Below are 71,524 nucleotides of genomic sequence, written 5' to 3'. Positions count from 1 at the left end.
AAAAATAAAAACCAGAAACATTTAATAAGTAGAACACCAGAGAGATATTTATGAGCAGCCAGTTATGTGTACATGGAAATTTATACATAATTGACAAACATGTTCATAAGAAAGAAGTGGAAATAATTTCGTTGCCATACCAAGATCAATCGAAAACCAAGCCACATGCGTTTAGGTGAAGGGAACGGAAGCATTAAGCGGCCAACACCATAGATGGCAACAGCAAAGAAATGGAGAAACAAATGTAATGGACGAGGGTTAAGACCAGAGAGAAGAGATACTGGTCCATATGAGCAGATGCCTCCAAGGCTCAAATAGCCAAAACAGGCTTCACGCATTTCCTGTCTTGCTGGATCAGGTGATGCACAAAACACCTTGTACAATGCACCTGCCAATGTGTTTATGGTAGATGACACAGGCTGTAATGATAACAAAAGCATTGTCAGCAAAGAAGAAACCCCAAAAATGCCACATTGGAACATAAAATGGCATAAAAAAAGAAGTTTCAGTTATGAGTTATCTGAATGTGGCTTTACCTTACGCAGTGTGTAAAATGATTCAAGGTAATTGCACAAAGCAGGTGCATCATTCAGATTACGTAGGGGTCTAAGAAGATCCCGGAGAAGAACAATGTCTGAAAGAGCCACGGTCATTCCTCCTCCTGTTAAAGGATGCCTCATGTTGAATGAATCCCCCAACAAAATTGCACCAGGAGTGGGAACAGGATTAGCAGCCATGCTTCTGTTTTGCATGGATCTGATGTTTCCCTTGTTGACAGCAGCCATAAAAGCATTGTACAGTTGTGGGGGAACCTGAAATACAAAGTAGTCCTCAGATCAGTTCAGTTCAAGGGCGGTGTGTGTATCAACTTGCAAGTTTAAACAAATCAAGTCAAGCAAGTTATTGAAAGATACCTGAGGCGCTACCACAGTTTTCAAATAGTTGGCCATTTCACCACTAGCTACTGAAGGTACTTTTGTTCCTGGCACATCTACCAAACAGCGAACCTCGGTGGAACTGATGGGATAGAACAGGATGGGTGAAGGGTCTCCCAGAATGACATGCCCATGATTTGCGTGTGGAAGCTCACAGTCCTCCAAGATCAAACCAACAAAACAAGAGGGACTTTCAACCTGCATTAATAAAAAATACGTGTTGGTCTCATGAAAGAACAAACACCCGTGCCAACAAAACTTTCCTGTCAATAATAAACATGAGGTACCCCATTGTTACCTTTGGAGCACTAAGAGATTTGCGCAAATTTGAAAAGCAGCCGTCGCACACGATTGTTAGTGGAGCATATGTTCTCATCTCCTCTCCAGCCTTGTTCTTGTAAATCACCCCTTTGACAATACCCTTTTCCTCTATTAGTGTTGTCACTGATCCTTGTTCCATTTTCACACTGCAATGGAATTCCATGGGACATGAGTAAAAGATTGAAACTTGAAACAGATTCCACCTCAGTAATCACATAAAGAATCCATAGAATAGAAATATTGTAATATAATGAAGGGAAATGTGCATTACTTTGAAAGAGTGGTAGCTTTTTCACGCATTCTTTGAATGAAACCCCCATTGTGGAAACTTCTCCCGGCCACATCTGAACTGTATTTCTCCAAGGGATAAGACAGTGTTGTATCCTTCCCATCTTTGTAAAGAGCATAACCAAACACTTTCTGGGCATCAATCGATTCATTTGCACAATCTGTGGTCACGAATAGATATTGCTCAATGTTCATCAAAATTTAGGTGCCAGTTCAGTAATAATCATTCAACCTCAGCAGAAGTATGATTTAAAGTAAACAACTTTACAATGAACACAATTCTAGATTACGACCTTCAAGACCCAATTCAATCAATTTGAGATATCCCCCAGGCTGCAACAGCTCCCCAACAATTCTGTCTGGCTCACTCAAGTCTCTTTCAATTACATGTACACGCCGTCCTTCCTGTGATAAGAAGCAAACAGATGCTTAACTCAGAAGCCCAAATTAAAAGTCACTAGAGCAAGACTTCATAAACCTGAATGTAATAAACTTTAGGTAATGCCTATGACTACTCTCCTCTTGAAGTTTTCTTATATGTAACATTCTTTGGTTCTGTCTTGCTGTTGATTGTAAAGAATGGAACTTAAAGTAAATAGAACAGAATCGCATCAAATACTAAGAAAGAAATCATAATCTGACCTTGGCAAGAGTGTAAGCAAGAGCTGCACCAGCAACTCCGGCGCCGACAATGACGACATCGGTACTTTTCTCCTCCTCCATTTCCGGCAGAAACTCACCGTTTCCGAATCCATTACTCTTTACTGCACCTGAAGCCTTGAATTGTTTCTTTCCCCCCAAAGTAGAGCTGATGATCATGAAGAAAATAGAGCCCAGCAAAGAAACCAACACCCCAGCCAAAACATACTCGTAAGAAACCATCTTCAACAACTTGGTGATCCAAGAATGGGAATCTAGTTTTGTGGGTCTATGTGACTCTGTGATTTAGCTCTTGGGAAGTGAAGGACTTGTGGTTATGGACAGTAATGGAAGTAGAGTAGTGTTTATATAAGATACAGGTGTGTAGGGTTCTTCTTGTATTTGGCGCCATTAATGTTACAGACGAAAATAAGATCACATGAAAATGAGTTAGTGACTTGACCCAACTTCCACGATGCTTTCACAGTCTCGATCACTCCCAAGTCCAAGCATACCAGTAGCAAACTTACAATACGATTAATTTGACTACGTATTTGCATTTTTGTATAATAGTTTAACAAGAAGGAGACGAAAATATATAAATAAAATGGAGTTGCTTGCTTGGAGTGGAAGCCACACGTACGAACCAAAGGTTTCTTTGACCAGATTTGGTCTCAATTGGAGAGCTGAACTAGGTCTTTTACTCTTTCTAGCTAACCTCTCACTGGTGACAATAACATTCCTTGACGAAATTTCGCATGTGTTTTATGATTTCATCGCTCATCAAAACTTGCAAGACTTGGCAAATTATTATAAATTTTTTTTCTTAAATAAATATTAAGTTTTTGTTACAAACTAGCCAATGTGATGGAAGAAAACAACATCACATAATTTAATTTATAAATAAATTTTACTAGTGAATTATTACTAAATCCATCAGTAGGTCACCCAATTTGTACACCCACCTACCGCTTTTGTATCTACCTATAGAGGAATGTGTCTTCTACTTATGTGAAATAAGAGATTATGATATCGGATTACCAAGTCCTACCAATTTGACGAGATTTATTCAACTACATATGACTTATTCGTCAAGAAAAGTGAAATTAGAGACCAACGAAAACAAAGATGGTGAATATTGAATAAACGAACTTTGTTAACGATCCGCTTCATGAAATAAGGGTTAAAATGAGTTTATAACGTAATGAACGGAATATTGCATCTCATTAAACATTTTTTTTTTGGTTATTATCACAAATGGTACCTGAACTGTACCTCAATCTTATCGATGGTACCTGAACTTCAATTTTGATCACAACCAGTACCCAAACTTTTCGATTTCATTTTAAATGGTACCTAGAGCCACCTCCGGTCACTATTCCGACTAAAAACGGCATGAGAGGCAATCATAGTGATGATTTTTGATGATTTCAAGGGTTGCAATCATATATAGTGATGATTTTTTGGTAATAGACTTGCCTTGAACTTGTTTTTTTTTTTTTTAGATTTGCCTTTTTTGGCCGGAATAGTGACCGAAGGTGGCCTTAGGTACCATTTAAAATGAAATCGAAAAGTTCGGGTACTGGTTGTGATCAAAATTGAAGTTCAGGTACCATCGATAAAATAGAAGATAAATTCAGGTACCATTTGTGATAATAACCCTTTTTTTTTTTAGTAAAAAGGTCATCCATTCATTATAATTTAGCAAGCAGTACAAAAACGACGTACCCCTAAAGGTCGTCATAAAACGTCGTTTACAGATACTCTAAAATCCTATTCTAAAGATAGAATAAGAAGCCAAATACCCCAAGTACACCCACCTTTTAAAGTTACGCACTTTTATTCTAAACAAGAACTAAGAACTCCGAAGGTTTAAAAGAACAACAGAGTTAATAGTTCCTGCGACCTGAAGAAGAAATTAAAGAGTACTAGGAGAAGAAGATGAAAATTCACCCTCAACTCCATCATATGAAAAAACAAAGCAACATGTAATTAGGGCCCAAGACACCCTAATCCAACAACCCTAAAGCATAGGGGCAGCCCACACCCAAAGATACCTGAGCCCAAAAAGCCCACAACCAGGAGACCAAAAGCTAGGGGTAGAGCTTCGATCTAACGCGGCCCAATGGGTGACACCTGCACTACCACCACCTCCGACTTGCGCCGCCGCCGTAAAGCACTGGTACAATAAGCCACCACGACCAAGCCGACGCAAACCACTCCCAGACGGAGCCAGAACGCCGTCCTTCACCAACACCAGATTGCTGCCATCAACTCCAGCAGCAGCAGCCGCGACTGGCCCTCGATGATGGTCTGGACTCAAGCAAGTTGTTAGGCTGCCATTGACGTGAATACCAGAGGGTAGAAAACCCCTCCACCTCCATGGATCAATTGATTTATCCCTAGATCCTCCATCACCCGACCCATCAGGAATCAAAGCAAGAGCCAAACCCGGATCAAACAGTCCTCCATCAAAACAGCTAACAGCGAGTCCAAGGAGAAGGAAAAGCAAAGAGAAACGACCTGCAGCTCACCCTAAAGCAAAGCATGACACGCCAGAGAAGGGGGAGTTTGTGGCAATAGCCATAGATTTGGAATTTTGTCGAAGACGAGAGGGCTGACGAGGAAACCCTAGCAGAGCGGCTAGGTCAGATGAATAAACAATATGTTATCTTCAGTCTCAGATTCTTAGTCGCAGACAAATTAGGTTAATTGGGAATAATAAGAAACCTTAAAAGAAGCACTTAGGCATCTCATTAAACATTGCCTAAATGCAATTTTTTTTTTTGAGACAATTTATTTTCCAAATAATCTCTTCTGATCGAGTTCTTTTTTTTTTTTTTTTGAATAAACAGAGGAGTAGCCTAGACGGCTCACCCTCTATTGAATTTTATTCCGAAGAAAAGAAAAGAAAAAGTACAAAAGGGAGGAGGGGACATAAAACCAAAACTCCTCCTAAGAAATTAATCAAAAAAGAAAATAAATGATAAATACAAGAAAAAAGCGTAACTAACGAAAACGAAAATTAAAAATACATTATTAAAAAAGAATGTTGGATAATAATTTCCTCATGAAACGTTCAAAACATTATTCAATCTATCAATTAAAAAAACGTTCTTAGACCCCCCAGAGTTTCATTTGATTTAAAAAAGAAAAGGTAAACTAATTCCACCATAGTTCTTCTGACTCTTCTCTCTTCAGTCATGGGCAGATCTCCATAGCAAGTCCTTGATTGGCAAATCGTCCCCATTGTGATGTGACCCTATATTTATTTGTCTCTTCCATTTTAGACTCGTACACACCGTAACACAACCCCATTGGCAGGCGCCTTCATATTTTATTTTTATTTAAGAAGAAACCACGCCTCTGCTTCCAAGTTCCAACAGCTCTCTCTATATATAAACACATTCGAGTTCCCTAACTCTCCATCACCATAAGTCCTTCACTTCCCAAACAAATCCCACGAACTAAATTCCCATTATTCATTCCTAATCAGTTTTATTAAAGATGGTTTCTTACGAGTATATTCTGGGTGGGTTCTTAGCTTCATTGCTGGGCTCTGTTTTTTTCATGATCATCAGTACTACTCTTGGTGGAAACAAAAAGGTCAAGCCTTTAAGTGGAGCAAAGAGCAATGGGTTTGGAAACGGTGCGTTTCAGCCGGAAATGGAGGAGGAGAAAAGTACCGACGTCGTCATTGTCGGTGCCGGAGTTGCTGGTGCAGCTCTTGCTTACACTCTTGCCAAGGTCAGATTCTTTTCATCTCTTTTACAGTTTGATAGGAAATCTGTTAACTAAGAAAGCAAAATATTTTGTTTCATTGTTTGATCAGTGGAAGACTTGGTCAGTGTTGTTGAGCTGCTTTTGTGTTTGCTTTTTCAACCCACTTCAGTGCTCAAAACTTCAAGCCGGCTTATTTTGACTCCTAGTACTTTTGCATTAATCAAAATATTTTTGGCACAGATGAGGGTTCTTCAGTATATGATATTGATCAAAGTTAATTGCTATTAGCTATTTCGATTTGTTTCTGTTGGGTAATAATTTGATTAGTATGGTCCAAAATGTACTTGAAATTTTATCTGAAGTTTCCTACTTGACAATCAGTCGTAAGACAGATCTAGAGTATTTCAGTTCTTGCTAACATTGCTACCCTATTGTAAATAATATTTGAGAAGGCTTAAGGGGGAAGTATGTGAATTACATAAGCTAAAGTGGACACATTTAGATTTCGGATTTTGCTGTAGTGGCTGAGCTTTTGGTTCCATCTTTAATTTGGGGTTTGAGTTAAGTATATGTGTTGTTTCATGTTACAGGAAGGACGTCGTGTCCATGTCATTGAAAGAGACTTGGCCGAGCCAGACAGAATTGTTGGTGAGCTATTGCAGCCTGGGGGTTATCTCAAGTTGATTGAGTTGGGTCTTGAGGGTGAGCAATCTCGTAGCCAATACAGTCATCCTTTGTTGTTGTTGTATTGTTTTGCCATAGTTTCTGTGCTTATTGAATGTTTCGTACTAAGTTGGCAGACAATGGTTTTTAATCATTAATATGATAATATCTACTTGTGGCTGCAGAATGTGCAAATGAGTCCATTGATGCTCAGAAAGTGTTTGGATATGCCCTTTACAAAGACGGAAAGGATACAAAACTGACTTATCCCTTGGAAAAATACAGTTCAGATGTGGCTGGGAGAAGTTTCCACAATGGACGTTTCATCCAAAGAATGCGTGAAAAAGCTGCAACTCTTTCAAAGTAATCTTCATATCCCTTTAAGTCTATTACAAGTTTTTTATTCTACAGATTCTTATATGTGATTACTTTGGTGCAATCTGTTTCAAGTTTCAATCTGTTACTCATGTTCTTTTCCCTGGAACTTCATTGCAGTGTGCAATTGGAACAAGGATCAGTGACAACACTGATTCAGGAAAAGGGCATTGTCAAAGGGGTGATTTACAAGAACAAGGCTGGAGAGGAGATGAGAACATATGCTCCACTAACAATCGTGTGTGATGGCTGCTTTTCAAATCTGCGCAAATCACTCAGTGCACCAAAGGTAATAATGAAGTGCCAAACTTGATAAAATCAACAATTTGAACTCGATTTTATTACGGGAGTTTTAATCTTTCGTGAGACCAACAAAGTTATTATTTATTGCTGCAGGTTGAAAGTCCCTCTTGTTTTGTTGGTTTGATCTTGGAAAACTGTGAGCTGCCACATGCAAATCATGGACATGTCATTTTGGGAGACCCTTCACCCATCCTGTTTTATCCTATCAGTAGCACCGAGATTCGCTGTTTGGTGGATATACCCGGAACAAAAGTACCTTCAGTAGCTAGTGGTGAAATGGCTAGCTATTTGAAAACTGTGGTGGCTCCTCAGGTATCTTTCATTCCTTTCAATAATTTTGTTGAATCTATTAGTTTAAACTGGATATACATACCGATATGATTGAATTGAACTAATCTGAGAACTACTTTGTATTTCAGATTCCCCCACAGCTATACAATGCTTTTATGGTTGCAGTAGAGAAAGGAAACATTAGATCCATGCAAAACAAAAGCATGGCTGCTAATCCTGTTCCCACTCCTGGTGCAATTTTGTTAGGGGATTCATTCAACATGAGGCATCCTTTAACAGGAGGAGGAATGACCGTGGCTCTTTCAGACATAGTTCTTCTCCGCGATCTTCTTAGACCCCTGCGTGATCTCAATGATGCACCGGCCTTGTGCAATTACCTTGAATCATTCTACACACTTCGGAAGGTAAAGCCAGCATTTTGATAACTCTGAACTAAAACCTTCTTTATTTATGCCATTTTATGTCCTAGAGACTTATTCTTTTGTGGTTCTTGTTTTGCTGACGTTGTGCTTTGTATTCATTGCAGCCTGTGTCATCTACCATAAACACATTGGCAGGTGCTTTGTACAAGGTTTTTTGTGCATCACCTGATCCAGCAAGACAGGAAATGCGTGAAGCATGTTTCGGCTATTTGAGCCTCGGAGGCATCTGTTCATATGGACCAGTATCTCTTCTCTCTGGTCTTAACCCCCGTCCACTGCACTTGTTTCTCCATTTCTTTGCTGTTGCTATATATGGCGTAGGGCGCTTGATGTTTCCATTCCCTTCACCTAAACGCATGTGGCTTGGTGCTAGATTGATCTTGGTATGTTAACAAGATTCTCCCATAACTTTCGTATAACTTTTGTCAATTGCAAATCTGCATCTGCACATAACTGAGTGCTTATACAAATCTTTCTGGTTTTATATTTTCAGAGTGCATCAGGCATCATATTCCCGATTATAAAGGGTGAAGGAGTTAGACAGATGTTCTTTCCTGCAACAGTGCCAGCATATTACAGATCTGCACCTGTTTACTGAAAAAATGGAGACAAGCATATTTGGAGATAGACTTAGTTAACCAGATTATTTTGTTTTTGTGTTATGATAACCCTATTTGTATCAAAGGAGCAGCATTTGTTCCACCCAAAAAGTACAGAAGGGGGTCAGTTCTAAAAGTAGGACAGAACCAATTATGTACTTAATTCTTTTCAGATTAGTTGTTCTGCCATGGAAGCAAGTTAGAACGATGAACCTAAACTTGTACAAAGCTACAGCAATGGTAAACAATCCATATTTTTTTTCAGTCATTTGCTTGGTTGAGTTGGTTCAAGTGCAAACGAGTAAAACTAATTTGACATTTTATAATGGTAGTCATTATTCACACTACCAAACTATAAAAGAAGAAAAAAGTTAGCCAAAGAATCTGTTACAACTTACAATCCCTATATCACTCTCAAATACCAACTAACCAAACTCGAAGAGAAAATGAAGTGAAGAACTAGAGGAGGGAATGCACCTCAAAGCAGACATGCTTCTAAGTTGTCTGAAGGAGCACAAGGTCTCCGGACCTTGTTAAAACAGGGAATACTTCTGAAGACCTTGTGCTCAGAAGGTTCTCCACAGTGACAATTATCAACAGAAGAAATTATGAAAGAAAGGTAGGAAAGCCGAGCCATTTGTGAGGTCATTTATCAGAAGAATTCTAATATATACGATCTCCTATATTTGTATAAATCAAAATAAGACCACATTCATCTTAATAATTAAAAATAATAATAACGAGGAAAAGGAATATATGAAGAAAACTTCATTACATGTAGGAGTAGGATATTTAATCATGCACTTTTAGTGGTCCATGTTTTTTTCTTTTTTCCCTATAGAAAGTTAGACATGTAATGGTCCATCCACCGGACTTGGTTGTCTACTAGTATGAAATCTAACATTCACACCAACTGCTACAATATCCTGTTGTATAGTAGTGATGAAGCAACAGAAGATAAGTCATACATTGACCTCTTTTGGGACGGTCAGGACAGAGCACTCTCTGAGAACATAATTCCGGTTGTGGAGTTTTGGAGTCACTAACGCTCAACCCATGGATTTAATTATTAAGGTTTCATGGCATTCTCCCCCAGCATGCGTTAATATCAGTACAAGATGACACCATGAAGGATGATCATGCTAGCTGTTGCCATGATCATTATTACCCAGGTCATTTTGTTTTAGTGTTATGATAACCCGATTTGCATCAAAGGAAGCAGCATTTGTTCCTTCCAGAAAGTAAACATGGGAGTGAGTGCTAAAAGTAGGAGAGAACCAATTATGTTCTTAATTCTTTTAGGATAGTTGTTCTGCCATGGAGACATGTTAGAATTAATGAACCTAAACTTGTACAAAGTTATAGCAGTGGTAATTGGTAAATTGTTTTTCAGTCATTTACTTGGTTCAAGTGCAAACGAGTTAACTAATTTGACCTTTTATAATGGTAGTCGTTATTCACACTACAAGAATGTAAAGATTAAAGAAGGACGTTAGCCCTAAACTATAAAAGAAGAAAACAATTAGCCAAAGAATCTGTTGCAATCTCCATGTCACTCTCAGATACCATCTAAACAAAGTCGAAGAGAATGAAGTGAAGAACTAGGGTATAAAATCCACATCAAAGGCGACATGCTTCTTCAGTAAGCTCCATAAACTTGATAAAACAGGGAATGCTTCTGCAGACCTTGTGCTCAGAAGGTTCTGCACATTGACAATCATCAAAAGAAGAGATTATGAAAGAAAGAGGGGCAAGCAAGGCAATTTGTAGGAGCATTTATCAAAAGAATGCGAATATATTTGGTCTCGTCTCTTTGAATAAATCAAAAGAACACCACATTCATGTTATTTCTCATTACGAAAAACAATACCAGGAAAAGAAATGTATGAGAAAACTTCATACATCTAATCCTATACTAATGGTACATGTTTTTCTTTTCCCTTGAAAATTAGACAATGTAATGGTTCAGCCACTGGACTTGGTTCTCTACTAGTATGAAATCTAACATTCACCCCAACTGTTACAATATCCTGCTTTATAGTTGTTTGAGCCCAAAAGTAATTTTGGCAAGATCCTTTAATGGATTTAGCACAACGGGCCGATACCTGCGGCCCAAAAATAAGCCTACTTGGGTTTGGGTTACAGCTTCGCCCATTCCGTGATCCATAAGGAAAACGAAACCTTATTGGAAACAAGTAGCAGAGATTCAATAGGAAACTTCAATCAATAATCCTTCTATGGCAAGGAACAGTCGAAACCCTAGGTATAAATACCAGGTTTCAAGGACGAATCAAGAACAACTCTCTCAATCAACTAATCACACAAATTATCAAGCCTCTCCGGAGCAAACCTTCAACCTTGTTGAAACCCGGCGACCGTACTTTCAGTCCTAGTCTTCCCAGGAGCCGACTGTTAGCGCTACTGCCACCTATACTACCAGCGAAGCAAGGGTAACGCCCTCGCAACCCAGCGAAGCTAAAGTCACGCTTTAGCAAACCCTGTGCTTTCTCCGAACTTCCCAGTGATTGCTCTGCTTAGTCTACAACACTAAGTATCGATTCGGTGTCCCGAAGAGATCACAACCAAAGCCCTTATCCTTAAGGCAAGAAGTCCTTTCTCGGAAGGTAGAGAAAAGAACCTTGTGATGAGGTTGGTGCTCTCATCGTCCACAACGCTTGAAGAATAAGTCAGGTCAAGGGACTCCCCCGACGGCTGCACCCCACGGTGCTGGCACGCCCGCGCAATCACACACTCAAAAGAGACAGTTTGCAGGCCAACTGGTTTCCGCGTCAAACATTTTGGCACGCCCAGTGGGACGCATTGCATAACGTTTCTTCGCAAACGTAACCATTGGGAAATCAAGCGAAAACCCTTACCAAAAGGTTTACGTTAATTGTCTGAAGCACAAGACCTCCAGTTACAGACCACATACTCGTGCGGACTGTCGTGGTCTTTCGGAGGAACAGATAACACAAGAATTTTCTCTCAATCCATCATCGTCCGCGATGTCGACAGAGCAGGGAGGAAATCAGCCACCCAGTACTGAGGGTGAGAAGTCGGCGCAAAAGTCGACGAATGAGGTAGTCAAGGCTCCTACGACTACCGAGACTACTTTCAGTGGTGATACCATTGAAATTATCGAGTTCGAACCACTCGTCATTCCACCAGATGCTAGCCTGGACGAGAGGCTTCGCATCCTTACTGAACATAGCGAAGGTTATGGGAAACATCTGGCAGCTACGATGGAGAAAACGGCACGACAACTTCATGAGTTAGATCAGCGCTTGATCCGGATTGCTGAAGAGGGTAAAGCAAGTACACAGAGTTTCGCCACAGCGGCTATAAGGCACGCGGATAGCATTACTGCGACAAACCGCACCCACTATCAGGAGCTTTTGGGTGCTGTCAATACAGCCAATACCCAGAGCAAGGAGACCGTGGCATCCATCGCGGCCATGCAGAACGACGGATCAAACCTCGCGACCGAAGTTGCCATGCAGAGGGCCGAGTTGAACCAGACTAGAGAGGTCCTGAATAAGGCTTTGGGTGACCCCAATGCTATCCTTGGGGCGCTTGGCCAACCTTCGGGGTCTGGCAAATATGTACATCCTAATGCTCGGGAAAAGGGTAGCAGCAGCACGGCTACACCTTCTGTAACCACCGCTGCAGCAGCCAAGACTAAGAGAAAGCCCCGGTAATCGGTGGTAGCAAAGAGAAGACCACTCAGGGCGGCCAAACCACCTCCTCCGTTGGACAGAAAAATCAAACCTCAAAGGCCAACGAGCATATCTCGTCCGATTCCGCCGCATTCGCGCAGTATGACAGTGATGGGGTAGAAAATATATATGAAGAGCTGACAGGAGATTACTATGGCATTGATATGGCTGGCAATCCGATCAAGATAACTGCACTGGTTAAAGAGACAGCCATGCCAGCAATGACTCTTCGGCAGTCTGCGAATCCTCGGACTATTCGTCTAGGGGAGCGAACAACGAATACTATCCAAGCCATACAATTACAGGCTGCTCGCCAGAATGTGGCTATACCTCCTCCTCCTGGTCTTGAATTTGTGAGGCGTGAAGAGGTAGAGGAGATGATCAGGCTGGCTAATCCTAGGGCCCAAATGGATGGGGTCTACGAGGGACCTTTCCCGCCACATATAATGCTTGCTCCTTTTCCTAGGGGCTACAAGAATATTATATTTTGGGAAAATTACTGGTCCCCCCTTTAACTGTTGGTGCGTCGACAGTTCAGTCCCTGTTATTCTAATTTTAACAGATAACTCCCTAAACATTCAAATTTCACACAATTTGATCCAAAATTACCATTTTACCCCTCACTTATTTTTTTTTGTTTTTTTTATTCTTCTCTCTCTCTTTTATACATATGTATATATGTGTGTGTGTGTGTATATATTTTTTATTCTTCTCTCTCCTTATATATATATATATATATATATATATATATATATATATATATATATATATATGTCTGTGTGTGTGTGAGTATATATGTATGTATGTATGTATGTATATATGTATGTATATGTGTGTGTGTGTATATTTTTATTCTTCTCTCTCTCTTTTTATATATATTTATATGTATATATGTGTGTGTGTATGCATATATATATATATATATATATATATATGTATGTATGTATGTGTATATAGATATGTATATGTAGATATATATGTATATGTAGATATATATGTATATGTAGATATATATGTATATGTATGTATATGTAGATATATATGTATATGTATATAGATATGTATATGTATGTATATGTAGATATATATATATATATATATATATATATATATATGTATGTATATGTATGTATATATATATATATGTATGTATATGTATGTATATATATATATATGTATGTATATGTATGTATATATCTAATGTGTTTATGTATTTGGTGAGTCTATATACTATGTTTATGTTTCATATTATAAAAAAAATTCACAACTTTTATATATCTAATGTGTGTGTGTGTATATATATATATATATATATATATATATATATGTATGTATATGTATATGTAGATATATAAATATATGTATAATTTTATACATATGTGTGTGTGTATATATAATGTATATGTGTGTGTGTGTGTGTGTGTGTGTGTGTGTGTGTGTGTATGTGTATATGTATATGTAGATATATATATATATATATATATATATATATATATATATATATATATATATATATATATGTATGTATGTATGTATGTATATGTAGATATATGTATATATGTGTGTGTGTATATATTAGATATATAAAAAAAAGGAAGTGAGGGGTAAAATGGTCATTTTGGACCAAATTGTGTGAAATTTGAATGTTTGGGGAGTTATCTGTTAAAATTGGAATAGCAGGGACTGAACTGTCGACGCACCAAAAGTTAAAGGGGGGACCAGTAATTTCCCCTTATATTTTCTACTTTTTCAGGAGAAGACACTGAGAACGCGGCAACCCATCTGGCCAGGTTTAGGGTGCAATGCGGCCAGTATCAGAATGATGACATTCTCAAGTGCAGGATATTTGGCACCTTCCTTTCTGGAGCAGCCTTTAGATGGTTTTCTAAACTCCAGCCAGGGACAGTGGCAGATTGACCCGCAATGGAAAAGCTCTTCCGAGAAACTTTTGGAGCTCTAGAGCCGGAAGTCGACTTGGCTTCTCTTACACAGATGTCCCAACAACCCACCGAATCTGCTGTTGCCTATCTCCAACGCTTTCAAATCCAGAAAGCCAAACTGAGCATGATCCTGCCTGAGAAAGAATTAGTCAAGCTCGCGATCAAGGGTTTGGAGCCACGCCAGCGAAAGAAGCAACATGGCAGCATGATCCAGTCAATGGGAGAACTAATCACAGAGGTGGGTAGCTTTGAGCATCTCCTCAGGGAGACTGATGCTAGGAAAAATGCTTCTAAAGGAACCTATGTGCCAGGGAAACACCGCACAGTGGCAGCTCTTGGATACCTACAACCCACCTACGATCCCTATTACCGCCATCAAGGGGAAGAGTTTTTCCAGGGCGAGGATGAAACTGAAGAAGAGGAAAATGACGTTTCCGCGTTAGAGTTGACAGGGAGGAAAAACTCTGCCCTCAAGCAGTTAAAGATATCTAAGGAACCTGTCAAGCTCAAGTCGACGGCTTTCACCAAACCCGAGTTCGCGACATATACATATGATGCCAACAAGGCACATGAGATTTTAGATGAGATGATTGCCGCGAAGATGGTGAAGACAGACTTTGGCCCTTTTCCTCGATCGGATCAGCTGAAAGGAAAGAAATATTGCAAATTCCACAACTTGTGGAACCATAATACAGCTGACTGTGTGAAGCAAAAGGACCAAATTCAGGTATGGCTTAATAATGGTAGTTTGCAGGTTGAGCCTTCGGCGACCGCGACAGCACTTGTAGACCTGAACCCCTTTCCGAACACGGGAGTCGGTATGGTTGATGTGAACTGGCCCAAGAAGAACCAGAGGAAACTAACCTTGGATTTGATTACAAAGGGGAAAGAAGAAAGGGCTGAGACCGAGGATACCCCTGCAAAGAAGAGAGCTAAGCCTATCAGCGAGGCCTCATCAGTAGTCCTCTGCTCACAATGCAAAGAAGAATGCGGCATCCAAGTGACGCACAAAGAAGTCGAGCAGACGTTTCAGTTCGGTTCTCTCCCGCCAATTAAATGGGCTTCACCATCATGAAACTATCAGCCTTCTAGTCCACAGGCGAGAGATGAGGTAAAGTCACCACCATAACCAAAAGATTCCAACCTATTTAAGAAATTGAAAGCGGCCGCGGCTGATCAGAAACAAGAAGGAAAGGCTTGGAATGAGCACAAAGACGTCGTGACCAAACCTTACATTCCGCCTGCTTCAACGTCCACCATCAAGGAAGGTAAATGGTACACCAGAGAGAAGGGAAAAGCAGTGGAAATCAGCCCTTCCAAGAAAAGGAAATTGCAACGAAGGTTCGGAGAGGCCAAGCGTGCTTTAGAAGCGCTAGATCAAGGTCTGATTAAGCCGTCACAACTGGTTAAATCTCCTGAGCAATACCAGAAGGAGATGGAGGCATTAGCTGCTAAGCCATTGGTGACTCCTCGCAGCTTTCAGAAGCAGGCGCGTTCAGAATCAGGGGCCTCTAAGCCTAGTGTTTTCTGCAGGATCACGAAGGAGAAGACACCTCCGCCAGCTAGGAAAGACAATTCGCCAACTAGGCGACCACATGTCAGGCGCAGGTTGTTTCGAGAGGAACCGGAAGCCAAACCCTCAGTGTCTAAGAGACTGGGGGGCAAGGGCAGTACTGCAGAAGATCTACAGTGGAGACCTAAGAAGGTCCAAAGTCTGGTAGTCGCGCCCTCAAAAGAAATACTTGCAGGGGAACAAGGACCAAGCCCGCCATTAGAACTGGCCGAATTGCAAGAACAAAAACAGTGTGAGGTAAAAGGCCTTACAGAAGAATCGCTAGTTGACCGGCTGGCGAAGCAGTTCAACACTGATATCCCGGTTGGGCAGCCTAAGCTCAATTTAGAAGCCGACGCAGACGAAATGGAAGCGGTTGATACTTCCTGCAATATGGTCTATGTACTTCCCGCGAAATATGCCCTGCCAATAGCCGCGCAGGAATGTGTGGAGAATGAAGAAGGTACCCACCGGCCCCTGCAGATTACATCGGCTGCCACGACACCTTTGACAGAAGTAGTGGTTCTTGAAACTGAAGATGCTGGTGGTAAAGGCTTCTTTATGAGCTTTACAAGACCAACACCCGCGATGGTCCAGCATATGCGACCTTTATATATCACTGTGGAATTTGCTGGCACTAAAGTCAGTAAGGTTATGGTTGACACAGGGGCAGCTGTCAATGTTATCACTATAAGAATCATGCATTTACTTGGGATTAAGAAAGAAAAGATCCAGTCTACATCCCTCACACTGAAGAACTTCGCGGGGACAGTCACGAAGACTTTGGGCTTATTGTTTCTACGTATCAAGGTAGGACCAGCAGAAGGAGTATATGCCTTTTTTGTGACAGACTGTTATGCGGCCTATAGCGCCATCCTAGGACGCGACTGGATTCACCGGAGCTATTGTGTTCCGTCAACTCTCCACCAGGAATTGGTGATATGGAACAGGGTAACAGATAAAGCTGAAGTAATTCAAGCAGATCCTCGTCCATTCCCAGTCTCCGCGAACTATGTAGATGTCAGGTACTACTTGGAGCCAATCACTCCATTGCAGGTCAGTGGCATCGATAATAAAGGCCGCCCCACAGGGGTGACGGCCTCTGAATTGGCATAGTGGGGGCTAACGCTCTCAAAGGAAGGCTTGGAAAGGCCTGGCCACGCTGTGCCCAAACCCTTACACCATTAATGGATTACGACCTTCCAGAGGAAGAGATGGAGGCCTCCTACTCGCTGTATGAAAGACTATCCTCGTACTTGGTAGAAAAAGAGGCCTATGAGCGGATCGCGACCTTAGAAATCATAAATGAAGAGCTCTCTGACCAAGAACAGGAAGATGAATAAGAGATTTAGCTGGCTCCGGCAGCGCTAGATGATACTCCACCAAAGGTTAGGGACCCTACTGAGAGGGTCAATCTTGGAACAGCAAATGAGCCTATGGAAGTGGCCATCAGCGCTTACTTAGAGCCTCGCGAGAAACAGTCGCTTATTGACTTATTACTGGAATTCAAAGACTGCTTCGCGGAGAAATATGAGGACATGCCCGGCCTGTCACCGGACTTGGTATGCCATCAGCTGCCAACACTCCCTGACAAGAGGCCTATAAAGCAAGAGCCGCGGAGGATGAATTCAGAGACCCAAGTCCTGGTCAAAGAGGAAGTTGAAAAAATGCACAGGTCAGGCATTATTAGGGTAGCCAAATATAACCAGTGGCTGTCCAATATCGTGCCAGTCCGAAAGAAGAACAGAGACCTTAATGTTGCTACGCCTAAAGATGTCTACCCCATGCCGGTCGCGGATATGTTGGTAGATGCAGTGGCAGGACATGAATTGTTGTCCTTCATGGACAGCACCGCGGGATATCATCAGATTCCGGTCGCGAAAGATGATAGACACAAGACCGCGTTTCGCTGCCCAGGGTTCGCAGGAGTGTTTGAATATGTAGTCATGCCTTTCGGTTTAAAGAATGCTGGGGTAACGTATCAAAGAGCCATGAACCTGATCTTCCACGACATCCTTGGAAAGATCCTAGAGGTTTACATCGATGATGTAGTCGTCAAGTCCAAAAAACGAGGAAACCACATCACAGATCTCAGAAAGGTTTTCGAGCGCATGCGGTTGCACAAGCTCAAGATGAACCCTGCTAAGTGCGTGTTTGGAGTCCAGACAGGAGATTTTCTGGGCTTCATCGTCCATCAAAGGGGTATTGAGGTCCCTGAAGATAAGGCCAGCGCGGTTATCAACGCATCTTCCCCGCGAACAAAGAAAGAGCTACAACGTTTGTTGGGTAAGATCAACTTCCTGAGACGTTTCATATCTAATTCTGCAGGTAAAATCCAGCATTTTTCTCCACTACTGAAACTACAAGGACAGAATGAGTTTGTATGGGAACCTAAACACCAAGAGGCTTTTGATAAAATTAAGGCCTATCTGGCGAGCCCGCCAGTACTCGTTCCACCTAGAGCTGGATTTCCATTAAAGCTGTATATTTCAGCAGTTGAGGCTTCCATTGGCAGCCTACTCGCCCAGGATGATGCGGACGGTGTCGAGCATGCCATTTTTTACCTCAGTAGGACACTGACGGATTGTAAAACCAGGTATACTCCCATGGAAAAGCTGTGTCTTACATTATACTTCTCAGCATGCAAGTTGCGACACTACATGTTATCCTTTACCACTTGCATTATCGCTCAAACCGACCTGGTTAAGTATATGCTATCGCGACCTATTCTAAGAGGTCGCATTGGCAAGTGGGTTCTGGCCCTATCCGAGTTTTCCCTACAATACGTTCCACAGAAAGCAGTGAAGGGACAGGCCATCGCAGACTTTCTAGCACATCACCCTACGTTGGATGTCCCCACAGTGAAGGAGTTAGAAATCGCGACCGCCATCACAACTCGACCAGATTTGGCGCGAATTCCAGAATATGCTATCTGGTATCAAGCCACAGTCTCCCTTCAGCTCTGGGTATTATTTTTTGATGGTTCAAGAACAGAAACATTAGCAGGGCAGGGATTGTTCTGGAAAACCCAACGGGCGATCGTTTCTCTTATTCTTTCCAATTGGAGTTTAAGTGTACAAATAACCAGGCAGAGTACGAGGCCCTCATTATAGGCTTAGAAGTCTTACTGGAGTTGGGAGTTAGGGACGTTCAAGTTCGCGGTGACTCTTTGCTCGTAATTAATCAGCTCCAAGAGAAGTACAGGTGTGAGAGCTTCTTGCTCATTCCATATTTAAATCGCGCCATTGAGCTTCTGGATCAATTTGATGACGCGGATTTGGAATACATTCCTCGCGAGCGCAACTTTGCAGCTAATGAGCTTGCTCAGTTGGCTACTGGCATTACCTTGAAATATGGGGTTCGCGAGCGCATTCTCAAAGTCGAGCGCCGCACGCTACCTTCGTGGATAGCGAGGCCAGACTCTCCAGATGAACCAACGGTGGCGGCATTAGATCCCATTGATGTGGACTGGCGCGATCCATTAATTGCTTATCTCAAACAGCCAGATGCCACTGCTGATAGAAAGATACGTTTTCTGGCGCTCAATTATTTTCTCTGGGGCGACGAGCTGCGACGACGAGGGGAAGATGGCATCAACTTCCGGTGTGTCTATGGCCGCGACGCAAAGCGCTTAATGCGCGAAGCACACGCGGGCGTATGTGGAGCCCATCAAGCGGGTCCTAAGATGCGGTGGCTCATCCGGAGACACGGGTATTATTGGCCCAGCATTTTGAAGGACTGTATCACGTTCGTGAAAGGATGCAAAGACTGCCAGGCACATGGTCCAGTCCAACACATTCCCAATATTCCCATGCAACCTATTATTAAGCCTTGGCCTGCGAGAGGCTGGGCATTGGACTTGATTGGCATGATTCACCCGCATTCCTCACTCCAACACAAGTTCATCATTGTTGCTACTGACTTCTTCACCAAGTGGGTCGAAGCTGAGCCTTTGAAAGAGGCTTCAGGTGCCACCATTCGCCAATTTATCTTTCAACATATTATCTGCAGGTTTGGTATCCCAGAGGTGCTTGTCTTGGACAGGGGGGCAGCATTCATGGGTGGTGATGTCGAGAAACTTGTCACTGACTTAGGCATCCAGTTCGTCCACAGCACTCCATATTATGCTCAGTCCAACGGTCAAGCGGAGGCCAGTAACAAGATTATCATCACCCTGCTGACGAAGATGCTGGTTACAAACCCTCGCCAGTGGCTCGACACGTTATATGAGACACTATGGGCTTACCGCACCTCCAAGAGGAACCCCACTGCTACAACACCCTATGCACTAATGTTTGGTCATGATGCAGTCCTACCCTTGGAACTCAACTTTCAATCCTTGCGCGTCCAAGACCAGCATCACTTGATCGGCGAAGACTATGTCCAGGTGATGTGGCAAGAGCATGAAGATCTGAACAAGCAGCGCCTAGCTGCTTTGGATAACCTCGTGATGGAAAAACAACGTATCGCCCGCGCCTATGATAAGAGGACGCGTGGCCGTAGTTACAAAGAGGGTGAACTTGTTTGGAAAGCTGTTTTGCCCTTTGGCGAGAAATTGACCGGTCGCGGCAAATGGACTCCGCGCTGGGAAGGACCTTTTGTTGTTCACCGTATTCTGGAGCGTGGGGCTTTTCACCTCAAAGATTTGGATGGCGATATCCACCGTAATCCCATCAACGGGCGGTTCCTAAAAAAGTATTACCCTAGTGTTTGGGAGTTCGACGATCCACCGGCACTTTCTTCCCAGACAGGGGGGTAACCATAGTCTTCATCGGCTCGCGTCATCCATACATTCAGGCCTTTCCTGTGGCTTCATTCTCATGTATTTGCTTCACCTACGAACACTTGGGGGGCAACACTCTGTACATCTTGGCCTTAATTGTGGCCAATTTTATGTTTTTGTTGTGACTTTCTTTATTCCATTTTCCTTGACATTATGTGTTAAGAATATATCCATGGCCTATACATGAGGCTTTATTTTTACAACAGAAGATTTTAATGAATTTTGAACTCAATTTAAACATTCATTCATACATTGGCTTTGCGGCCAAAGCAGTACAAGTCGAAACAGTTACATTTGCGATTTACAAGGCCAAAAGTGGCTTAAAAAATCATAAGAGTTGCAGATCTTCTGAGTTTCTGTATCTTATGGCGACTGGGGGGCAGTGCTATGATCGTGCATGCTCTCCCTCTCTTCACCCACATCCCTACTCTGATCTGAGTCGCAGCTGCTATCGTCTGTACCGGAGGAAGAGGGAAGGAAATAATCCATCGCAACCCTTCCAGTTGGTTACCGTCCGGGATGGAGATGGTCTCAGATAGAGCGCGACTCACAACCACATCTACCTCCAGGGGAAAAATAGATGTCTGACAGTCAGACCCCGGAGGTAGGCTACGAAAGAAGAACGGCCGGCCTCGAGTGGCCTTCCGCCCTTCTTCGCTCTGCTCCACGCGAGAAATCTGAGGAGAGGGGCTCCTCAGAATCTGGTTCCGCCGCGTTAGGAGCGCCGCGTGTTCTTCAGTCTAACTGAAACCGATGAATCCCATCCGGAGTTCCAGAGACCAAAGACATGCGGCTGGACCTGAGATTAGGCCATAAGACCTACCCAGGTATTGAGATTAAGCCATAAAACCTAAGGATTTGACGATAGGGTTGAGATCGTGAGGAGAGGATTTCAGAAACAGAAGAAAGAGAAGTAGGACTTGCGAAACTATTTCTACGAAGGCCATATTTGCTTGTGTTTCTTCACTCCTCCAGAGTACAGGTATTTATAGGACCAATTTCAGTGGCCTCAACCGTGCGATGGGCAGTTGAAGTATTTTCAACGCCATCAATAAGAGTACCAATAGAATTGAATGCTAAGATCTCGGAAATGAAGGTAATTAAGAGCGCGTGGGAAGCGGGGCAGTCTTCAAGGAGGTAACCGCTTCATTTCGAGATTATCTTTTCAAACAGTTTCAACAGCTATAAAGGCAAATTAAACGCTGAACTGCTTGAAAAGTTGTATATATATATATATTTGGGCCAAGCGATGTGGGCTAAATTTTTTAAATTATTAATAATAATATTGTTCATACAAAATGGGCCTAATACTAGAGGCCTAAAGTTTTCGGCCTGCATGGGTTAAACGAAGGAAATGTTCATCCAAACGAAAACTGGCATCAGCAACGGCTCGTTCTGCTTGTCGGACCGCCTCGCGAGCTTGAGCTAGGTTTTGACACAATATTTCAGAAGCCACCAAGGGTTGCTCCAGCAAGGGCTCTTCATGTTCAAGCCGGGCCGTCACAGCAGTCAGTTGGGCCTGAAGATCTTGGACTTGGGACCGGAGGTGATTTTGCATAAGCCTCAAGTCTCTAACATGGGTAGACCGATCTCCCAAAAAGTCACGAGAAGAGTCCATTTGTTGAGCGAGACCCCGATAGTGGGCCTGGACCTGTCTGGCTTGCGCAATCGCGGCCGCTTTTTCATCAAGATGCTGGGGGAGATTCTGCAGCAGCTCGTCTATCTCAATGAATTCATCTTCAGTAATGGCGCGCTCGCGACGAAGTGCCCTCAGATACTCCAGAGCCCTGATGGACGCGCCAGGCAGCAAGATATCCGGACTCAGAAGACGGCGAAGGCCGTCCCTAGCTTCATCTATAACTCCGGAAGGAGTCACCTCAAGTACGCGAGCTAGCCTTTCCAGTCTGGAAGGAGGCACAGGCAGTGGATTTGGGGGAGCAGCAGCAACGAGAGCCTCGAAAAGCTCCGCGACAGGAACCGCTTCCAATACCGGCTCGAGGTTCACCCCTTCCATTGCTTCAGGTGCTTGGGGGGGCAGGTTCTTGGTTAATTACATTTTCACCAACTGGTTCAGCAGGATTGGCGTCAAGTACCTCCGCAGCTGCAGCTACCTCCTCAACAGGACCAGGGTTCTGTTTCTAAGGAAGAATCATTAGAATGTCTAAAGGATAGGGCAGGAATCAAAGTGTAGTGCTTGTTAGAAGTGAGATGTACCTCTTCAACAGATGGTTCACGAAGGGTTGCCATTGGCACTGATTCTTGAACAACCTCGCTAGAATCTGGAACTGAATCAGGCGCTATCTGTTCCAAGACAGGTGTTGAGTTTGGTGCCTCGCAAGATGCAGTTGGAAGAGGCATTCTCTCTTCGACCTCAGGCGAGCTGTCATCTATGACTTGCACTGGGATCAGGGCCAACTGCAGATTGTTGGCAACGCTGGCAGGTGGTGGAGGATTATTGGAACCAGTTGGAGCTGGGGCTAGTGAAGTAGATGTGCCTTCACCAGCAGCTGAGGATCCTTCCCCAGGTTGCCTTGAGGACCTACGATGAACCTGCAAGCGAGGAGCGTTATATGGTCATGCTGAAAGGAAAAGAAGATTCTAACACACACTTCTAGTGTCTTACCAGTCGATCAGCGATTGGTTCATCCTCCGCCCATGGATCAGTACGAGGATCAGAGCGACTGCGCTTTCGGGCCAAAATGGCGGCGATCTGCCAGGGGTGAAGGATTAGACTTGACTTGGAAGGAAAGCATGGAGAAGTTAAGCAAGAAAATCCTTACTGTTTGCGGGTCATCATCATCAGAAGAAGAATCTTCGACTTCAGGTTCTGTCACCATTGCCTTTTGCTTTCCAGACTGGCCAGTGGACCGAGAAGCATTGACTGCGCGATTACCAGAAGATGGTACACTTCCCTGGTGCAGCAAAATCTGAGTTGGAGGGGAAGAGTGAAAAAGAAACAAAATATAGACGGAGACACTTACCTCTTGAGGGGGCTCGCGAATTACGATACCAGCTTGGGCCTGGCGTGGAGCTCGCGCAGGTCGCGGAGCCTGCTCAGGTGGCGGGGATTGTGCGGCATCTTCAGGAAAGCGAGCAAGTAGCTTAATGTTAGCAGCGTAAGGGTATCTGAGTTCCTCGAAAATGGTCGCAAAGAGTTCGTCATACCGTTGTCTCCAGCAATTGACAGAGACTTCTTCCCACCATTCCTCATATCCTTCTTCGGTCCCATCCACGGCAGCAATGTTGTTAGCCCAATCAGGAAGATCAACCAGCGCAAGCATGCTGCGTACTGGTGGAGGCCCAGAGAGGGGCCCAATTCTGCGCCAAGAGGTGTTGTAGTTCCAGGCATCATAAAGAGGAAATGGCTGGACAAGGCCAAATTGGCGAGCGAAATGGTTAGGAGCGTAAAGCTCATAACTGAGTTCTTCAGCCGCGATCCTAATGTCTGAGCAAGAGATCGCGCGGCGAAAAGCCAAGCGCGCGCGATCGCTGAAGCGAGGAGCACCAGGAAGGAATCCATTTTCAAGCGGAGCTGGGAATCTTCTACCCAGCACTAAGTCGCAGTAGGGCATTTCGTGCAGGAAGTACAGATATGTAAAGCACTTGGAATAAGGAGGGGAAGTGTACCTTTCCTCGTGACTGAGCCATTGACCCAAGAGTTGGTCAGCCGGTGGAAGCAACGAGATGTCGTCGCGGCGGAAATATGGAAAATAGGTTTGAATCCAGAAGTCAAGGATCCAGAAAGGGCCAGAAATGCTAGTTTCAAAAGGATGCATGGTGGCCTGGTACAGTGTAAGATAGAGGGCGCCCAACACTGGTTGTCCGAGCCCAACGCGGCGACCGTTGTAGAGGGCCGTTGCCAGAAGAGTCCAAGTGCCATTGGGCTTACAGGAGGAAGTACAAAAGATGAACTTACAAAGCCAGTATTCTAAGAAAGCAATTCCACCAGTCGCATTGTGCTCTCGGCGGTAATAGGCCAGCCACCGTGGATAAGAGCCGCTGTGAGCGCTACGATTGTTTTGGGCCATGGTTGAAGTAAAAGTGACAGAGTCGAATTGGCCATGCAAATAGGGCTCGCCATCAATGGGTAGGCCGGTGATGGTTAGAATATCCAATAATGTGATACTCATTTGGCCAAATTGGAAATCAAAGGTGTTGGTGGCGGTGTTTCAAAAACAGAGAAAGGCGGCGAGCGGTGAGCGATTGCCGCCGCCCGGAAGACGAAAACAGAGATCAATAGTGTGAGCGATACCTGCAACGTTCCAGCGAGCCAGATCTCGTGCTCGCGCTTCGCGATACCAGGAAAGCTCCCCCGCGCTGATAGAAGAGGGCCAGTGCCCTATTTTTGCTCGATGGTTCTGGGCACTCCAACTGCTGAAATCCCCAGGAGTCCTTCGGAGGACTGGGATGGGTCGACGGATGGGCAGGCCGTAGAAAGCGATAGCGTCGGCTGGAATAGAATCTCGCGGCGCTGGACCCAGTCCGGCATGGTGGTTTGAGAACCGGAGAAGCAGGGGTCTCTGGATGGTGGTGTGAAGAAGACAGCGGGCACCGATGCTGGTTCCCCAAGAATGGGCAGCCTGTTCATTAAGTTCTTCTTCTTGATCGATAACTATCTTCTTCAGGGGAGCCATTTCTGGGTTTCTGTGAGGAAGATGTTGGCAGTAAGAGGATTTCTGGGTTTAAGAGACTAAAAGAGTTTCTGATGTGACAGGTCTGAAGTGGCTGCGGGTTTAAATAAGAGATTTTGTGAGAGAAACGATACGACAGAAAGGCGTTTTTGCAAGCGAAAGGACGCAACCCTCATTAATGATGTCGTTCCAAGCAATAGGCGTGTCGTTTTAGCCCCCTTCAATCAGTTACATTTTCGCGGGCCTGATTTCGGGGCCTGGGGAGCAATGTTTGAGCCCAAAAGTAATTTTGGCAAGATCCTTTAATGGATTTAGCACAGCGGGCCGATACCTGCGGCCCAAAAATAAGCCTACTTGGGTTTGGGTTACAGCTTCGCCCATTCTGTGATCCATAAGGAAAATGAAACCTTATTGGAATCAAGTAGCAGAGATTGAATAGGAAACTTCAATCAATAATTCTTCTATGGCAAGTGATAGGTTCATAATTTCATACATTTTTATACCCTTAAATGTAGGATTCTAGGCTTAGAACTTGTCATCTTTGAGTCATTTACTTTGTCTTTGTGTTTTGTAGGTTAAATTGGAGAAAAGAATGATTTGGAGCTTAAAGTCAAACGCAGGATTGAAAGGGTGCTTGCTATCCTGAGTGTCCAGAATCGTCTCTGCTGTGCGTCAACTTTGAGGATTAAACTGTACCTTCTCACAAGGAATTATCAGGCGAACCATATACCATTGGAAAGATACGGATGTTATCTTTCTGAGGAATTTTACGGAAGTGGATTCGCATTCTTCTAGAGGAAGTTATGATGATTTAAGTGAACCTAGTTCGGGAAGGCAAATTCTGACGGATTTTGCATATCTTTTCGGAATCTGACTTGTGAGGCCCAAGTCCGTTGATCTTAGCACTCGAATGGAGCAAGACTGAACGTATTTGACATAATTGGAGTAATTTCTTGCGTTGACTATAATAACCTTGTGTTTCTTTAGAGATAAGAAATCTATTCCAAGTTGGACTAGAAGACTTAAGAAGCCCAAGTCAAGAAGGAATTAAAAGGAGACATACAAGGCAGAAAAAGAGGACGTCTAGACAGAAGAGGCGGCCTGGAGAGCAGATTGAGACGCAACAAGAGCAAGAGGAGTCACCTCCATCTTTATTCCTCCTTTACTATGTTTTTCTTAGTTATTTTTATTGTTTCTTTTTGCTAAACTTCTAAGCTAGGGCTGAGATGAAGCCCCTAGTATGACTATTCTATTTGTTTAGTTGGTTTGCTATTGAATTTCTAGATTGCTATGCTAAACTCTTAATCACCGTTTCAATAGAACTTTTCTTCAAAATCTTTGCTCGGGATCAATAAGACCTAGGTTTTGTTTATGAGTTATTTGGTTGGAGAACATGATGCTTGATCAATGAGTAGATGTTTTCTAGGGTGCCAAAAGATAATTAATCTTGTGATTAAAGAGTTGTGAATTAAGGATACAAGTGATTGATCATAGTCAATATTCTTGTTTGCATGATTTCCTAGTTCTCTTTTGCTTAATGGAGTTGAACATGTTTGCTTGAACTTGATCATTAAGTGGAGTGAATTATAGTTTGGCTACGTGAATTCTATACAGGATCAATAAGTTGGAATTCATAAGTTAGAAAAACTTTGGCATATGTCCGGGGTCAATAAGGCTTATGTACGGGAATCATTAGCATAAAATCTAGGGAATTCAATGGTTGTCAGCTAGCAATAGAGTAGAAGTACTAGGTGGTGGATTCAAAGTCTTAGCATTCAACTCTCATATTTTGTTAACCTTCTAAAAAACCATTCTCTCAATTCTTTTGTTTCTATTCTCAGTTGTTTAGTTATAATTTCAATCATTACAATCTTCCCCAATGTTTGTTTATTTTTGTGTTCAATTGGTTATTTGAGTTAGAATCAATTTGAGTTTCAGTCCTTGTTGGAACGACCTCGTGCTTGCACTAACTATACTACAATCGATTCGTGCGCTTGCGAGTAATCATTTAAAACACAACAGCAAGGAACAGTCGAAACCCTAGGTATAAATACCAGGTTTCAAGGACGAATCAAGAACAACTCTCAAATCAATCAAACCCTCGGATTATCAAGCCTCTCAGGAGCAAACCTTCAACCTCGTTGAAACCCGACGACCGTGCTTCCAGTCCTAGTCTCTCCAAGAGCCAACTTTTAAGTGCTACTGCCACCGATACTACCAGCGAAGCAATGGTAACGCCCTCGCAACCCAACGAAGCTAAAGTCACGCTTTAGCAAACCCTGTGCTTTCTCCAAACTTCCCAGTGATTGCTCTGCTTAGTCTACAACACTAAGTATCGATTCGGTGTCGCGAAGAGATCACAACCAAAGCCCTTATCTGTAAGGCAAGAAGTCCTTTCTCGGAAGGCATAGAGAAGAGCCTTGTGACGAGGTTGGTGCTCTCCTCGTCCACAACGTTTGAAGAAGAAGTCAGGTCAAGGGACTCCCCCGACGGCTGCACCCCACGGTGCTGACACGCCCGCGCAATCACACACTCAAAAGAGACAGTTTGCAGGCCAACTGGTTTCCGCGTCAAACAATAGTAGTGATGAAACAAAAGAAGATCAGTCATACATTGACCTCTTTTTGAATGGTCAGAACAGAGCACTCTCTGAGAACTTGATTCCGGTTGAAGAGTCTTGGAGTCGGTAATGATCAACCAATGCATTGTTAAGGTTCATGGCATTCTCCTTTGGCATGTGTTAAGACAAATAAAAGATGACACCATGAAAGGTTTCTGGTCATGCTAGCTGTTGCCATTCCTTGAGGGATCATTTGGTTTTGGTGGTGGGCATTTTTCACTTAATTAGTTAATTTAGACATTCCTAGCTAGGTTATGGGGATGACATCTAATTTGGCTTCATGAATGGAACCATGTCTTCTTAAGGGGGATTCCATGCTCTAGTTCTTAGCTTTCTTCCAAGTTTGGTTCCTTGTATTTGGGTGTGACATGATGAAATTGTTCGTATCAAGTTTTACTTATGTAGGGAGTGGAACATGGAATCCACCTCAAGGCAACCACTGCTTTGGCTTACCATTTTTTGCAGTTCTAGAATGGTATTCATTTCATTTTCTGTGCTTTGTAAGTTTGTATGTATTGTGGACTAAACATCGTAAGCGTATTCGGAACTGTGAACAATTACAGAATGAATAGTCAAGTTAGTTTACTCGTAGGCATTTGAGATATAGATAAGCCAATGACCAAAAGACTGAATTATTTATCACTGCTATAGCTTTGTACAAATTTGATTAAATGGTAAATGTAGCTCGTTCCTATTGCAGAACAACAACTCTAAAAGAATTAAGAACATGATTTGCTATCTCCTAAATTTAGCATTCTCCCCCATCTTGATCTCTAATTTCTGTAAGGGGAACTAAGACTCTGTCCAAATATTCTTGTGTCATTTCTTCAATGAAGAGGTGGTGATCTATAATATGCTGGCACCGTTGCTGGAAAGAACATCTGTCTAACCCCTTCTCCCTTTATAATGGGGAATATGATGCCTGATGCACTCTGAAAAATAAAAACCTTTAATAAGTAGCTAGACAATTAGGTGTATACGGGAACTTGTAATTGATGAGCATGTTGATGACAAAGTAGTGTGGATAGTTGGTTAACATACCAAGATCAATCTAAACCCTAGCCAGATGCGTTGAGGTGAAGGGAATGGAAGCATTAAGCGCCAATGGAGGAACAAGTGTAGCGGACGAGGATTAAGGCCAGAGAGCAGAGATACTGGTCCATATGAACAGATTCCTCCAAGGCTCAAATAGCCAAAACAGGCTTCACGCATTTCCTGTCTTGCTGGATCAGGCGAAGCACAAAAAACCTTGTACAAAGCACTTGCCAATGTGTTTATGGTAGATGACACAGGCTGCAATGAAAATGGAGCACAACATCAGCAAAGCAAAAACCTTTAAGAATGCCACATTGGGTGGAGTTTTCTTGATAAAAGGAAAAAGTCAAGTTATGAGTTTTCTGACTAGGGGCTTTACCTTACGCAATGTATAAAATGATTCAAGGTAATTGCACAAAGCAGGTGCATCATTAAGATCACGTAGGGGTCTAAGAAGATCGCGGAGAAGGACTATGTCTGAAAGAGCCACGGTCATTCCTCCTCCTGTTAAAGGATGCCTCATGTTGAATGAATCCCCCAACAAAATTGCTCCAGGAGTGGGAACTGGATTAGCAGCCATGCTTTTGTTTTGCATGGATCTAATATTTCCTTTCTCTACTGCAACCATAAAAGCATTGTAGAGCTGTGGGGGAACCTGAAATACAATGTAGTCATCAGATTAGTCCAGTTCAGATGTTTATCAAGTGTAGACTAATCAAGTCAAGCAAACTATAGATGCATACCTGAGGAGCCACCACAGTCCTCAAATAGTTAGCCATTTCACCACTAGCAACTGAAGTTACTTTTGTCCCAGGTACATCGACCAAACAACGAATCTCAGTGGAACTAATAGGATAAAACAGGATGGGTGAAGGGTCTCCCAAAATCACATGTCCATGATTTGCATGGGGAAGATCACAGTTCTCTAACACCAAACCAACAAAACAAGAGGGGCTTTCAACCTGCAGCAATAACAAAAACATTGTCGGTCTAATGAAAGAGAAAAACCTCCTATGATTGAGTCTGATACATAACGAATGCTTGATCTTCCAATATTGAAAATGCATCATTACCTTTGGATCACTGAGAGATTTGCGCAGATTTGAAAAGCAGCCATCGCACACAATTGTTAGTGGAGCATATGTTCTCATCTCCTCTCCAGCCTTGTTCTTGTAAATCACCCCTTTGACAATGCCCTTTTCCTCGATTAGTGTAGTCACCGATCCTTGTTCCAATTTGACACTGCAATGGGAATTCCATGGGACATAAGCAAAAGATTGAAACTTAAAACAGATACCACCAATCACAGAATGAATCCATAGAATACAAATCTGGTAAATTGTAATGTACTTGAAGGGAAAGGAGGATTACTTTGAAAGAGTTGTAGCTTTTTCACGCATTCTTTGAATAAAACGCCCATTGTGGAAACTTCTCCCAGCCACATCTGAACTATACTGCTCCAAGGGATAAGACAGTTTTGTATCCTTGCCATCTTTGTAAAGAGCATAACCAAAGACCTTCTGAGCATCAATTGACTCGTTTGCACAATCTGCAGCCACAAATAGATACTGTTATTATGCGTCCATGTAGTACTAATTAATCATTTAAAGCAGAAACTATGGCAATGTAATGGAATCAGACAATTGAACTGCTTCAGCTATAATCACAGCAGTTTTAAATTGGTTGTGGAATCAAACAATTTTGAGCTTCAACTTCAAAGATGTGCACAGTTCATTTCAAACTGAATAAGGTGAATGCTTACCTTCAAGACCCAACCCAATCAATTTGAGATAACCCCCAGGCTGCAAAAGCTCACCAACAATTCTGTCTGGCTCACTCAAGTCTCTTTCAATAACATGTACACGCCGTCCTTCCTGTAACAAAAAGCAAACATATGCTTAAGTCAAAAGCCCAAATTACAGATTTAGCTCCAGACTCTTCCACAACAAGAAATCTGAAATCTAAAGTTTTGTCCCTTTTCGAAATGCCTTCACATCACATATAAAAGGTGGGTTCAATCACACCCCTGTTTCTGAAATTTGAAAGCTCTTGTAGGCAATATTCATCTAAAATTACTAGTATTTATTAATTTCCAACAAAATCCCAAGCTTAAAAGCAAACTTGGTAAATGCTTCAACAAGAGATTTCATATTTTCATTACAATCTGACCTTGGCAAGAGTGTAAGCAAGAGCTGCACCGGCAACTCCGGCGCCGACAATGACGACGTCGGTACTTTTCTCCTCCTCCTCCATCTCCGGTTGAAACACACCGTTCTGCGGCATCCTCACAAACCCATTATCACTCTGAAATCCTCTACCTTTTTCTTAGCGCTAAAAGTGCTGGTGATGATCATGAAGAAAACAGAGCCGAGCAGAGAAGCCAAGACTCCACCCAGAACGTACTCGTAAGACACCATCTTTACCAAGATTCACGGAAACCGATGCGCTAGATTGAAGAGAAGAACAAGAAGAAGAATGAGGGACTTGGGGATTCTCTGTCTCTCTCTATGTATGAAACTATGATTCAGTTTAGCTTTTACGTGTGGGGAAATGAAGAAGCTTTGTGGTTAAGGTGACAGCTATGGAACTCTTAACGGGGTTTATATAAGACTTTATATAAGACTATTTAGGCGCAACGAGTACAAGTTAGTAATACGTGTAGGCCAAGACCCAAACTAAAACGTGAAGGCGCCTACCCGTGGGGTTTTTTTATTTTTTTTATTTTGTGTAAAATAAGTTGTGTTAGTGTGTGATTTAGCCTATGGTAGAGTGGGATGGGGGGTCATGGGATAGAAGTCAAAAGTACGGTCAATTGTGACTCTGGAAAGGCGATTGACGTCGGCGATTGTTGGAGTATTGTGCAACTATGGTCTCTAGTACACACAATCATCATCATCAGCACCATGATCATTATAGTATTATACTATTAGGATTCAGTTTTGTTCTTTAATAGTGGTTTGATTTTCTTTTTTGCAAGAAGGGATTTGAAGACAAGAATCTTGTTGGTTGATTGATTTAGCGAAGATTGGGGGCATATTAGTTGGGACTTTGAATTATAGATTGAGTAAAGATTTGAGGTCATGTTGATGGTCTTTTCTTTAGGGTGTGTATATGATCTGTGTAGATTTTTTATTATATTAACATGCTAAATATGTTATATAAGGATCGAATAGTTATTTTTTCAGTTGCATGATAAGGGATATGCTGTTAATATTTATGACTGCAATGCTAAGTGTGAAGGACGTTGTGACGAAGAAGTTTTTGACCATGAAGAAGGCAGGAGCCGTCAAGAATCAAAATCAGACAGGCTCTGGTTAAATGACAATACAAGAACAGTACGTGGAGTTAGCTCTACACATGTAACTAACCTATAATAAGTTATATATGTAGAAATCGCTATTTTAATAATAATAATAATAAATAAATAAAAAAATGATGACTAACCAGCGTACATCCTGAAACATTGGTCATGGTAGAACAAGTTTCATACAAAATGTGTACGTTAGTAGTTTCTAAACGGACGTATACAATAACATAAATAAATTTAAATTTCAAACCTCATTTAATATTCTTCAAAAACAAAAAGTTATAAAAAGAACTCCAAGGGATTCGTAAATCCTCCAGACCCGCAAGGCCTTGAACCCAACAACCATATTAGTTCGTTCACTGTTACAAACTACTTATGCTAAGTGATCTAGAGACTTTCGGTTGTTATCATTGTTTTCTTATGAAAAATAAAAGTTATCATTTCTGTTTGAGCCCAAAAGTAATTTTGGCAAGATCCTTTAATGGATTTAGCACAGCGGGCCGATACCTGCGGCCCAAAAATAAGCCTACTTGGGTTTGGGTTACAGCTTCGCCCATTCCGTGATCCATAAGGAAAACGAAACCTTATTGGAATCAAGTAGCAGAGATTGAATAGGAAACTTCAATCAATAATCCTTCTATGGCAAGGAACAGTCGAAACCCTAGGTATAAATACCAAGTTTCAAGGATGAATCAAAGGACAACTCTCAAATCAATCAAACCCTCGGATTATCAAGCCTCTCAGGAGCAAACCTTCAACCTCGTTGAAACCCGGCGACCGTGCTTCCAGTCCTAGTCTCTCCAAGAGCCAACTTTTAAGTGCTACTGCCACCGATACTACCAGCGAAGCAAGGGTAACGCCCTCGCAACCCAACGAAGCTAAAGTCACGCTTTAGCAAACCCTGTGCTTTCTCCAAACTTCCCAGTGATTGCTCTGCTTAGTCTACAACACTAAGTATCGATTCGGTGTCGCGAAGAGATCACAACCAAAGCCCTTATCCGTAAGGCAAGAAGTCCTTTCTCGGAAGGCATAGAGAAGAGCCTTGTGATGAGGTTGGTGCTCTCCTCGTCCACAACATTTGAAGAAGAAGTCAGGTCAAGGGACTCCCCCGACGACTGCACCCCACGGTGCTGGCACGCCCGCGCAATCACACGCTCAAAAGAGACAATTTGTACCGCACTGATTTTCGTGTCAAACATTTTGGCACGCCCAGTGGGACCTACATAGTGTTTCTTCGCGAACGTAACCATTGGGAAATTGACTTGGATACACATTTACGCAAGCGTACGTATCATTGTCAAGATAGAGAAATATTATGCCCAAAGTTTATCGTACCACGGGGATTAGTGGCTAACCCACAATCCTTGGGTAATCGGAAATAAAGACACTTAGCAAACAAAGAAAGAAACAAAAGAAAATAAATAAAAAGGCTAATCTAAGGCACCAAGCTTTAGCAATGCTCGGCTTTGATTTTCACCAAAGCCTAATCAAAACTAAGAGCCTAGTGATGATTATTTACAATGAGTTAGAAATTCAATATTTTGAGAGTTGATTTTAGGTTAACAAAAAGTAATGAAATGTAAAACAATTAATAAAAATACAAAGAAATTAATAAAAGGGTAACCAAATAAATGGGAATGTCGGGTGTTAGGGAGGTTCCTTCACCCAAATTCTATGTGTCAGAAGCTAATATAATGTAGATGCAAATCTCCTATTTTGGCGGTAGTCGTATCCAAGGCCGTTCAAGGCTCAAGGACCGAAATTCCCTTTCATGGTATTCCTACTCCGGTTCAAGGGTCGTAGGAACTCACTTGACATAAATTAGAGCCGATTCAAGGGTCCCTAATTCACATCAAGAGGCCTAGAGATCGAGGAATTAGACTACTAAGCGACCCGCCCGCGCAATCACGCAACGGGTGTAAATCACCATGCTTATAACCCCTCGAATACGAAATTGAAGGTTTCTAGCTTAGGAATTAGAGGGAGTCAAGCCCCTAACTCCATCCTAGACATGCTCAAAATACACACCCTAGAGTTGACTAGGCTCCTAGACATGCATTTTAACCCAACAAAAATAGATATAAGCATCCATCATATGAAAATTGCATCATTACATTAAATTAAACATCTTTTACACAAAATTTGGGTTAGGGACACAACCCTAAAACCCAACAAGAAAATTACTCACAACCCATAATCATAGACATCAAAATTACAAAATTCAAATACAAAAGAGAAGAGAAGTGTAGGAGAAAACAAGAATAATCACAACTAGCTAAAAAGCTAGCATGACTAGTCTTGAATTACAACTCCTACAATTACCCAAGTCTTGAATCTTGTAGAGGAGATGCCTTTGATGAATCTTTGAAGCTTTGGGTGAGTAAATCCTTCAAATCCCTAAAATAAAACTAAAGAAAATAAAAAGGGAAGAGGAGAGGATGAGAGAGCAGCCCAAAAGGGCTGCCTCTGTTTTCTGTAGTGCGGCGCTCTCTCTTCTGTAGTGTCCTCATGCTCAAGGGTTAATTGAATATATATGTGGGTTGCTGAGGAGGAAAGGGCTGATGAATGGATGGCTGGGATTGAAGAATAAAATATGGTCAGTGTGGTATGTGGCTCGGATTCGTAAAGAAGAGAGAGAGAATTATGGTTGATTGATGGGTGGCTGCTATGCGTGAAGGAAGAGAGAGTGAATGAGAGGGATAAGGTCATGTGAGTGACGTCACAAAGGTAAAGAGCACGTGCTGTGCTTTGGATTTCATAAGCATAATTAACCAATTGGTTAATTAATTGATGCACTGCCACATTTAATTAACCCCTTTTTCTTTTCTTTTCTTTTTTTTCTTCTCTTTTTCCTTTGCTGTCGTTGACCACAGTTGACCGGGTTTGTCGAAAACTCCTATCATCTTCAATTTTATATCAATTTGTCTCATTCCGGAGACTCCGCTTATTTTCTGTAAAATAAATAAAAATGAATTAATTACATATTAATTGACTTGGGGATTAACTTATTTATAGTGTTTTAGATATAATTATACGCATAAAAATGCGTATAATCACACCCCCACACTTGAATTTTGCTTGTCCTCAAGCAAACTAAATGAAATCTAATCCGAAATCTACCAACTCAAAAACATAAAGGAAGTGTAGTATTAGCATTTCCAACCATAACCCTCGGAGAACTAATTATGTAGATGACCATGAAGTAGATGTAAGCACAACATAAGATTTTTGAATTTGTAAGGCAATTAAGATGCACATGTGAGAAATGCTCAAGTATATGCATGTGTTGACCGTATGTCAAATCAATCCACCATAATCAAATAGGCACATAGAAGACCCGATATAACCCACTAAACTCACATAGGTTCACTAAATATTACCGCTCAAGTGTTTAGGGGCTATATGTGTTTCACTCAAAAGCAATTTCACAACATGCGTCGCCATATGCTTGCTCTTCGATCTCATCTCCGCTAGGTAGCCCACAACATTCAAGATTAAGAGGTCTTTTATTTGGTTGTAATGAGACTAATGGCGAGTGGCTATAAGAAATGAAGGATAGGAAAAAACAAAGTCCATGTAAGCCGGTGAAGCAACTCTCTCTTGTAGAGATATATGACTTTGCTTTCAAATGCTAACTCACTCACTCTAATCCCAAAGTACAACCCCCACTACACTATACTATAAACAAAAATAATACTAGTTATTTATTTTTTTTTTCTCAACACTTTTTTTTTTTTTTTTTCTCTCATTTTCTACTTTCTTTTTATTTTCACAACTTATTCTATTTCTCTTTTTTTTTTTTCTTTTTTTTTTTTCTTTTTTTTTTTTTTTAGAACTTTCTTTTCTATACAAAATCACTCACCCCCACACTTATTCTTTTGTAACCTCACACTTTTGACTTTTTTTTTTTCTTTTCTTTTGAAGCACTCAAACATAAAGTCATTCTCTCGAATCGCTTCACCAACTACCATGGAAGGGTAGGATATAAGTGTATAGGCTAGGTAGGAATTTGTGGTGGTAATGAACAAAAAGGCTAAATATATAAATAGGCTCAAAGTGGCAATCTAGTGGTAAATATCTTTGGGCACATGCTTCTTTGGCCATGGTGGTATATAGTCCTAATGCCTCAATCCTTTCTATCATGTCGCAAGCTAAAAGTAGCCTCAAGAGGTCTCAAGCAAGTTCTAGATACGCATTGTCATGAAATTGTACACACATGAAAGAATAAGTGAATGAACGATGCATACACTATAGATATAGGCACAAAAACTCACAAATAAGGGCATGCAAGTTAATCGAATAATCTATATGCTTCTCTCATTATGATGAACGAACCTAACATAGGCTATGTACACACATATAGTCAAGCATAGATCACATATGCACTCAATTACAAAACAAATTCAAAATCCTAGATCATGCTCAATCTATCCACAATCATAACAAGTTAAGTCCATGACTCGTCATTGGGGTTGGAAAAAGGCATTAACCACTAAAATATAATTACAAAAAGCTAATCTAATTTTTTTTTTTCATAGGCGTCCGAGCCCTCACCCCCACACTTAAAACCAACATTTTCCTCAATGTTGTCAAGTGAGCTCGAAAGCTAAAATCCCTGTCGGATTTAGGCATGAGAGTGAAGTTCGGGCGAAGGCACAAAAATTAACTATGAAAATGAAAATCTAAATGCGGAGAAAAGTTACGGAAAACCCCCTTTGTAGACCCTCCATTGCTCACGACCTTCGGAGAAGACTAATATGAGACACCATCCTCAAGGCACAAGGCCTTGACTTCCTTAACGTATGCTCCAAGCTAGCTCTGGGTGCTCATGAAAAGATCAACTCCATTTAGAACATAAATGTCCTCGAGCAATGCGTCACAAATAGGCCACCAAAGAATAAGGACAAGGTCCTCCATTAAGATAATAGGCTTTGACCACATCCAATACACTCCACGACTGCCCATAGATTATCCTCCAAAGATGAAATGAAGTGCAAAGAAGTCCAACCAACCCGAGTGAACAAAACTAGTGAGTGCAGAAGACTTCCAGCAATGACCTTTCTGTCTTCAAATGCCCATATATCATACTCAGAAAGAGACAAAGAAGTGAGACCACTTGGAATGGAGAGTAGACTCAGAGAGCTTTCTATCCATATAAAGGAAGCCACCTATCTCCAATTGAGATGAAAACTATAACTGGTCAAAGTTGCCAGCTTGTAATAAATTCTGCTGCTGACCCTCAGTCACCAAAACTGCAATACCTGAAGCTCCAGAGGCGCAAAGAGGGTGAGACCAACGGGATATGAAACTAGACTCATAAGGATACCTAATGGTAAAATTTCACTGGAAAATCAATTCTGAGTCAAAAATCGTTGGCCTCCAAACTCACTGTTGTGTTCTACAGTTTCTGCTGTGCCCTGTTTCTGACCTCTGTCACTTGGAACACTATATCCGAAGCTAGAGAGGCTCAAATCAAAAACTGTTGTACCAACATATAGAGGACATGTGAAGATACATCTCTGGAAAATTTGAGCTCCAAATAACTTAATATGTAGAGGTTATAGCTTCCCAAAATCACTCTACAGTGGCTGTCTCTGTTCTGACCTCCATGCATTGACTATTGAATAACTGGAGTTCCAAGTGTTCAAAGGGTCTGAAATTTTGGCACAAGACAGTAGACACATAGTGGAATGTCTACAGAAAAATTCAGCTCAAAATAACTTGTAAATCTGAAACTTTAGTCACCCAAAATGAACTGAAATTTCTGGACAGAAATTGCTCACTATCACATTCATTCTTTCTTCACACTTCCAACTCCGAACACCTCCCATCCTTCCAAAAATGACCAAAATGCTTTATTTGCCACAAAAATAAACTAAGAAAGAAATAAATACTACCGATGATGTGCTAGGGTTGCCTCCCTAGCGAGCGCTTTGTTTAAGGACTTCATTGCCGGTCCATATAGAACAATCTTGTCAAGGTGGATACTTCTCAAGTACGACCACCCTATTGTTTGGGGCTAAGGGATTCTTTGATGTATCATAGAGACAAGACCAAGAGCTATCCATGAATGTTCCAATTGGTTCCCGAAAATGAAGCTTCTTAATCTTCCCCTTCTTCTCAATTTTTCTTCTAGGAGCTATCCTTGCCTTCTCCTTCTCAAGTGGCGTAGAAATGATGCTCATAGGAACAATAGGTGGTAGAAGCTCTTGAGAGTGATGGGAAAGGGTGAGTGCAAGTGCTCCATTTCCTTTCCAATCCATCACCTCATTGTAGAAACATTGACCACTTAATGGTAGATTGAGAGGTAAATTTACCTTGATCCCAATCCTCTCATTAATAACATAAGTGCTCAATGTCCTACCCTCCACCTTGGGAAGCTCATGATGGATCTCCATGGATGTGGGAGGAGAGAAAGTCCTTGGATTTTCAACTTCTTCATCACAAGGTAGTGAATGAGTCTCTTCCTCCTTAGGAATATCGGCCTCAACAAATAAGGGATTATGGTGTATGACTTCAAGCTCCGCATCCTCCTCAATGAACAATGGATTATGGTATATGACTTCAAACTCCGCATCCTCCTCACTAGACAAGTCATCCTCCTCTTCGGAATCATCTTCAAGTATCTCCCTTCCATTAGGAAGCTTAGATTTCCAATATTGCACCCATTCCTCCGAAGTGTAGTCTCTCAGCTCACTTGCATTGAAACTTTCATAACTAAGCTCAATTTCTTGTACATCAACATCACTATCATCATTTTCAACTTGCATAAAGGACTCTTGCTCAAGATGCTCGATATACACATTTTCTCTTGAAATAGGCTCCACTTGGTCAAAGAAAGATTCATGCTCATGAAAAATTGTGAAGGGTGGCTCTTGTGCAAGACTCGCCTCAAGTTGCTCATTGGAATGTATAAGCATCTCTTGAGAAGCTTGCAATCGAGCTTGGGAGGCCTGCAATAGAGCTTGAGAGGCTTGCAATTGAGCTAGTATTTCTTCAAGGGAAGGCTTCCTAGACTCATATGCTTGCTCATGAGGATATGCTTGGGGAACCGTAGTTTCTTGTGAAATCCTAGCTTGGGAGGCTTGCAATTGAGCTAGTAGTCCTTCAACGAATTCCTTACTAGGCTCATGAGCTTCATCTTGTGGATATGCGTCGGGTACAAATGTCTCTTGATAAATGTACTCACGCTCTTGCATAAAATTTGGGCATTCAAATCTCAAAGAGCACTCAAAACGTGAATGCCATGGAGAATTACACAAAGCACACGTTTCATTGCAAGAGGACATAGAACCGACCGCATGAGAATTCCACACTTGATGACCTCCACCATAGAAACTTTCTTGCTCATATCCCCTCGGATCATCCCATCCATAGTTCCATCGATCCATAGCTCAATGTGATAAGAAATAAGTACCTATGGATTCCCAAAATGATATTAGTAACCAAAAATTAAAAACAAAATATAAAACTAAGCACACAAAACAATAAAACTAAATTAATTAAACTAACAACTTTTTTTTTTTTTTTTTTATAACAAAGAAACAAAAATATGCTAAAGTGACCTAAAGAACCGATTCACCAAGGGATTAAGGCTATTAAACCCTAATCCCCGGCAACGGCGCCATTGACTTGGATACACATTTACGCAAGCGTACGTATCATTGTCAAGATAGGGAAATATTATGCCCAAAGTTTATCGTACCACGGGGATTAGTGGCTAACCCACAATCCTTGGGTAATCGGAAATAAAGACACTTAGCAAACAAAGAAAGAAACAAAAGAAAATAAATAAAAAGGCTAATCTAAGGCACCAAGCTTTAGCAATGCTCGGCTTTGATTTTCACCAAAGCCTAATCAAAACTAAGAGCCTAGTGATGATTATTTACAATGAGTTAGAAATTCAATATTTTGAGAGTTGATTTTAGGTTAACAAAAAGTAATGAAATGTAAAACAATTAATAAAAATACAAAGAAATTAATAAAAGGGTAACCAAATAAATGGGAATGTCGGGTGTTAGGGAGGTTCCTTCACCCAAATTCTATGTGTCAGAAGCTAATATAATGTAGATGCAAATCTCCTATTTTGGCGGTAGTCGTATCCAAGGCCGTTCAAGGCTCAAGGACCGAAATTCCCTTTCATGGTATTCCTACTCCGGTTCAAGGGTCGTAGGAACTCACTTGACATAAATTAGAGCCGGTTCAAGGGTCCCTAATTCACATCAAGAGGCCTAGAGATCGAGGAATTAGACTACTAAGCGACCCGCCCGCGCAATCACGCAACGGGTGTAAATCACCATGCTTATAACCCCTCGAATACGAAATTGAAGGTTTCTAGCTTAGGAATTAGAGGGAGTCAAGCCCCTAACTCCATCCTAGACATGCTCAAAATACACACCCTAGAGTTGACTAGGCTCCTAGACATGCATTTTAACCCAACAAAAATAGATATAAGCATCCATCATATGAAAATTGCATCATTACATTAAATTAAACATCTTTTACACAAAATTTGGGTTAGGGACACAACCCTAAAACCCAACAAGAAAATTACTCACAACCCATAATCATAGACATCAAAATTACAAAATTCAAATACAAAAGAGAAGAGAAGTGTAGGAGAAAACAAGAATAATCACAACTAGCTAAAAAGCTAGCATGACTAGTCTTGAATTACAACTCCTACAATTACCCAAGTCTTGAATCTTGTAGAGGAGATGCCTTTGATGAATCTTTGAAGCTTTGGGTGAGTAAATCCTTCAAATCCCTAAAATAAAACTAAAGAAAATAAAAAGGGAAGAGGAGAGGATGAGAGAGCAGCCCAAAAGGGCTGCCTCTGTTTTCTGTAGTGCGGCGCTCTCTCTTCTGTAGTGTCCTCATGCTCAAGGGTTAATTGAATATATATGTGGGTTGCTGAGGAGGAAAGGGCTGATGAATGGATGGCTGGGATTGAAGAATAAAATATGGTCAGTGTGGTATGTGGCTCGGATTCGTAAAGAAGAGAGAGAGAATTATGGTTGATTGATGGGTGGCTGCTATGCGTGAAGGAAGAGAGAGTGAATGAGAGGGATAAGGTCATGTGAGTGACGTCACAAAGGTAAAGAGCACGTGCTGTGCTTTGGATTTCATAAGCATAATTAACCAATTGGTTAATTAATTGATGCACTGCCACATTTAATTAACCCCTTTTTCTTTTCTTTTCTTTTTTTTCTTCTCTTTTTCCTTTGCTGTCGTTGACCACAGTTGACCGGGTTTGTCGAAAACTCCTATCATCTTCAATTTTATATCAATTTGTCTCATTCCGGAGACTCCGCTTATTTTCTGTAAAATAAATAAAAATGAATTAATTACATATTAATTGACTTGGGGATTAACTTATTTATAGTGTTTTAGATATAATTATACGCATAAAAATGCGTATAATCAGAAATCAAGCGAAAATCCTTACCAAAAGGTTTACGCCAACTGCCCGAAGCACAAGACCTCCAGTTACAGTCCGCATACTCGTGCGGACTGTCGTGGTCTTTCGGACGAACAGGTAACTCAAGAATTTTCTCTCAATCCATCATCGCACGTGATGTCGACAGAGGAGGGAGGAAATCAGCCACCCATTACTGAGGGTGAGAAGTCGGCGCAAAAGTCGACGAACGAGGTTGTCAGCGCCCCTGCGACTACCGAAATTACTTCCATCGGTGACACCATTGAAGTTGACGAATTCGAGCCACTCGTCATTCCACCAAATGCTAGCCTGGATGAGTGGCTTCACATCCTGACAGAGCATGGCAAAAATTATGGGAAGCATCTGGCAACTTCGATCGCGAAATCGGCACGACAACTTCGTGAGTTAGATCAGCGTTTGATCAGGATTTCCAAAGAGGGTAGAGCAAATGCACAAACTCTCGCCACAACGGCTAAAATGCACGCGGACAACATTGCTGTGACACATCGCGCTCAGTACCAAGAGCTCTTGGGTGCTGTTAACACAGCTAATACCCAGAGCAAGGAAACCGCAGCATCGATCGCGGCCATGCTGAAAGACGGATCAAACCTCGCGACCGATGTGGCTATGCAGAGGGCCGAGTTGAATCAGACTAAAGAGGTCCTGAATAAGGCTTTGGGTGACCCCAATGCTATCCTTGGGTCGTTTGGCCAACCTTCGGGAACAGGCAAATATATACCTCCTAATGCTCGTGAAAAGGGTAGCAGCAGCACTGCTACACCTCCTGTGACGACCACTGCTACAGCAGCCAAGGGTAAGGAGAGAGCCCTGGTAATCGGCGGTAGCAAAGAAAAGATCACTCAGGGCGGACAAAATACCTCCTCTGTCGGGCAGAAAAATCAAACCTCAAAGTCCAACGAGCACGTCTCGTCCAATTTCGTGCAATATGACAGTGATGGAGTAGAAAATATATATGAAGAACTGACAAGAGATTACTATGGCATTGATATGGCTGGCAATCCGATCAAGATAATTGCACTGGTCAAAGAGGCAGCCGTGCCAGCAATGACTCTTCGTCTAGGGGAGCGAACAACGAATACTATCCAAGCCATACCATTGCAAGCTGCTCGCCAAAATGTGGCGATACCTCCTCCTCCTGGTCCTGAGTTTGTGAGGCGTGAAGAGGTCGAGGAGATGATCAGGCTGGCTAACCCTAGGGCCCAAATGGATAGGATCTATGAGGGACATTTCCCGCCACATATAATGCTCGCGCCTTTTCCTAGGGGCTACAAGAATATTATATTTTCTACTTTTTCAAGAGAGGACACTGAGAATGCGGCAACTCATCTGGCCAGGTTCAGGGTGCAATGCGGCCAATATCAGAATGATGACATTCTCAAGTGCAGGATATTTGGCACCTCTCTTTCTGGAGCAGCCTTTAGATGGTTTTTCAAACTCCGACCAGGAACAGTGGCCGATTGGCCTGCAATGGAAAAACTCTTCCGAGAAACTTTCGGAGCCATTGAGCCTGAGATTGATTTGGCTTCTCTCACTCAGATGGCCCAGCAGCCCACCGAATCTGCTATCGCCTATCTTCAACGCTTCCAGATTCAGAAAGCCAAACTGAGTGTGATCCTGCCTGAGAAGGAATTAGTCAAGTTGGCAGTCAAAGGTTTGGAACCAAGCTAGCGAAAGAAACAACATGGCAGCATGATCCAATCAATGGGAGAACTGATCACAGAGGTAGGTAGCTTTGAGCTTCTCCTCAGAGAAACCGATGCCAGGAAGAATGCATCCAAAGGGACATATGTGCCAGGGAAGCATCGCACTGTAGCAGCTTTGAACTACCAGCCGACTACCTATGATCCCTACTACCACCACCAAGAGGAAGAGGTGTTCCAGGATGAAGATGAAGAGGAGAATGACGTCTCCGCGTTAGAATTGACAGGTAGGAAGAACTCAGCCCTCAAGCAGTTAAAGATATCTAAAGAACCTGTCAACTCAAGTCTATGGCTTTCACCAAACCTGAATTCACGGCATATACATATGACGCCAATAAGGCACATGAGATTTTAAAGGAGATGATTGCCGCGAAGATGGTAAAGATGGACTTTGGCCCTTTTCCTCGACCGGATCAGCTGAAAGGAAAGAAATATTGCAAATTCCACAACTTGTGGAACCATAACACAGCTGACTGTGTGAAGCTAAAGGACCAGATTCAGGTATGGCTCAATAACGGTAGCTTGCAGGTAGAGCCGTCGGCGACGGCGGCAGCGCTAGTAGACCTGAACCCTTTTCCAGATACTGGAGTTAGTATGGTTGATGTGAACTGGCCCAGGAAGAACCAGAGGAAACCAACCTTGGATTTGACTACAAAGGGGAAAGAAGAAAGGGCTGAGACCGAGGATACCCCTGCAAAGAAGAGAGCTAAGCCTATTAGCGAAGCCTCATCGGTGGTCCTCTGTTCGCGATGCAAAGAAGAATGTGGCATCCAAGTGACGCATAAAGAAGTTGAGCAGACATTTCAGGTCGGTTCTCTCCCGCCAATCAAATGGGCTTCACCATCACGAAACTATCAGCCTTCTAGCCCAAAGGCAAGAGATGAGGTAAAGTCACCACCATACCCAAAAGATTCCAACCTATTTAAGAAATTGAAAGCAGCCGCGACCGATCAGAAACAAGAAGGAAGGGCTTGGAATGAGCACAAAGATGTCGTAACCAAACCTTACATTCCGCCTGCTTCAACATCCACCATCAAGGAAGGTAAATGGTACACCAGAGAGAAGGGGAAAGCAATGGAAATTAGCCCTTCCAAGAAAAGGAAATTGCAGCGAAGGTTCGGAGAGGCCAAGCGTGCTTTAGAAGCTCTGGATCAGGGTCTGATTAAGCCGTCACAACTGGTTAAATCTCCTGAGCAATATCAGAAGGAGATGGAAGCATTAGCTGCTAAGCCATTGCTGGCTCCTCACAGCTTTCAGAAGCAGGCGCGTTCAAAATCAGGGGCCTCTAAGCCTAGTGTTTTCTGCAGGATCACGAAGGAGAGGACACCTCCGCCAGCTAGGAAAGACAATTCGCCAACTAGGCGACCACATGTCAGGCGCAGGTTGTTTCGAGAGGAACCAAAAGCCAAACCCTCAGTGTTTGAGAGATTGGGGGGCAAAGGCAGTATTGCAGAAGATCTACGGTGGAGACCTAAGAAGGTCCAAAGTCTGGTTGTCGCGCCCTCAAAGGAGACACCTACAGGGGAACCGAGGTCAGAATTGCCGAAACAGGCGGGCGTGATGCAGGAACAAGAACAGTGTGAGGTAAAGGGCCTTCCAGAAGAATCATTGGTAGATCGGTTGGCAAAGCAATTCAACACCGACATTCCGGTTGGGGAACCTAAGCTCAACTTGGAAGACGACACAGATGAAATAGAGGCAGCTGATACTTCCTGTAACATGGTCTATGTACTCCCCGCGAGATATGCTCTGCCAATAGCCGCGCAGGAAAGTGTGGAGAATGAGGAAGGTACCGACCAGCCCCGGAAGATTACTTCGGCTGCAACAACACCTTTGGCAGAGGCAGTGGTTCTTGAGACGGAAGATGCTGCTGGTAAAGGTTTCTTAATGAGATTTACAAGACCAACACTCGCGATGGTCCAGCACATGCGACCTTTATATATCACTGTGGAATTTGCTGGCACTAAGGTCAGTAAGGTTATGGTTGACATAGGGGCAGCTGTCAATGTTATCACTACAAGAACCATGCATTTACTTGGGATCAAGAAAGAAAAGATCCAGTCTACATCCCTCACGCTGAAGAACTTCGCGGGGACAGTCACAAAGACTTTGGGCTTATTGTTTCTACGTATCAAGGTAGGACCAGCAGAGGGAGTCTATGCCTTTTTTGTGATAGACTATTACGCGGCCTATAGCGCCATCCTAGGACGCGACTGGATTCACCGGAGCTATTGTGTCCCGTCAACTCTCCACCAGGAATTGGTGATGTGGAACAGGGTAACAGATAAAGCTGAAGTAGTTCAAGCAGATCCTCGTCCATTCCCAGTCTCCACGAACTATGTAGATGCCAGGTACTACTTGGAGCCAATCACTCCATTGCAGGTCAGTGGCATCGATAATAAAGGCCGCCCCACAGGGGTGACGGCCTCTGAATTGGCACAGTGGGGGCTAATGCTCGCAAAGGAAGGCTTGGAAAGGCTTGGCCACGCTGTGCCCAAACCCTTAAACGATTAATGGATGACGACCTTCCAGAGGAAGAGATAGAGGCCTCCTACTCGCTGTACGAAAGACTATCCTCGTACTTGGTGGAAAAAGAGGCCTATGATAGGATCGCGACCTTAGAAATCATAAATGAGGAGCTCTCTGACCAAGAACAGGAAGATGAAGAAGAGATTCAGCTGGCTCCGGTAGCACTGGATGACACTCCCCCAAAGGTCAGGGACCCTACCGAGAAGGTCAATCTTGGAACAGCAGACGAGCCTATGGAAGTGGCCATCAGAAACAGAGGCTTATTGATTTATTACTAGAATTCAGAGACTGCTTCGCGGAGAAATATGAGGACATGCTAGCCTGTCACCGGACTTGGTATGCCATCAACTTCCAACACTCCCTGACAAGAGGCCTGTAAAGCAAGAGCCGCGGAGGATGAACTCCGAGACCCAAGTTCTGGTCAAAGAGGAAGTTGAAAAAATGCACAAGTTAGGCATTTGGCGTCGTCGGATTGTACACTTGAGAAATCTTCCGTCAGATAAGCCAAGTACATTATTTTAGGCTTCGGGTCCAAAATTCAGAAAATTCCGTCATCGTTATGATGTCGATCGCTCGGTCAAACGATGAAGGCTTAATAACCCTATTTTTATTCACTACATGCTTCAAAGAGTAAGAGCGTCGTTGGATCGCACACTTGAGAAACATTCCGTCAGATGTGTCAATTATATTATTTTAGGCTTTTGGCCCAAAATTAAGAAAAATTCGTCAGAGTTATGACGTTGATCCAGTCGGTCAACCGATTAAGGCTTAATAACACTATTTTTAATTCAATACAAGCTTCAAAGACCAAGAGCGTCATCGGATCGTACACTTGAGAAACCTTCCGTTATATGTGCCAAGTACATTATTTTAGGCTTCGGCTCCAAAATCCAGAAAATTCTGTCACCGTTATGATGTCGATCGGCTCAGTCAAAATATTAAGGTTTAATAACCCTATTTTTGTTCACTACAAGCTTCAAAGGGCAAGAGAGTCATCAGATCATACACTTGAGAAACCTTTCGTCAGATGAGCGAAGTACATTAATTTAGGCTTCGGGTCCAAAATTCAGAAAATTCCGTCATCGTTATGATGTCGATCGACTCAGTCAAACGATTAAAACTTAATAACCCTATTTTTTTATTCACTACATGCTTCAAAGAGCAAGGGAGTCGTCGGATCGTACACTTGAGAAACCTTCTGTCAGATGTGTCGATTATATTATTTTAAGCTTCGGGTCCAAAATTCAGAAGAACCCGTCATCGTTATGATGTCAATCGGATCAATCAAACGATAGGCTTAATAACCCTATTTTTGTTCACTACATGCTTCAAAGAGCATGGATGTCGTCGGATCGTACACTTGAGAAACATTCCGTCAGATGTGGCAATTACATTATTTTATGCTTGGGGTCCAAAATTTGTAAAAATCCGTCATCGTTATGATGTCGATCGGCTCAGACAAACGATGAAGGCCTAATAACCCTATTTTTGTTTCACTACATTCTTCAAAGAGCAAGGGTGTCGTCGGATCGTACACTTGAGAAACGTTCCGTCAGATGTGGCAATTACATTATTTTATGCTTGGGGTTCAAAATTTGTCCAAATCCGTCATCGTTATGACGTCGATCGGCTAGGTCAAACGATGAAGGCTTAATAACCCTATTTTTTTTCACTACATGCTCCAAAGAGTAAGGACATCGTCGGATCGTACACTTGAGAAACCTTTCGTCAGATGTGGTAATTACATTATTTTATGCTTAAGGTCTAAAATTTGTAAAAATCCGTCATCGTTATGACGTCGATCGGCTCGGTCAAACGATGAAGGCTTAATAACCCTATTTTTATTCACTACATGCTTCAAAGAGCAAGGGCTTCGTCGGATCGTACACTTGAGAAACATTCCGTCAGATGTGGCAATTAAATTATTTTATGCTTGGGTCCAAAATTTGTAATAATCCGTCATCGTTATGATGTCGATCGGCCCGGTCAAACGATGACGGCTTAATAACCGTATTTTTGTTCACTACATGCTTCAAAGAGCAAGGGTGTCGTTGGATTGTAAACTTGAGAAACCTTCCGTCAGATATGGCAATTACATTATTTTACGCTTAGGGTCCAAAATTTGTAAAAATCCGTCATCGTTATTACATCGATCGGCTCGGACAAACGATGAAGGCTTAATAACCCTATTTTTGTTCACTACATGCTTCAAAGAGTAACGGCGTCGTTGGATCGTACACTTCAGAAATCTTCCGTCAGATGTGGTAATTACATTATTTTATGCTTGGGTCCAAAATTTGTCCAAATCCGTCATCGTTATGACATCAATCGGCTCGGTCAAATGATGAAGGCTTAATAACCCTATTTTTTTTCACTACATGCTTCAAAGACCACGGGCATCGTCGGATCGTACACTTGAGAAACCTTTTGTTAGATGTGCCAATTACATTATTTTATGCTTAAGGTCCAAAATTTGTAAAAATCCGTCATCGTTATGACGTCGATCGGCTCTGTCAAACGATGAAGGCTTAATAACCCTATTTTTGTTCACTACATGCTTCAAAGAGTAAGGGTGTCGTCGGATCGTACACTTAAGAAATCTTCCGTCAGATGTGGTAATTACATTATTTTATGCTTGGGTCCAAAATTTGTCCAAATCCGTCATCGTTATGACGTCGATCGGCTCGGTCAACCGATGAAGGCTTAATAACCCTATTTTTTTTCACTACATGCTCCAAAGAGTAAGGACATCGTCGGATCGTACACTTGAGAAACCTTTCTTCAGATGTGGCAATTACATTATTTTATGCCTAAGGTCCAAAATTTGTAAAAATCCGTCATCGTTATGACGTCGATCGGCTCGGTCAAACGATGAAGGCTTAATAACCCTATTTTTATTCACTACATGCTTCAAAGAGCAAGGGCTTCGTCGGATCGTACACTTGAGAAACATTCCGTCAGATGTGGAAATTACATTATTTTATGCTTGGGTCCAAAATTTGTAATAATCCGTCATCGTTATGATGTCGATCGGCCCGGTCAAACGATGAGGGCTTAATAACCCTATTTTTGTTCACTACATGCTTCAAAGAGCAAGGGTGTCGTTGGATCGTAAACTTGAGAAACCTTCCGTCAGATGTGGCAATCACATTATTTTCTGCTTGGGGTTCAAAATTTGTAAAAATCTGTCATCGTTATGACGTCAATCGGCTCGGTCAAACGATGAAGGCTTCATAACCCTATTTTTGTTCAATACATGCTTCAAAGAGTAAGGGCGTCGTCGGATCGTACACTTCAGAAATCTTCTGTCAGATGTGGTAATTACATTATTTTATGCTTGGGTCCAAAATTTGTCCAAATCCGTCATCGTTATGACATCGATCGGCTCGGTCAAACAATGAAGGCTTAATAACCCTATTTTTTTTCACTACATGCTTCAAAGACCAAGGGCATCGTCGGATCGCACACTTGAGAAACCTTTCGTCAGATGGGGCAATTACATTATTTTATGCTTAAGGTCCAAAATTTGTAAAAATCCGTTATCGTTATGACGTCGATCGGCTCGGTCAAACGATGAAGGCTTAATAACCCTATTTTTGTTCACTACATGCTTCAAAGAGTAAGGGCGTCGTCGGATCGTACACTTCTGAAATCTTCAGTCAGATGTGGTAATTACATTATTTTATGCTTGGGTCCAAAATTTTTCCAAATCCGTCATCGTTATGACGTCGATCGGCTTGGTCAAACGATGAAGGCTTAATAACCCTATTTTTTTTCACTACATGCTCCAAAGAGTAAGGACATAGTCAGATCGTACACTTGAGAAACCTTTTGTCAGATGTGGCAATTACATTATTTTATGCTTAAGGTCCAAAATTTGTAAAAATCCGTCATCGTTATGACGTTGATCGGCTCGGTCAAACGATGAAGGCTTAATAACTCTATTTTTATTCACTACATGCTTCAAAGAACAAGGGCTTCGTCGGATCGTACACTTGAGAAACATTCCGTCAGATGTGGCCATTACATTATTTTATGCTTGGGTCCAAAATTTGTAATAATCCGTCATCGTTATGATGTCGATAGGCCCGGCCAAACGATGAGGGCTTAATAACCCTATTTTTGTTCACTTCATGCTTCAAAGAGCAAGGGTGTCGTTGGATCGTAAACTTGAGAAACCTTCCGTCAGATGGGGCAATCACATTATTTTCTGCTTGGGGTTTAAAATTTGTAAAAATCCGTCATCGTTATGACGTCGATCGGCTCGGTCAAACGATGAAGGCTTAATAACCCTATTTTTTTTCACTACATGCTCCAAAGAGTAAGGACATCGTCGGATCGTACACTTGAGAAGTCAGATGTGGCAATTACATTATTTTATGCTTGGGGTCCAAAATTTGTAAAAATCTGTCATTGTTATGACATCGATCGGCTCGGTCAAACGATGAAGGCTTAATAACCCTATTTTTGTTCACTACATGCTTCAAAGAGCAAGAGCGTCGTCGGATCGTGCAGTTGAGAAACCTTCCGTCAGATGTGACAATTACATTATTTTATGCTTGGGTTCCCAAATTTGTCCAAATCCGTCATCGTTATGACGTCGATCGGCTCGGTTAAACGATGAAGGCTTAATAACCCTATTTTTTTTTCACTACATGCTCCAAAGAGTAAGGACATAGTCGAATCGTACACTTGAGAAACCTTTCGTCAGATGTAGCAATTACATTATTTTATGCTTAAGGTCCAAAATTTGTAAAAATCCGTCATCGTTATGACATCCATCGGCTCGGTCAAACGATGAAGGCTTAATAACCCTATTTTTGTTCACTACATGCTTCAAAGAGCAAGGGCGTCGTCGGATTGTACACTTGAGAAAAATTCTGTCAGATGTGGGAATTACTTTATTTTATGCTTTAGGTCCAAAATTTGTCAAAATCCATCATCGTTATGACGTCGATCGGCTCGGTCAAATGATGAAGGCTTAATAACCCTATTTTTTTTCACTACATGCTTCAAAGAGCAAGGGCATCGTTGGATCGTACACTTGAGAAACGTTCCGTCAGATGTGGTAATTACATTATTTTATGCTTTAGGTCCAAAATTTGTCAAAATCCGTCATCGTTATGATGTCGATCGGCTCGGTCAAACGATGAAGGTTTAATAACCCTATTTTTGTTCACTATATGCTTCAAAGAGAAAGGGCGTCGGCGGATCGTACACTTGAGAAACTTACCTTCAGATGTGCCAAGTACATAATTTTAGGCTTTGGGTCCAAAATTCAGAAAATTCTGTCATCGTTATGATACGTATGAGGTCGGTCAAACGATTAAGGCTTAATAACCTTATTTTTATTCACTACATGCTTCAAAGAGCAAGGGAGTTGTCGGATCATACACTTGAGAAACCTTCTGTTAGATGTACCAATTACATTATTTTATGCTTCGGGTCCAAAATTCGGAAGAATTTGTCATCGTTATGATGTCGATCGGCTCGGTCAAACGATGAAGGCTTAATAACCCTATTTTTGTTCACTACATGCTTCAAAGAGAAAGCGCGTCGTCGGATCATACACTTGAGAAATCTTATGTTAAATGTGTCAAGTACATAATTTAGGCTTTGGGTCCAAAATTCATAAAATTCTGTCATCGTTATGATACGGATCGGCTCGGTCAAACGAATAAGGCTTAATAACTCTATTTTTTTTCACGACATGCTTCAAAGAGCGAGCAAGGGGGTCGTTGGATTGTACACTTGAGAAACCTTCTGTCAAATGTGCCAATTACATTATTTTATGCTTCGGGTACAAAATTCTGTAAAATCCTTCATCATTATGATGTCGATCGGCTCGGTTAAACGATTAAGGCTTAGTAACCCTATTTTTTTTTCACTACAAACTTCAAATGGCAAAGGCGTCATTGGAGCTTACACTTGTGAAACCTTCCGTTAGATGTGTCAAGTACATTATTTTCGGCATCAAGTTCAAAATTCAGAAAAATCTGTCAACATTATGATGTCGATCGGCTCGGTCAAAGATTAAGGTTATTAAGGCTTAATAACCTTAATAAAATGTATTGGGTTATTATCACAAATGGTACCTGAACTATACCTCAATTTTATCGATGGTACCTGAACTTCAATTTTGATCACAACCAGTACCTGAACTTTTCGATTTCATTTTAAATGGTACCTAGAGCCACCTCCAGTCACTATTCCAACTAAAAATGGCATGTAAAGGCAATCATAGTGATGATCTTTGATGATTTCAAGGGTTGCGATCATATATAGTGATGATTTTTTTGGTAATAGACTTGCCTTGAACTTTTTTTAAATTTTTTTATATTTTAGATTTGGCTTTTTTGGCCGGAATAGTGACCGAATGTGGCCTTAGGTACCATTTAAAATGAAATCGAAAAGTTCGGGTACTGGTTGTGATCAAAATTGAAGTTTAGGTACCATCGATAAGATTGAGATATAGTTCAGGTACCATTTGTGATAATAACCCAAATGTATTCAAAAGAAGAAGAATGATAGTCGACGAAATGTTACGATAGTTGAAGAATAAGTTTACCTCTAGAATAATAGTTGACTATAATTGATGAAAGGTTATGATAGGTGAAGAATGAGTTTATTATTGAATGATAGTTGATGATGGTTGACGAAATGTTAACGATGAGTGACAAAAGTTGACGATAATTGATGAAAGGTTACGATAGTTGAAGAATGAATTTACCTCTTGAATGACATGTAATAATGGTTTACGGTAGTTGACAATAATTGAAGAATGAGTTTACCTCTTGAATGATAGTTGACGGTGGTCGACGAAAAGTTGATGATAGTTGACAAAAGTTGATGATAGTTAGCGAGAGTTGATGATAGTTAACAAAATGTTACGATAGTTGAAGAATGAGTTTACCTCTTGAATGATAGTTGACGGTGGTTGACGAAAGATTACGATAGTTGAAGAATGAGTTTTAACTTTTGAATATTGTTGACGATGGTTGACGATAGTTGATGGTGGTTGATAAAAGGTTAACGATTGTTGACAAAAGTTGACGAAAGATTACGATAGTTGAAGAATGAGTTTTAACTCTTGAATAATAGTTGACGATGGTTGACGATAGTTGACGAAATATTATATATGTTACTATGGTTGACTAAGTGGATTGAATTCGAAACTTTGATGAAGTTGTCTAAATTTTTGACAACATGCATAAAATAGTCTAATAATCTCACCCAACGGTCGGTTTTTCCATTTTCGTATGTCTAGATGGGGTGCCCAAAGAGGATTTAGATATATAAATAAGACTGAAGGTAACTATGGTTGACCAAGTGGAAGACAAATGTTCCTACTAATGTTGTATAACTTGTACATTGCATTTGAAGTCTTGAGGATCTTTTAAAAAAAAAAACAATAAGGTGGACAATGAATTTGGAGAAACTGACCATTTGATGGGAATATTGAGATGTTTTAAAGTTGTTCTAAAAAATTCATCTGATTTGGTATTCATTTCGATTTCGATCCACTTGGTCAACCATAGTTACTTTCATAATCTTATATTTATATATCTAATTCCTTTTTGGGCAACTCCATCTAGACATACGAAAATTGAGAAACTGATCGTTGCGTGAGATTATTAGACTATTTTATGCATGATATGTTGTCAAAATCATAGTTTCGAATTCAATCTACTTAGTCAACCATAGTAACATACATATCCTCAAACATAGTAACATATATAACATTTTGTCAACTATCGTCAACCATCGTCAACTTTTCGTCAACCATTAAAACTCATTCTTCAACTATCGTAATCTTTCGTCAACTTTTGTCAACTATCGTCAACCTTTCGTCAACCACCGTCAACTATCATTCAAGAGATAAACTCATTCTTCAACTATCGTAACATTTTGTCAACTATCATCAACTATCGCTAACTATCGTAAACTTTTCGTCAACCACCGTCAACTATCATTCAAGAGTTAAACTCATTCTTCAAACCAGTAGTTGGGAGAGTTTGTGTTCTTATGGCATTGCCTAAAAGGAAGGCAGTTCAAAGGTTAGGTAGCTTGTCATGAAAGAACTGCAAATGCCTTGGCTAGAAAACTAATGTAATAGAACGACACAACTGTGTTAATTGCATAGTGGGGGTTGCTTACATATAATATGGTTCCATTTGCTACTACATTTTCATCAAAACCAATGAGCAAGAAACTATTCTAGCAATGAATTAACATAGAAATTATATCCCGGAAGCCCAGAAATGGATGACAGAGATTCATTGACCTAAGAACTTAAACTGAGCCTAGTTATGGCTTGTAAAGCTTTTTATCCGAATCACTAGGAGACTCGAGCGTAGTAATTGCAGATAATAATGAACACACTTCCTCATCAGAAAACCAAAAATGAAGAGACCAATACTATCAAATTTATTTCATAAAACTCAATTTTATGAATACATGAATATTTGCAGCATATCTAGACTAGTTAAATATGAAAAAGCCATGATACAGAGCTTCCATAAGAGATGTCATGAATACTACAAACATGTACTGCAAGGATTACAGCAGGTTATTTTACAACAGCAACAAGGCCGTACCTTCAGACATTTAGGACAAGAACATTTCCATTTGAAACAATTCAAACAAGAGCAATCGGGACATGAACACGAACACAATGGTAAAATGCAGCAATTTCTGCTGCATGAACATGAACTAGTTTTGCAGCAACGGGATCGGGGACATGAGCAGCAACATCGCCACTTTGGTAGTGAAGGGCAAGTGAAACACGAATTACAGTTACATGGACTGCAGCATGAACCCTTGCATAAAACACAGCATTCACCGCTGCATGAACCGCAGCCTGAACCACTGCATGAACCGCAGCAGGAGCAGCGTGGCATTTCTAGGTGAAGAGAGCACCCATCACAACAGCAGCAACAGCAAATCGATGACAAGCTAAAACAGGGCATTCCACTGTACCACAAACAATCTTATGTCATATTAGGAAGTTTAGGCATTGCGTTTAATTGATTGATACTGCATTACAGAGGAGGGAAAAGAAGAGGCCAAAGATACTGCTAATCAAATGTTAAGGTTAATCTTGTTATTTTAGGAACCAAGCACAAAATGTTTTCTAGCTTTACTGCTACTTCCATCAATAACAGTTTTAGGCATCATTAAAATCATACTTAACAAATGACCCAACACTGAGCATATGGATAAGTAATAACTATCAGAAATACAATTGAGGACTAAGGATGAAGATTGAGTCCACATTTCTATCTATAGAAAGAATTCAAATGCTTCATGATCTTTTAGCACAACATATTTTACATTTGCTGGGAAGTTGTTCTCAGTTCAATAGTGCTAATAATTTCTTTGTTTGAAGCAATTTTATCTTAATAGTAGAGCAGCATTTCTCTTGAAAATGATAAACAAGAATTGAAAAGTAAAGAGAAGATGGTACCAGAGCCATTTTCAAAAGTGACAGGATCGTTGTTTCTTTCGATTTCTGCTTGACAGGTAAATACAAAATAATGATCACAATGCACATAATGCAAACTAAACTTTACAAAAATTTGGTGATATTCTTACGTTGGTATTAACAGATCTGGATTCGCAGTCACAAAATCAGCAATCCTGCAAAATATTCATATTCAATCTACTAGAAGATGACTTAACATTATATAAAGAGAATCACCTCATTTTTCTTACAGGGTTAGAACAAACAAATTTGAAAGATATTCCGTTGCAGTTCCTTTTCCTATAAAACTAGGTGCCTTCAAAAGGTAATTGAAAAACTAACATACTCTTTGCAGCATCGGGAAGCAGGTTGGAGGCGTTCAACAGATTTTAGTTCCTCCTGCCAAAGTGAAAAAGATTAATGAGCTTGTTAACTTTCCACAGAAGCTAAGAGGCGAAATCAAGAAAATTTCCAGTGAGATTATTATTGCATAATATTTCAAAATATCTTGTTTCCAATCTGAACATAGGTTTGTTTACTATTACTACTATTAATTTATGCAGCAGAAGAAAGCTACCACCTTACCAATAGCAGGAATCTGGTTATAGGTCTAAGAAGGAAGATTAAGAGGTATAAAAGTACACTTTTGGCCAGTAGCCTACATAGACTTTTCCTCATTCATTTCAGTCCCTGACTGGGAACCTATAATTTGATAGTCCACTATGGAAAAAAATGTGGCTTCCAGTAAATAATCATAGATCAAATTGAACACAAAGACCATTCTGATGTATTGGTCAACAAAATATATCCATATTATTATTTGACCAGGTTAAACACAATTGGAGGTATCAATGAAGTCAATCAAAACGTGACAAACACGTTGAGTGTACCCATTGACTGGAGAACAGATACCAGCCACAATGAAACAGAACACAGTCATGCACTTGGCCTACATTTTTATAATTCAATATCACCAAATTAAACCAGAACAAGAAGCAATAATTCAGAGAGCTCGCTCTCCATCTTGTTTGCTGCAAAAGGCTGGGGTTTATGGTGCTAAACAAAGTTAACTATAGCTCTATAGCAGACCAAAATTTTCCAACAAGACAAACTGACGAGAATCATTCACCGGATGAACCTCTAAGATTACCATCGAAGAGGGTCTGAAGCTTTCAAGTTTATTAGTCCATAAAAAGTAATTAGGACTAATCTCCTACGCTCTTTGGTTAAATTCTCAACTCCATCCTTAACTTTAAACTAACTGCTAAGCCAACATACGGTCTTAGCTATAAGAACACTTCCTCAGTAATGGTCTTACAGTTCACAAGATGGAAGTCCTACCTTTTCAGTTTGACATAATTAAGCTAATGAAATCTAAAGGGTATTCTATACTACCTTCTGGAATCTAGAGTAATCAATGAACCCTCACCTCCCATAGAATTGTATTGTGAAATTTTGCCTTCTACTTCCAAATATAATTATCCTGATAGTATTAGATAACAAATTCTACATAGTGTTCTTGCATACTAAATGTCAGTTTATTACTAGCACTAAATGTCAGTTTATTACTAGAATCATCTATATCTTGAAACGAGAAATCATAAGTAGGAGATTTGACAGTAACAAATCAAAACCATGAAGCAATTTAATTAGTTTCAATCCATAAACAAATTGGTTTTTACCAGAATAGCAATAGGCATGTGTCTTATTAAGACATGACTAATGATTCTTCCACTAGTTCATGCTCAATAAACATTTTCACACCTGAAATGCCAAGCTTAGAACTTCCTTTCCTATCCCTTTTGTGAATTCAGTAATCATATATATATATATATATATATATATATATATATGACTAATGATTCTTCCACTAGTTCATGCTCAATAAACATTTTCACACCTGAAATGCCAAACTTAGAAATTCCTTTCCTATCCCTTTTGTGAATTCAGTGAAGAATATTCTACATCTAGTCTGAAAGCTAACTAGATCGTACTCAGCTATATCACTTGCACTGACTAGCTAAACTTTAGAATGTCCTGCACCATTTTCTCCTAAATATTGGAAGTTAATGCAGCAGCAACGACTTGGTTAGAAAACAAATATCCGCTTTGGAAGCCTAAGCCTAAACCCAACCCTTTATTATCCAAAGTAAAGTCTCCGTGGTAGTTTAAAGGTCTTGCTAGAGTCCTTTTTCAGTTTTATGAAGAGTAATTATGAGTCTAGTGCTTTTAAGAGTATATTTAAATCTTATGGTGAGTACTCAAGGGTCTTGACTGAGTCTTTATGTCTATTTAAGTCTTCAAGTATTTAAGGGTCTTATTATTAATAAGTCTTTAATAGAGTCTTCTGGTGTTCTAGGAGTCTAAGTGTTATGCTTTTTAATCCTATAAATATGGCTACCTACTGTAAACCCAAGACAGATTGGAATGAAATAAAATTGAGTTTTATTGAAGGCTTGGTGCCTCTTGGTCTATCTCCCTTTACCTCCCTCGTTCTATTTCTCTATTCTACAGCTAAGAACCCTCTGTTTCTTCTAAGATCAATCTGCTTTCTTAATCTCCCAAACCCACCCAAATCATTCTCTCACCAACTGTTGCTCTATGCTGCATCAGAAGTCAGCTACAGTACCAAACTAGCAAATCAGGAGGTAGAAAAAGAGAACAAAAGATGGAAATAGGTGCATATGAAGAAGTCACACCTCAACATGATAACTAACATATGCATGGAAAGTTGATAAACTCCAAACTGTCCGATCCAGTTTCTTGCCTTCCACATGACGAGGTAAAACAACTGCATTGGTACACGGCACAGATTATTACAGCGAGAAAGAAAATTAATAACAAGCTGCCCATTTCCATGACATTACCAAAAGTGAAAAATCCCGCATTGACAGATAGAGCTTCATCAGGAGCTCCCTTTAGTTCTAAAGGAGGGGTCGGAGACCACATACAATAAGGAGAATTATTAAGTCCAGCCGTACATCTTGCATCCACAAATTCCTAAATGATAACAAAGCAAACCTTCAGAGTTCACAATAAGAACTCGGAAGTATACAAAACCTCGAGGCGGCATAGCTTGAGAGGTACTATTTCAAGATTGGACAAGCTTGCACTATGTCCGATATCAGATAACTTTTATTAGCCTCATCAACATACTTAGTTATGAGTGACTTTTATCTCTTCCAGTAAGGAATTTATATTTGCAAGTCGTTTTATGTAGTTCAACTAATTTAAGAGTATACTCAGTATACCTGCAGGAAGGAAGTTACAAGAACAATGTCAATAGAGTCCTTGAATCTCATAGGAAATACCACGGTCACCTTTTCTGCCTGTCACAATAATTATAAAAATTTAGCAGCAAATTTTTCAAGTATTGTCCTCCTAAGTAGCTAAACTAGAGAATATAGAAAACAAATAGGATTCATCATAATATGTAACTTTACCTGAGGAATAAGGAAAAAAGGATTCCTTTGGCCGATGCACAAGAGCAACAAGTGGATCAATATTGGAAGCAACAGTCCTCGAAGCAAGCAGCTTCAGAATTACTCTCAATGGAGCTCCTAGCACCACTTCCCTTACAGATGCAATCTTTACCAAAAGAGCATGTTTGTACTCTACACATCATCAACATCAAACAACAACATGACAAGAAAAAATATTAGAAACTCAGCCAAAATACAAAATCAAACGGAAAAATACATAATCTGGAACATGGATAACAAAGGGACGCCTAAAAGACTATAATCCACTAAAAGATCATCTAAACCAATCCAAATAACAATAAAGAACTAGGTGGGTTTTATACGAGAAGCAAGCAATCCAAAAAGCTCAACACTACCAAAAACAGTTTAGGAAAACCTCTCCGAAAGATTCATCATTCTACCTAATATACTCATATACCATAACAAGCGACACTGTCCTAAAATGTTTGAGCATATTCATGGCAATATAGCAAGCTTATAATGACCTTAGAAAAGGAACTCGTTGAACCTTCATCTGGAGGAAGTTTAGAGAGATTGAGCTTCAATGTAAGATTAAACCCATCTCTAGGTGGGTCAAGAATCTGCACTACTGATCCATACGCAGCGTTTATAGCCCCAGCAGGAAGCCCACTCAAGAACACAGTTTCCGGAGGTGGGGCCGGCAGCGAAAAAAAGCAGCACAATGTGTGGGTTTTTCATCATCACCTGCAAAACCATCAATGGTCAATGACCCATTGGAACTAGTCAAAACCCCGAATTGGGTTTCTGAGGAAAACCAATCAATCAGTTACCATGCCATAGAAAATATCAAACCCTATGAGAGATCCACATGAATTTAACTTTGAAACTTGAAGTATATCCCATCAATTTCATCAAGTATGTAATCCGTACATTAGCCAGCATCCAAGTTAACAATCTCTCATTCTCTTTCGAAGACAACGCAAATGAAATTAAAGAAGGGAAACCATTACAACTAGTTCTGTCTATTTAAGTAAGAAAGCTTCAGGAAGCACTACTGACAACCTACCACAATGTGTTGGTACTTCAAATTATTGAACCCATTCTTCTCCTACATGATGCCAACCTTTGAAATTTCTTATGTCACTAAAAAAAAATGGGGGGGGGAGGGGGGGGGGAGGGATAGAAGTTTGAAAAGAAAAGAAAAAAAAAATTCCTCAAGATCGATCTCATTCCAAGAAAATATTCAATTGAATCTTCAGTAAGTCTAAAATTCTTCACCCCAATGGAAAAACAATCTATAAAGAAAGGGAGAATTAGCAAGACTCCTGTGTTGGTGGACAAACCAATCTTATACATATGAAGCTTCAGCATCCCATTACAGCACAGTTATAGACAAAGTTACCGGATTGCTTTCTCGCAAGCAAGTTCCACTGCGGAGGACCTTCACTCGGAACCCAAGCATTGATCTCGATGAAACCTTCACCGAGATTCCTAGGACCGCCAATGACAATAAGATGATCCCCGCAAGCCCTGAATGTGGTACCGGACGTCATCGAACTCGGCCCAACGGTAATCCAGCTCCCCTGCTTTTTCAATGCTGCAAAATCAGAAGACAAGAAAGTGATCAGAATCAATGGGGAGTGAGAAAGAGAGAGAATTTGATTGAACCAGAGCCCTTCTCTAACCAGATCAATATAATTGGGGGAAAAAGAACAACAAACAAGAACCTACTCTTTTCCTTCGATGATTCGTTGGGGTCTCCGATTCTGGTCATGAATAAGGGGTTCCACTGGGTCCTGCGCCGTCAAGGTGGAGTTGTTTCATTTTTTTTGGATGAGCTTGACTTGCACTACTAGATGATGCATCGTCGTCGTCATCATCACCATCATAGTGTTGAAGGCGTCGCTTGGTAAAACTGCCGACATTGCTCTGCTGCAATAATGTTTCCAAAGGCTCCTCTGCATCTTCCTCATATACCATACGGACCCCACACTTCTTCACTTCCACAACTTCCGTATATATCATTCGGTCCTCACTCCTTTCGATGTCGATGTAGTTGATTTGAATTGAGAAATCAAGCCGATAGTAGATATCCTGCCACTCATGTTTGCAAAAATCACGGTGCAAATTCGACAACCAAATCTGATCTGACACAGGTTTAATTGCATAGAACTCTCCCCACTCTCGAGCTCCCCACTCTGGCCCAAAAAATTGAAAATTGAAGGGCATGGGTTTTCCATTGGCAGCAAGTCTGCAATTAAAGAACATCCCAGCCCAAGGCGGCTGTGGTCGGAGGAATCTAAAAACGACACACCAGGCGAATCCCATCCACTTGTTACTTAACCAACCTGGTTGCAGCTCTACGGTTATCGAATCCCCCACACTTTGGTGATTGTACCACTCTGGAATTTCATTTCCAGGAACAATACAGTTAAATCTATTATTATGGTCAGAAAATGCTTTACTCTTAAGGTAGCGTGTTAACAATGCAACTGCTATACTCCCAGTGCTTTCATTCTCCACCAGTTTGAAACAGTTAACAAAAGATCCGAATAGCACCGAATTACATTGTCCTATTTGATTGGCCAAAGTTTCTAATGAAATGCAGTGGCTAGCGTCTACCGATGCAAGAGATGGAAGCTCTGGTAATGTCCGAAGCTTAAGGCACCAATGCAACTGAAGAGATTCAAGTCTAGAGAGTTGGCCGATGCTGTCGGGTAGTGTAATGAATTGATTTCTGCTGAGATCTAATCTTCTTAATGAAGACAAGCATCCAAAATCACTGGGCAATTCAGAAAGATTGCACTCACTTACATTCAATTCAGTTAATGAATGCAAAACCGACAAACGAGACAACGACAATCCTACCGGAATGTGACTTCTTTGTTGCCAAAACTGATGGACAAGCATATTCCATAATGTTGATGACCGATGTAAATTACATCCAGCAAGAGAAATTTTTTTGAGGTTTTCCAAATGAACAATAGGGGAGGGCACTTCTATCATGCCAGTTCTACTCAAATCAAGCACCTCCAAACAAGAAACATGACCCAACTCATCTGGCAATTTCTGAAGCTTTGAGCAACCAGAAAGATTGAGATATTTGAGAGATTTTAAGCCACCTACACTGCTTGGAAGACCCACAAGATTGTTGCAATCTTTCAAGTGCAGCACAGTAAGTCTTTTAAGCTCTCCAATTCCTGGGTCAACCTCAGACAATTTTATACAACCTTCAAGAAACAGAAACTCGAGATGTGGCATACTTTTAAAGTTTGAGGTGTCGACAAGATTCAGAGAGTGACTTAGATTAATGGTTTTCAAATTGTATAAAGGCTGCATGTCAAGTGAAAAGCATAGAAAAAATTAGCTTCCATGATATATTCAACAATTATTATAAGTAATAAAAGAATGAGATAGTAATTATAGTATATACCTCCGTTCCTATCCGAAAATATTTAATACAACTATGAGACAAGCTTAGTTGGAGCAGCTTCCGAGGGTTGAAATGTGACGGCAAAGATTTTAACGGATACCTCGTCCAATCAAGAATCCGTAAACTATCTGGAAGATACTCAAGTTCCTTAGACAGGTTCCCACTCTCGATCTTCAGGTATCTCAATTTGGTCATCATTGAAAATGATTTTGGAGTCACGTCCACGTCTACTCCTAACTCGTTTGAGTCCACAATTATACCTTCTATTGCTTCAGTTCCCTATCAACCAAATTTTATATCATACCATAAAAAGCAGATTTAGTAGACTGACTTGTCATATAATGTACTAGCAAATAACAGTTAAAATTATTCTTGTAGTAAATTTCTTACAGTATTGTTGGTCAAGACATGTTTGACTTCTTCAAGAACCCACAACCTACTGCACCTGCCCAGCTCTTTACCAGACTCTTCGCGGACAATGTTGTGACCCATTTCCTGGAGCAAATCGTGCATTCTTAGTCTTCCATCCGAAACATTTAGGAGAGATCTTTCTATGAGGACTTTTATTCCAATAATTGCAGAAATATCGCAACTGTTTAGTACTTCCGTTACTTGATCTTTGTCCCGTCCATTAAAGAAACATGCAATGTCTAGGAAAATTTTCTGCTCTTCGGAATCTAGATCATTGTAACTTACTTTAAGGACCTTAAAAATGTTCGGGTTACAAACTCTTCCCAGTTTTTCCAGTGCACTCTTCCATTCACTTATATCTCTTCCATACAAAAAAGAACCCAGTACTTCAAGAGCTAGAGGAAGACCTTTGGCATAACTTATAACAGATTTTGACAAACCAAGAAAATCTTCTTCAGGGTAACCTCTTTTGAATGCTTTCCAGCTAAAAAGTTGAAGAGAATCATCATCATTTAATTCTTCGACCTTCAATCTTTTATCCACTCCATGTTCAATCAACAAATGCTCATTTCTACTTGTGATAAGAACTCTACTCCCTGAACCAAACCACTCTTGGTTTCCTGCCAAATATTTTAAATGACTTGAATGGTTCACATCATCAAGAATGAGAAGAACTCTTCTGTGACGTAATAACTTCTGTAATATGGTGGCTCCTTGATGAAGGTCAAATATGTCAACGTTTTTTGCCCCAATCCCAGAGAGAAGTTGCTTTTGCAGATTAAGTAAACCACCGTTTTCAACGGAGTAGTTTCTAACATCCGTAAGAAGGAAATTAGATTCAAATTCATGAGAGATTCTCTCATGCACCGCTCTTACCATAGTAGTCTTACCAATCCCGCCCATTCCCCATATACCAATGAAGCGGACGTCATCCTCCCCTACACTTAAAAGCGAATTAACTCGATGCAATCTTGAGTAAATTCCAACTAGATTTTCTGCATAACTGTATGATGTAGGTTGCAATCTTTTACATATAACTTCAACAATATCTGTAATGAGCCTTGATTCATACCTACAACACAGAATAGACTAAACTTATCAGGTTATTGATATGAAGATTAATTTAGTTTATGAAAATGTCTCTGCATTGGACTTGATTTCTTCTATATTCTTGTAATGACATTTAAAAAAGTCTCATAAGCTCAATTGATTGTCTGCCTATATTATTTGTGAAAAACATAATGACGAGCGCAAAAATTAACTCCTATAAATTAAAGGAAAGAGACAATTAAAAAGAAAAGAGTATGTGCATACCATTCCTTTGAATTCCACCCTGAGAAACTTGCCACTTCTGTTAATGCAGATCTCCACCTCCGCACTTTCTCCTTGTCATCGCTAAACCTTTCTTCATGATTAGCAAAGGCTTCACCAAAACTCCCTGTTTGCTTTCGTACATCAGAGGGATCAACATCGTAGAAAATTGGCAGCACAGCTTCTCTTGCTTTCATACATTCCAGAATTCTCACAAGTTCCTCCAAGCACCATGTCGACGATGCATAATTTTGTGAGAGAACAATGAGGGCAAATCTTGATTCTTTAATTGCAGCAAAAAGTGCTGGAGAAATAGCTTCCCCTTTGTGAAGTTCAGGATCATCCCTGAAAGTTATGATTCCTTGATGATCCAATGCAGTGTATAGATGGTCTGTAAAACCCTTTCGAGTATCCTCGCCTCTAAAACTCAAAAAGACATCATATTTCCACCGAGGAGGTGAAGAGCTCTCTGTGCCCATTTCCAATTGAACCTACTGTCCTGCTGCATAGAAAATAGAAATAATGATGGATTTCTTTGTAAACGAATCGAGTATGAAACGATAAACATTAGTTGCTTTGATTTTTGGTGGGAAATTAATTTGATCACAAGTAATTTTGAATAGAAATTATACTATAATCTAAAGCCGAATGTCCTTGACTGTTCATCCCTGTTCATTCAACTATTCATGAGTGAACAGTATAAAATGACGACTTTGCCCTCCCTTTTTTTTCTTAAGCTACAGCTCTAGATATTTTCTGTCTCTCACTCTCTACCCCAACAGCTGTACGTCTTCTGTAGCACAATCCTGAGAGTTCAAGAACGATCCAGAGAGCCATGAAGAGAATTAGTGAGAGAGAGGTGAAATTCAGGAAAGATAAAGAATTCATCTCATCATCTCAGCACGATGTTAGTTGCTCTTCATCCCGCGACTGATCGGAGAGGCACACAGAGAAAGAAGTGGGAGAGGGATCTGGGTTTTGACTACAGCCCCAAATTTCTAATCGTTAGTTTTTTTTTTTGCCTTTTTTTTTTCCCTTGATTGTCTTATTCTGATGTGGGATATGTATTGGGTTTGATTTGTGTTTTTGGTATACAGTTTTGATTGGGGTTTTTGCTGTGGTTGGTTTTGAATTGAATTGGGTTTCGATTTTGTAGGGGTATTGTTCGGTTTTGCTGTGAGGAGGAAGAGGACCTGCGTTTTGGATAACTCTGCGTTTTGAGTCAAGGAAAAGATGAGGGATTTGGGTATAGGGTTGTGATCGATACTTAGTTTTTGGGGGTAAGTTCAGGTGATTTCGATTTCGATTGAAATATTGAAATTCTGGTTTTGATTCAGAGTGTATTGATTGCACTTTCTTGAAAAGAAAGGAAAATGGCGTATTTAAGTGTTTAGAGCAGGCGAAACACAACAAAGAATATCAGGAGAGCCATAAGAAAAAGCTTGCTATAACGACTAAATTTATTTTAGTTTCCCACCCAGCTCATGCTTCTTGGTATATCTTAATATATTAAGATTAGTTGCTCTTGATTTCTCATTCTTTCGTTTGATCTTGGACTGCAGCTATGGTTCTTGCATCAGTGAGAACTTGGTGAGCTTTCAGCTAAGTAAGATCAACGTCAATATCATTGTTATCCATCTGTTGCTCATATACCCAAAGGGATTTCGTTTAACTTTAGCTATATTATTATCTTCTTGACAGCGATTGATCCCAAATTCGTTTTCTTCATTTTCCAGGGTTTGTAAAAGTCCAAGCACTAAGATACAGAAGACAACAGGACAAATCAATCTTTGTTTGTTTTGGAAAAGGTAGATATTACGATTTTGATTGATAACATTGATTACAACAAATTGAATGTCTTTGCCTTGATAGAACTTAATTTCTGAGCTTTTACTATGTCTAAAAACAAAAGCTTCTGTTGTCTCTTTCTTTTCTTAATTAAATGTTTAGGGTAAGGACAAAATCGAATCAAATACAGGAGGGGAGTCAATTATCATATTATTCAATCGTTTATATATGAAATTTACTTTGATTTTGTAGCCTTTGGTCTACTTTTTGAATAGTTCGAACAGCCAAACTCTTTTGGTACTCTTGGATACAAAAAGCGAACTAAAGGAAATAAAAAAAAGATCTGGTTTTTAATCTAATTTATGTTTGTTATCATTTAGTAAGGGATGATTTTTTTTCTAATGCAGGATCTGTTCTGTGTCTTGGACTGTTTGGTTTTGGTGAAAGCAGGTTTGGGATAAGCAAATTATAATTTGAAAACAGGTAAGAACATTGCTCGATTTGTGATTTTTCTAGATCAATTCTGGTTTGTAGTTTTCAATTGAATTAATGGTTAACTAATTTTGGATGCGATTTTGATGTTTTTCTATTTTTTTTTTATTTCTTTTGATTGATTGATAGCATTATGTAGGAGCATGATTTGCAAGGTCTTCAAAATCTGTTAGCACAAATTGATATTTAGCTTTCTGTCAGTTTTTCAGTTCAAGTTAGAATTTTTAACTATATGATATAATGCTTTGGGTTTCATAACAAAATTGTTTCAGTTGTCTTTATTGAATTTTGCCCTTTGATAATTCAGATGTTTGAAGCTAGGTTTGAGCCAATTTTTGCTGTTATTGTCTGGTAGAAAGAAGGTGACAAAATCATTTTAGTAAAACCTGTAGTTGGGTGCCTAACAAAATTTATCAAAAACTGAGATAATGTTTTAGAGGATTGTTCTGCATATGCTTAATTTGTGTTTTGGCTGCTGTACTTATTTGACTTCTTTGGATACAATTTGTTTTTTGAGTTTAATCTTTTTGTTCATTTTTTTTTTACTTGCTGCATGTATTTGTTTTGTTTTGTTTTCAAATTATCTATAATCTATTTGTGACCTCTAATCTAAAGTTTTATGTCTGCAGTCTTTGATTTGATTCAAAATTTTAAATTTTCATCATAAAGTTCACTAAAATTCAAACCTCATATTGTTTCAGTAAGTTCTTCAGTTTGACAGGTTAACAAATTATATGTAATAATCTATAGCTTCATTAACTAACTATCCTGCTGAATTGAATAGTTTTTGTTGGTTCCTACTAAATACACTATATGCCGTGAATTTAAGTTTTGATGAGTTTAGGAATCACCGGAGCTAGATTCATATATGACTTTGTTGAAATTGTGATACGAGTTTTAAACAAATTTAAAACTTTTGTGTATCTTTTCTTAAAACAAAGCAACTGAAAACCAATGATCAAAAGACTATTACAGAGAAACTAACTTGGTGCAATAACATTCATATTGGGGACAAATTTGGCATCGTAAATCTGAGTCATACAAACTTTTTAGTTTTCATTAGTGAATTGCTAAATTTAAAGGAAATCTAAACTGTAAGTGAATGTGAGACTAGATCAGCAATGAAATTTATGTAATATAATAACTTCTCTCTCTCCTTTTTTTTTTCCCTCTTCTTTTCAGTATTACTGTAACAATTTGATTCAATTGATAATCTGTTTCCACAGTTGGACTTCATCACTTCAGTATAACTAAAATCTCCCCTTCTCACGATAAGTCCCAGTCCTATTATGATTTAAAGGTCTAATGCAAGTTATGAACATCCCTGTTACAATGTTTCTGTAATCAGAGTTTGGTTCTGATTTAATAATGGAACTGTTTAGATTCTGTTTATGAAATTTTGTAGTTTGATAATGGAGTGAGAATGGAGAAAAAATCATAGCAGAGGAAGCTTGATGGAATTAGTATTGATCTCTCAAATGCTTTTATTCTTTGTGTGAATAATTGTTTGTTTTTCTTTGTGGAGTTTAAATTCATTAAGTATACCTTCTTTGAAAACGACAAAAGAATCTGCTCAGTAAAATGGTTTTAGGATCTATGTGTTTGTTTTGTTTAGATGCTATTAGGAACCCTAAAAAATCTGATTTGTTGTTTTTTGTGTAGTTGGGACTTGAAAGTTGCATATATTGAAGAAGTTGGGAAGACCAGGTTTTTGAAACTCCTAGAGGCAGTGGTTTGGGAGTTTAAGGATTTTGCTAACCAACTCCAGCATCTTCCGCAGCTGCAACTGAAACAATCACCTTTTGAACAACCGGAGCACTTACTATTTTGAACAACCTCCAGCAGTAACTTTTGCTAGATTAACTTGTAACCTTTTTGTTGAGCTAGCATTTTTGCACCAGCTCCAGTTGAATGGATTTCAACTAAAAGGTAAAATATGTAAAAACTCTTCACTATTTCAATAATATGTAATAATTTCCCTTTTGTATTTCATTGTTATAATTCATTGATAAAAACATATTCCGCAGCAAAGCGCGGGTAAGTTTTCTAGTTCATAAACAATTGGCATTAAAGCCTCTTTTACAACAAATCATCAGGCAGAGCTGCAGAAATACTAGGGAAAAAAAAAACGCCAAATATCATACTGAAACGAATAGATATATATAGCAAAACAACGTAAATAAGGAGAAATTAATGGAGCTTTAAAACCTGAGTTTGGGGTCAATTTGAAGTTGCGGTTCAGTGTTCAAATATGGGAATCACGTAGCAGCAGTACTTGAACAGAAAATATAACAAGATGGAGAAGCAAGCAAGGGCGAGACTGAGATCGACAAGTGTACGTAGATTTAGTGAGACTAGCTGAAAGAAATGGGTGATGATAGATCTATTAATAGATCGTGAAGACTTTAGCAGGAGGAGACTCCTGTCTTCAGACTTTACCAGTCAATCAATGCGATCCAAGTCAGCTGGGGCCCACGTGTTTGTTTTGTTGTTGCCAGCTGGCTCGAACCCATGTTAGTCGCTCACATTGCCATGTTTGTTTCCCGGAAAGTGGGCATTGGGAAATGAAACATTTTCCTTTCCTGCGTTTGGGATAGCCAAGGAAGGGAAACATTTTCCCAAAGGAAATGAAAAAGTGAGGGAAAGTGGTTCCCTCCCCCTCCCCTCCGGAAACACTTTCCCAAAGGAAAAGAAATTGATTCCTTTCATTTCCACCAACCAAACATGGCCTTAGGTTTTCTGAAATGTTCATTATTATTTTTATATTATATCTTTCCATTTCCAGTCAAAAGGTATATTTTAGTGGGGCTGCCTTTAAGTCTTTAACAAAAGGGGAAAAGAAAATTCCTCGCTCTTCATGTTCTTCCAGCTTTTTTCACAAATGTCCTCAAGAATTTGTTACAACATCCAAGAGATAATGTCATCAGAAAAATACATCCAAGAGATAAGTCCCAACATCACACCATTGTTACTCTTGTTGACTGTTGCAAATGTGATGAAATCGTTGCTAGAAAAATAAAACCTTGCAAGAGAGTTTGGGTTTTCCCGTTTATTGCTACTATGTTTGGAAGAGGCAACATTAGGCAACTTCTTTAAAACTTAAAAGCTTAACTGAGAACCAGCCTGAGCAGTCAGTTTAGAGTATGGGTGATTCCAAACTGGATGAGCTAATATTTTTCTCCATTCTCTAATATTTTTCTTCTGTCATAACTAATGATCATCCTTCAATTAATTTTTATTTTTATTCTATGACTTGCATATACATTTATTGTTATCCTTGCCTCCGGATTCATCATCCTTCTGCTCCGACATCGAGATCGACAAGTGTGGATTTAGTGAGATTAGAGAGACTTTAGCAGACTTTAGCAGGAGGAGACTCCGGTCTTCAGACTTTACCAGTCAATCAATGCGATCCAAGTCAGCTGGGGCCCAGGCGTTTGCTTTGTTGTTGCCAGCTGGCTCGAACCCATGTTAGTCGGTTTTCTGAAATGTTCATTATTCCATTTCCATTTCCATTATATCTTTCCAAAAGATATTTTAGTCACGTCAAAAGGTATATTTTAGTGGCGTTGCCTTTAACAAAAGGCACTTTGAAGCAAACAGCGACCCACGTCTTTTTCTCCTTCTCTTTTGGAAGTCCAGCAAATATGGTACATCTCTCTGTCTCGCTTTCTGTACAGAGCAAGCAAAGAATCAGAAATTACTGTAACGATTTGATTAAGGAGAGCTAAACAATGTCGATTGAAAAGCGAATGCAGATAAAGAGTTGAAGTTTAATTAACCATATTTTTGCTGGAATTGAACGTTATGCGTTAATTTTTAGATTAGTTATATGTTGAAGCATAATAATAATTAAGACTTAATGCTAAGTCATCAGCTGATCATTAAAGAAGAGTCAAAGCATAGGTGGCTTAGGAATATCATCAGTTAATAATGAAGAGAGAATGAAGTAACAAAAACATCAATTAATAGGGAAAGATAATGAAGAGTAGTAAGTAGAAACATTATTTTGACCTTGTGTATGGAATCAAACATCAAGAATTGTACGATATAGTAGTAAGCAAGAGAAGAAAGACGGAATGCAGGTTGCAGGTTAGCATAAGAATTAGAATTTTCTGTATAATGTAGGTAATCTGAAATTGAGCTAAGTTGTATCTATTAGTATAATATATGCAGTGTATATCAACCAATAAGAGCTTCCTGACAATAGTGAAGAGTTTGAAATACCGTAAAACAGGGAATAACAGGAAAAGAAATATAACATCTAGAAACTTGCCTTTCATTTATTAAGCCATATATGTAGATGACTGGTTTCCTAAAGATGAATAATAAATGGATTAGAGGGAGATGAACACCCGATAACTTAGATAGGTATTAGGAAAGTATCTGTAGCGTACGTATAGCATACTTACATTGATAGGTTTGAGCTAGTAGTTTTATTGTGTAGATAAATCGTAGTATCTTCTAGAGCCAAGAACCAATTCATCTAAGGCAGCCAACTAAATTTTGGTAGGATTGATATATTATCCTAGCTAAATTTTGTTTGCTGGCTTGGATGGATAGGTTCTTGACTCTAGAAGATAGTACGATTAGGGAGCAAGTTATTGATGGCGGTAATGAGGAAAAGAAATCAGAGAATAATGGATGCTTTCTTCTAAAGCATGAGCTGAAATACTCGTCTTCCTCCAAGTTATCCTTATTCAGATAAATGATTACCTCGATCTCATTGTGTAATTTCTTTTCCTCATATCCACCACCATTAACTTGCTTCCTAATTTGATGGCGTCCTTTGTTCAATGTCATAATACAGAATGCACAAAAGGACCGTAGTAATGAGTAATATACATAAGTACTGTATTATATGAGCAGCTGTGAATTGAACTTATGAAAGCAGAAATGAGCGATACATTTATTATATTGAAGCCGGTAATATGGAGAACATTATGAACTGAAAATTGAAGCGATCAACATGAAAGAATATTGAAGTCAACAATAATGGAAGATTAAATATTTCAAGTTATGACTTGATATTTTTTAAAATGTCTCGAAATGAAGTGTGTATTAAATTGATTAAAAGATTATCATTATCAGGTGCAAAGTGAGTTTGATTTTGACATTAAATGAAGGAAAACAAAATGCAAATTCTTTCATCCCAAAAAAAAAAAAAACAAAATGCAAATTCTTAAAAAAATATATATAATAATAATAATAACAATAATAAAATTAAATAAACACTGATTTAATTGCTTTACTGTTAAAATACTTAGGTGCTGGATGTTTCTAAAAATTTTAAAGGTGACTGAAACATTACGAAGTGAGGAGGATGAGACATTAAGATGCATTGAAAAACA

The 71,524-nt window shown here is 40.4% G+C and overlaps 4 protein-coding genes and 1 pseudogene across 6 annotated transcripts in view; 1 reads left to right on the top strand and 4 right to left on the bottom strand.

Annotated features, from left to right (window-relative positions):
• The window catches only part of LOC133741497 (squalene monooxygenase SE1-like), a 3,021-nt gene extending 418 nt beyond the window's left edge, over positions 1-2,603 (bottom strand). The window contains exons 1-7 of the mRNA XM_062169392.1: positions 2,187-2,603; positions 1,838-1,949; positions 1,528-1,705; positions 1,234-1,402; positions 915-1,133; positions 537-812; positions 141-419 (exon numbers count right to left, since the gene is read on the bottom strand). Coding sequence (XP_062025376.1) covers positions 141-419; positions 537-812; positions 915-1,133; positions 1,234-1,402; positions 1,528-1,705; positions 1,838-1,949; positions 2,187-2,426 — 1,473 coding nt within the window. The 5' untranslated portion in view covers positions 2,427-2,603. The remainder of the gene's footprint in view (positions 1-140; positions 420-536; positions 813-914; positions 1,134-1,233; positions 1,403-1,527; positions 1,706-1,837; positions 1,950-2,186) is intronic.
• A 2,999-nt stretch (positions 2,604-5,602) lies between these two features.
• Positions 5,603-8,827, top strand: LOC133738386 (squalene monooxygenase SE1-like). The gene is made up of 8 exons (XM_062165916.1): positions 5,603-5,930; positions 6,497-6,608; positions 6,755-6,932; positions 7,065-7,233; positions 7,341-7,559; positions 7,667-7,942; positions 8,065-8,343; positions 8,454-8,827. The coding sequence occupies exons 1-8, from the start codon at positions 5,691-5,693 to the stop codon at positions 8,556-8,558; spliced, it is 1,578 nt and encodes a 525-aa protein (XP_062021900.1). The 5' UTR covers positions 5,603-5,690; the 3' UTR covers positions 8,559-8,827.
• Positions 8,828-28,594: 19,767 nt separating this feature from the next.
• On the bottom strand, positions 28,595-31,394 carry LOC133739000 (squalene monooxygenase SE1-like). Its single transcript, XM_062166709.1, has 7 exons — positions 31,006-31,394; positions 30,599-30,710; positions 30,208-30,385; positions 29,580-30,078; positions 29,216-29,491; positions 28,843-29,094; positions 28,595-28,733 (listed from the first exon to the last, which is right to left on the bottom strand). Exons 1-7 carry the CDS (start codon positions 31,117-31,119, stop codon positions 28,629-28,631), a joined length of 1,536 nt encoding a protein of 511 aa, XP_062022693.1. The 5' UTR covers positions 31,120-31,394; the 3' UTR covers positions 28,595-28,628.
• Positions 31,395-54,280: 22,886 nt separating this feature from the next.
• Positions 54,281-59,882, bottom strand: LOC133736216 (actin-related protein 2/3 complex subunit 2A-like; annotated as a pseudogene).
• On the bottom strand, positions 59,345-68,683 carry LOC133736215 (disease resistance protein RUN1-like). Of its 3 annotated transcripts, none has more exons than XR_009859459.1 (7): positions 68,382-68,683; positions 63,897-64,395; positions 62,562-63,654; positions 62,172-62,450; positions 60,470-62,071; positions 60,141-60,335; positions 59,345-59,482 (listed from the first exon to the last, which is right to left on the bottom strand). XR_009859459.1 is itself a non-coding variant. In XM_062163661.1 (6 exons), the coding sequence occupies exons 2-5, from the start codon at positions 64,370-64,372 to the stop codon at positions 60,509-60,511; spliced, it is 3,411 nt and encodes a 1,136-aa protein (XP_062019645.1). In that variant the 5' UTR covers positions 64,373-64,392; positions 68,382-68,683; the 3' UTR covers positions 60,061-60,335; positions 60,470-60,508. The 3 variants fall into 3 exon arrangements, 1 of the variants encoding a protein (XP_062019645.1); XR_009859458.1 differs by having other exon boundaries at positions 63,897-64,392; XM_062163661.1 differs by lacking the exon at positions 59,345-59,482 and having other exon boundaries at positions 60,061-60,335; positions 63,897-64,392.
• Between the last annotated feature and the right edge of the window lie 2,841 nt (positions 68,684-71,524).

The sequence above is a fragment of the Rosa rugosa genome, chromosome 3, assembly GCF_958449725.1.
Source record: "Rosa rugosa chromosome 3, drRosRugo1.1, whole genome shotgun sequence".
NCBI lineage: Eukaryota > Viridiplantae > Streptophyta > Magnoliopsida > Rosales > Rosaceae > Rosa > Rosa rugosa.
Note: the sequence above shows the minus strand (reverse complement) of the source record. Positions and strands in the feature narration are given on the sequence as shown.

Excerpts from the sequence above, each read along its gene's own strand:
- LOC133738386 (XM_062165916.1), top strand. The coding sequence starts at position 5,691 with ATGGTTTCTTACGAGTATATTCTGGGTGGGTTCTTAGCTTCATTGCTG. Across the intron at positions 6,933-7,064 it reads AAAGCTGCAACTCTTTCAAA|TGTGCAATTGGAACAAGGAT; the intron begins GTAATCTTCATA and ends ACTTCATTGCAG. Across the intron at positions 7,943-8,064 it reads CATTCTACACACTTCGGAAG|CCTGTGTCATCTACCATAAA; the intron begins GTAAAGCCAGCA and ends TATTCATTGCAG.
- LOC133739000 (XM_062166709.1), bottom strand. The coding sequence starts at position 31,119 with ATGCCGCAGAACGGTGTGTTTCAACCGGAGATGGAGGAGGAGGAGAAA. Across the intron at positions 30,386-30,598 it reads GATTGGGTTGGGTCTTGAAG|ATTGTGCAAACGAGTCAATT; the intron begins GTAAGCATTCAC and ends TTGTGGCTGCAG. Across the intron at positions 28,734-28,842 it reads TAGGGTTTAGATTGATCTTG|AGTGCATCAGGCATCATATT; the intron begins GTATGTTAACCA and ends TTTATTTTTCAG.
- LOC133736215 (XM_062163661.1), bottom strand. The coding sequence starts at position 64,372 with ATGGGCACAGAGAGCTCTTCACCTCCTCGGTGGAAATATGATGTCTTT. Across the intron at positions 63,655-63,896 it reads GGGTGGAATTCAAAGGAATG|GTATGAATCAAGGCTCATTA; the intron begins GTATGCACATAC and ends TCTGTGTTGTAG. Across the intron at positions 62,072-62,171 it reads ATTTTCGGATAGGAACGGAG|CCTTTATACAATTTGAAAAC; the intron begins GTATATACTATA and ends CTTGACATGCAG.